At 37.5% G+C, this 60,948-nt stretch overlaps 1 protein-coding gene and 1 pseudogene across 1 annotated transcript; both read right to left on the bottom strand.

Annotated features, from left to right (window-relative positions):
• Positions 1–47,491: 47,491 nt before the first annotated feature.
• Positions 47,492–51,551, bottom strand: LOC138891805 (dynamin-related protein 4C-like; annotated as a pseudogene).
• Positions 51,552–55,233: 3,682 nt separating this feature from the next.
• Positions 55,234–60,742, bottom strand: LOC104112026 (uncharacterized). The gene is made up of 4 exons (XM_009621848.4): positions 60,514–60,742; positions 57,782–57,889; positions 56,972–57,139; positions 55,234–55,605 (listed from the first exon to the last, which is right to left on the bottom strand). Exons 1-4 carry the CDS (start codon positions 60,613–60,615, stop codon positions 55,483–55,485), a joined length of 501 nt encoding a protein of 166 aa, XP_009620143.1. The 5' UTR covers positions 60,616–60,742; the 3' UTR covers positions 55,234–55,482.
• Positions 60,743–60,948: the final 206 nt, after the last annotated feature.

The following is a 60,948-nucleotide window of genomic DNA, read 5'->3' on the forward strand; positions in this document are numbered from 1 at the left end:
GACAAAATGCGGGAAGCAAGGCTTAGATGGTTCGGGCACGTGCAAAAGGAGAAGCCTTGATGCCCCAATTAGGAGGTGCGAGCGGTTGGCCTTGTCAAGTATGAGAAGAGGTAAAGGGCGACCAAAGAAATATTGGGGAGAGGTGATCGGGCAGGACATGTCACGACTCCAGCTTATCGAGGACATGACATTATATAGGAAGGTCTGGAGGGCGAGCATTAGGGTCGTAGATTAGTAGGTAATAGAGCGTTTTCCTTCCCTGTTGTGGGTGTTAAGCTAGTGTCTTAGTGTCTTGCTTTAGTTTGATTGTGGTATTTGTTGTGTTCGTACTGTTTTTCTGCTCCGTTTTCCTAGTACATTTTCATTATTCTGATTATTGATACTACCTTTTCTATTTATTTTTAGGTCGCTGGTATTGTCTTCCTGACGTATGTTGTTGTTACTATTCCATTGCCTCTTTTTCATCTCATTGTGCCGAGGGTCTTTCGGAAATAACCTCTCTACCCCGTAGAGTAGGGGTAAGGTTTGAGTACACACTACCCTCCACAGACCCCACATATGGGATCATACTGAGTCGTTGTTGTTGTTATTATTGTTGTTGTAAGTATACACACTAAACCACGTTAATATGTCACATTAGGAGATAATGGACTTGGCGAAGCGTGCCGGTGATATTTCTACCTCATTCATAGACTAAATCAGCTTTGCACTCTTGTTTTCTAGAGTAGTTCTGGAACCTGATGCTCACATGTCTACCTATTGCCATATTCGTCAAGATGGTAACTGATCTCTTTGTTGTAGCATATTCTTCATTACCTTAAAGATAAAAATCAACAGAATGAACCCTTATATAAATTTTTTGGATAAAAGGAAAAAGAGATAGCAAGAAAAACAAGATTCATTTTGAATTCAGAGAAGAGCGACAAGAGGCATGAAACCAAAAGCGCATAAGTTAATTAGGGTAATGATGTGTCTTCGACTCTGAATTACTTAGTCCAACATGATTGTGATTTCTACAAATATGATTGATGTAGAAATATTACCTGTTGTTTTGGTCAAGGGCCGCTCAATATAATTAGTGACCTAAAGCTAAATTTTAATAAGATGCCTTCAACTTCTTAAATAAAATTTAGATATACACACACATATAAAAATTAATTTTATTTTTTCGTACTTAATTTCACATATTAGTATTATTATTTATATTAGTAAGAGTTAATTCAAACTAATACGATGTTAACTATGTGTTTGCAATACATCGCCTTGGATCTTGTTATAAAAAATTTATTTACAAATATGAAGATTCGAGTAATTTAATTCAATTTTTTTAAAAGTAGAGAGTTTTTCTATTTTATAAAGATTTTATACTTTTATCTATAAACTTCAATATTGTCATGAATTTGTCTCCTACATTTAGCAAGAGAGTTTGCAACATGTCACATATCCTATATAATGTCTATTTTATCATTTACATTACTAGTCCCTCGGCCTATGAATTCCTTTAATTCTATTGTGATGTTTTAAATCTTTTTTCACCTCAATTGATTTACCTATAATTTAAAGGATGTCATTTGCACTTATATTATAATTAGCCTTAGAGTACGCACGTTGTGCGTGTTCTCCATATCAATGAATATAAAATTTAGAAAAGATTACACAAATATTATTAAACTATGTGATGAATTATAAAATAAATTTTAAAAAGTACAAGCTCTTGAAAATATTGACTATTCATCACATTTAGCCAACTTAAGAAAAAAAAACAATTATGTCATGCAAAAGTATTCTAACACCTTTACATAACATCGATATAGAAGTTGCGCATTTGCTTTAATAGCTCAAATAGAATTGAATAATACGTTGACTTGTATTACTATACTATGTTCTCATAGCCTTAAAGGAATAAATTGTATTTGCTCAAAGTACCTAATATAAATTTCATATCATTCATATTGAACTCAAATTGAAAAATATGACAAACAATAAGACACCCCTTATTGTTGGATAAAGTTATCATACTAAGAATTTTATTAGATTAGTAGTATTTAATCCAACAAATGTTTTCCTAAAAAGAAATAAAATGATATAAATTACATCATTATATCATTATGATATAAGTTAAAATTTACTTAAAAATTATTTATATTGCTGGTGTACTCAAAAAAAGTTAAATTATTGTCGGAGTATTATTTAGCTGGTAAATTCTAATGAAGGATTCAGTGTTGGGACACAAACCCATACTTAGACATCAATAGACAACTCTTAAATAGAGAATTATAATTTGATATTCTATCTAATATAAAAAATATACTTGCACATTTTTCTTTCGGTGATATATACCAAATTTATAATAAGTATGTTTTTGTATGTTACACATGTAAAAGTTCCCAACAAAATTAAATGTCTTAACGCTTTGTTAGGAATTTTCCTTAAATATGTTTATGCGTGTACTCTTATATAAGTGGTAAAGTTAGGCTTTTAAAGTCCTAAAATATATGACCTTTTACATTGTGTATATAAGAAAAAATTAATAACAGAAAATTTAGTTGATATCAAAATCCTAGATTTAGGAAAAATAATCAATTGACTATATTGTTTAGTGTGAACTCTATTTTTAAAGGGTAAAAAAGGCAAATGATATTTCGCTAATGGCCTTCGTGCTTTTAATATAGTATATAAATATTTTAATTCATTGTTATTTTTCTATACTTTTATAATTTTCTTAAATAATTTTTTTTTATGTTTCTAAGAAGTTCAATCCCTAAAAATTGAAATAAACGTAAAATATGTCTAGAAATAGAGCAAATTCAATAGAGTGCTAGGTAGATAGTAGATAAAGGAAATAAAAGAAGAGTGCTAGGTAGATAGTAGATAAAATTTTATATGTCAAAATTCATTAAAATTATAAAAATAGCAGATATGAACCTAAAATTTTAAAAATATAATGGTTCAATATAAAAAAATTTAAAAGTTGAACCCATAGGATTTAAATCCTAGATCCGCCTATGTTCTTCATGTCATAGAAGCTACATAGACGTTGTGAGTCGAGTTATATTCTTTTGTCATTTTATTTGAAGTCTCGCATAACATGCATGTATGAATAACTTCTTTTGATTATTTTGACGTTTTATATTATTATAAGCTTATGAAAAATGTTTATAATATGTCTCATATTTTCACCATGCATTAAGACTGTTTAACAAGTCATGATTAGTTAGTTCGCTCTATGTTAAGTTTGAGGCATCGAGTGTTCGTCCATTCAATTTTGCGGACATAACAACAAAAAAATACATAAATAACTTTGGTTAATATAATATATTTAGAATCATACATAAATTGAAATGATTTCTCAGAAGGTTACTGAACTAACGGAAATTTGTACTTCCTAACTAATTTCTGTTAGTTTAGTGATTTTCTGAGAAATCAACTCCCCAATCAGCCATTAGAGCCGAATCGATTATTCTCCATAAATTGAAAGCCATTCACTTAACATCTTTCATTATTCGTACAAAATAACGAAAATAAATAAATAGAAAAAACAAGAAAAGTTGAAGGATACGTTGGAATCATGAAAAAAATACATAACAAGGATTTATAGCAGAGCTTGTAGCGTAATTAGACATTGATGTACCAATTACACATAGTCAAATGAAACAACTGCCAGTAAGGCATCGACAACAACTGAAGCTCCAACAATCATTACAATCACTGTCGAAATTACAGACTCTGTAGTAAATCAACGTAAAATCAATAATTTGTGGGAGTAGTCTTCTTTTAAGTCCTGAGACATCATAATTAACATCTGGTGCTGCCAACACTTCTGTCTTTAAAAACCATGACATATTAACTGAAATATTGTACAATCATGATTATCAAAATTAAATCTTGAATAATTTATCATGCCAGATACACATTTAGACTATAGAAATATGAGTCGCACAGACATATGTAGTTACATACACAAGGTCACACAAAATAATATATAATTATAACCGATAGGTAAAGAGAGATGGATACCGTAGAGAAAGGGGTCACTTAGTTTGAATATAGAGCAGGGGCATTTTAGTTTATTTATCAGCAGAGTTGTTAGTAGATTGTTAGAGGCGATTGGTTAGTTCTAATAGTAACTAATTGTATAAATACAAAGTTGTAGCCCATGGGTTCATAGAATGAAAAAGATATAGATATTCTTCCTCCTTCCTCATTTTATTTCGTCTCTTGTCTTAGCTAGGGTTCTTCATCTCAGATCTGCTAATTCAGCATGGTATCAGAGCCCTAAGGCTAGTGATTTTAGTCCTCATCGATTCAAGCTGAAGCTGCGTGTGTTGAGCGGTTAGATTTGTGATTGAAAAATTCGCCATAGACATTCTCGCCATAATTGTTGTCGAAGCACAACTAAGAAGCCATGGAAGATACTGCTCCTGCGAACACATCTGTCACTGGAACAGGTAGAACTGTTGACGCTGTGGACGAAAATCAAACTGGCGATGATTTTTTGGTCAATTTACCTCACAATCAACCTTTGTACCTTGGACCAGCAGATACGAGTGGAGCTCATCTCATTTCGTTTCAATTAACATGTATTGATAATTATACTCTTTGGGATCGATCAATGAGAATTGCTCTACGAGGAAGAAACAAGCTAGGTATTGTAGAAGGAAAGTGGAAAAATGAGAAGTTTCGAGATAATCTGTGGGAATAGTGGGAGAGATGTAATGTTATTGTACTCTCCTGGTTGATGAATGTTGTAGCTCCTCAAATTATTGGAGGAGTTGTGTTTGGATCAAGTGCACATGTAGTGTGGGAAGATCTCCGAGAGAGATTCAGCAAGGTAGATGGATCTAGGTCGTACAATTTGCACAAGGAGATTGCGACTCGGTATCAAGGTACCTCTTCAGTCTCTGCGTACTATACAAAATTAAAGGATCTGTAGGATGAATACGAAACTCTAGTACCTACACCTAGTTGTGATTGTGAAAAATCTAGAGACTATGTAGTACACATGAGAAGGCAAAAGTTGTATCAACTTCTAATGGGCCTGAATGAGTCATACTCTCTAGCAAGGAGTCAGATACTACTATGCATCCTTCACCCTTAGTGAATCAAGCATACTCTATGATCATGAGAGATGAGAGCCAAAAATCAGTAGCTGCTATAGCAGGAAACTTAGGCACAACTACTATCACTTCTGAGAACTTTGAGCCTACTGCTTTGCTCAGTTCTAGATCTGGAAGCTCTCAAAGCAACATTTTTCAAACTAGTGGTCCTAATATGCAGTCTGGCAACTTTTATCCTAATAGCTATCCAAGACCAAGGAAAGGCTATGGTGAGTTTTGTGAGTATTGTAGGAGGAAGGGTCATAGCAAAGAAAATTGCTACAAGATCATTGGTTATCCACAAGGATCTAAATCCAAGAAGAAAGGGGAAGCAGTCAATTCCTCTGCTTACAGTGTCTTCACTGAAGAAACAGATCAAAAGTGTCAGGCAAAACCATAATTCATGATGCAGACTCAACAAGGACAAAGTTCACAGATGCGGGCTCAACCACAATTAATGATGCAGACTTCAGGACTTCATAACAGCGGGTAGGGGAAACAGACATATCAAACTCTTGCTTATTCATTTACTAAGGAACATTATGATCAAATAATGTAGATGCTAAACAAAGTTACTAGAACCATTCCCTCAGTAAATATGGCAGGCATCAGTAGTGCATGTTTAGTGGATAATAAAGCTCATGGCTGGATTATTGATACAGGAGCTACCAACCACATGGTGTATGATCCTAATCTGTTGTCTAAGGAAGAAGAAATCAAACCTAGTAATTCTAAGCAAGTTCATCTACCTAATGGAGAAGTAGCTAATGTTACACACATTGGTACTAGTATACTTTCAGCATGTAGCACAATAGAAAATGTGCTATACATTCCTCAGTTCAGATATAATCTATTATCAATGTCAAAACTAACTAAGTGTTGTGTTGCCTTTTTTCCTGATTTTTGTGTTTTTCAAGATCTTTACAGTGGGATAGTAAAAGTGATTGGTAAAGAAACAGGTGGTCTTTACATTCTAGCACCATATGTAGCTAAAATACAAGAAGCAAGGAGCATGGTTGTCAAAGAAGCTGAAGCAAAGAATCTACAGAATGTAGCACATAAAGAAGAAGTAGATGATGAGCTGTGGCATAAGAGCTTGGGGCATGTGTCAAGTGGAGTACTTCAAAAGTTGTTTTCAATAAAGCTAGACAATTGTATGTCTACTATAAATAAGTGCCATGTGTGCCCACTTGCTAAACACACTAGACTTCCATTTTCTAGTAGCAATATCAGAACTACTCAATGTTTTGAACTAGTACATGGTGATGTATGGGGACCATATAGAGTTCCAACTTTTGATGGAAATAAGTACTTTTTAACTCTGGTAGATGACTTCTCAAGAATGACTTGGTTGTTTCTTTAAAAGCTTAAATCAGATGTATGTGTTGTGTTGAAATAATTTTTATATTATATAAGGACTCAATTGACAAAGGAGTTAAAATTATCAGAACTGATAATGGAACAAAATTTGTGAACTCAACCTACACAGAATTGTTTCAAGCACTTGGAGTGATGCATCAGAGAACATGTGCTTATACTTCCCAGCAGAATGGAGTAGCTGAGAGAAAGCATAAACATATCCTAGAGGCTTATATAGCTATGAGGTTCCAAGCATATATTCCTCTAAAGCACGAGGGTCATTGTATTCTAGCTGCAATCTATGTCATAAACAGGATGTCTTCTACAATCCTGAATGGTGCATCACCTTTTGAGAAGATGTATAATAGAAAACCTTCACTAGATCATCTTAGAGTGATGGGGTATCTGTGTTATGCCAAAGATGTACAAGTCCATGACAAGTTTATGCCAAGAGCAATCCCTGTAGTGCTGATGGGATACTCATCAGTTCAGAAAGTCTATGTACTCTTAAATTTGACTAAGAACTATTTCTTTGTTAACAGGGATACTGTCTTCAAAGAAAATATCTTTCCATTCAGAAATCAACATACTTCTCATTCTCTTATTTTCTTGCCACCTGATATATCAACCTATGATCTATCACCTGGAATCAACTCTAGGCATAACACAATGGTTAACTACAACTAGAGCCTTGTATTAATCATGGAGCAGAAATGATTCCCAATGAAGATACTGATCTTCCTATGGTAGGTGATGTGGAAGATGAATCAGGAGATAGTCCTGCTCATGAGCAAGCATCTGCACCTACACTTGCACAGTTACATGGGCATCAATCCCTACAACCTGCTAACATTAGAAGATCTACCAAAGATAGGAATCCACATATCTGGCTAAAGGACATTGTCTCTCTGGACATTCATCAAAATGTTCCTTATAGCATAGTCAACTATGTAGATTACAGTGGTGTTTCCCTTAATACCAAGCATATCTTGTAGCTTTTTCTTCCATTGTTGAACCTTCTTCCTTTGCTGAGGCCAAACAAGACCCTAGGTGGGTGGAAGCCATGCAGTCAGAGATTGAGGCACTAGAGAGTAACAACACATGGGAGGTAGTACCACTTCCTAAAGACAAGAGTCCTATTGGTTGTAAATGGGAGTATATGGTCAAGTATAAAGCTTCCGGAGAGGTGGAAAGATTCAAGGTCAGGCTAGTGATCTAGGGATACTCACAAAAAGAGGGGATTGACTACAAGGATACATTCTCTCTTGTAGTCAAGATGGTAACTGTGAGGACAATCCTATCTGTTGTTGATGCTAAGAGGTGGCACATTCATCAAATGGATGTGTATAATGCCTTTTTGCAAGGTGATCTGTTTGATGAGATCTATATGGAGTTGCCACCAGGATTTAAGAGCCAGGGGAGTCACATACAGTGTGTAGGCTCATCAAATCCTTGTATGGACTTAAACAAGCTCCAAGACAGTGGAATGAGAAGCTTACTGAAGCATTGTGTGCATTTGGTTTCTCTCAGAGCCAATATGATCACTCTTTATTTGTCAAGAAGCAACCATAAGAAGGCACTATTATTGTCCTTGTGTATGTAGATGATATGCTAGTAACTGGTACTAGCTTGCAACTGATAGAAGAAACAAAGACAGCGTTATAGCAAACCTTTAAGATAAAGGACTTGGGAGAGCTAAAGTATTTTTTGGGGATAGAATCTGCAAGGTCTGAGAAAGGAATTCTAATGCATCAGAGAAAGTATGAATTAGAACTTATCTCAGAACTCAAACTTAGAGCAGCTAAGCCAGCCATAACACCATTGGAGATGAACGTGAAGCTGACTGCAAAGGAGTATGATGATCATTTGAAGACTCAAGAGAGTGCAGGAGATGAACTGTTGACTGATCCAGGAGCTTACCAAAGATTAATTGGGAAGTTATTGTACTTAACAGTAACAAGGCATCATCTAGCATTCAGTATACAAACTTTGAGTCAGTTTCTACAACAACCAAAAAGGTCTCACATGGAGGTAGCCATGAGGATACTTAGGTATGTGAAAAATCATCTTGGGCAAGGAGTGCTCCTGTCAAGCAATAACAAAGGCACACTGGAAGCCTATTGTGATGCAGACTGGGCTGCTTGTCAGTACTCTAGGAAGTCAGCAACAGGTTTTTTAATAAAATTATGGGATTCTTTGGTGTCCTGGAAGTCCAAGAAATAAGTCACTGTGTCCAGAAGTTAAGCAGAGGCAGAATATAGAAGCTTAGCAGCTACAGTTGCAGAGTTAGTGTGGCTAACTGGATTAATGAAAAAGATTAAATTTGAAGTTCAACTACCTGTTGATATCTACTGTGATAGCAAGGCAGCAATGCAAATAGCTGCAAATCCTGTATTTCATGAAAGGACCAAACATATTGACATAGATTGCCATTTCATAAGGGAAAAAATTTTGTTGGGATTGGTTAACACCAGATATATAGGAACAAGGGAGCATGTGGCTAATTTGCTGACAAAAGGCTTAAATAGGGTTCAGCATGAATACTTAACTTCCAAGCTATGGGTGTTTGATGCCTTTACACCACCTAGCTTGAGGGGGAGTGTAGAGAAAGGGGTCACTTAGTTTGTATATGAGCAGGGGCATTTTAGTCTATTTATCAGCAGAGCTATTAGTAGATTGTTAGAGGCGGTTAGTTAGTTCTAATAGTAACTAATTGTATAAATACAGAGTTGTAGCCCATTGTTTCATAGAATGAAAAAGATACAGATATTCTTCTTCCTTCCTCATTTCATTTCGTCTCTTGTCTTAGCTAGGGTTCTTCATCTCACATCTGCTAATTCAGCAGATACTAACAAGTGATTACCACTAGAAGAATAGAGAGAATAAAACTAAGCTTAAGCAACGCCATGATTGAAATAGTATATAAAACTCTGCGTAACTATCACGACCCAAAATTCTAACTTGTCGTGATGACGTCAATCTCAATACTAGGCAAGCTGACAACACCAATAACCCATTCTTTTAAATACTAAAACATAATAATTAAATTTAGGAGAAATCCTCACAATTTTTGGATATAAATATATTCCCAAAATTTGGTGTCACTGAGTACATGAGCATCTAAATAAATACAAAGTCTGACTGATAGATTACTAACTGGAAATATAGAATAGTACAATAACTAAAAGAAAGAGAGTCAAGGTCAGCGGACGCCAGACAGCTACCTTGATAGTCTCCAACGGATAGCACTCTGAGATCGAATAGTCGATGTGTCCGGAAATACCTGGATCTGCACACGAGGATCAGAGTGTAGTATGTGTGACCACCTAATTTTTGACTATATTTGAATTTCTATCACCTTCTACTATGTAAATATTTTTGATAAATTTAATATATATGTGCTAGCTTTGTTACATTTTTTTTATATAGGGTAAATATGAAAAATAATTTAAAAGGTCAATTATTACTATTAGTATTATTTTTATTTTTTATCTTTATTTTAAATAAAACAATTAAAAAACCAAAAACATTAAAAAAAATAATTTTTAGATAGGAATAAAATAATAGGAAAATTAAAAGTATGGAATAAAAAAGTAAAAGTAAAAGTACGTGGAAATTATTGTTTTAAAAAAAGTAAAATAAAGTGGAAAATTTAAAAAATAAAAGTAAAATAAGTGGAAATTAAAAAAAGAAGTAAAATAAGTGAAAAATAAAAAAAGAAAAGTAAAATAAGTGGAAAATAAAAAAAGAAAAGTAAAAAAATGGGAATTTAAATATAATAAAAGTCAAAAAAAGGGAAATTAAAAAATAAAAGTTAAGGAAAGTGAGGAATTTTTTTTTTTAAAATAAGAAAAATGGGAAGTGGGAATTATTTAATTAATAAAATAATTAAAACCATTCTGAAAAAAATCCGAAAAGTTTTCTATAAATAGAAGAAAAAATGTGAGGGGAAAAGTAGAAGAAAAAAAAGAGAGGAGGGAATTGAGATAATTTTATTTTCTTCTTCTATGCTAAGGAAATTTCTACTCGTGTCATTCTTTTATTCATCTCTTCTTTCGAAAAATTTAGCTATTCATCAACCAAAATCCAGCAAAAATACTCCATAACATCCCTTTTTACACGCCAAAAAGTGAAGTCAATAGTCGAGGTCGAAGATTCCGTTGGCGCTCCGTTCACTAGCTTTAATGTTCTTCTTCGCTTATGCTTGTTCGACGTTCATATGAGTTATTGTACATGTTCTTGGAAACTCATTTAATTGGAAATATTGCATTAAAGGTTTATTCTTTCCTCTATTATTTTAATTTTATTTCATGTGATTTTATTTATTTGCCTTTAAACTTTATAAATAATAATATAAATTAATCCTTAAATGTTATATAGTTTATCATGTTTCTAGAAATATGGTATTCAAACTTGCTTTAAAGTTAAAAATATTTGAACCCTAATAAGTTTAGGCTTCAATTGTTGGATTGTAGGTTATTGGTATATGATGGTTTATTTATTCAAATATCTAAAATGATACATTATTTAAATTTAATTAATTAATTATATGTTATAAGACCTCAAAAAGTACTATTTATCGTTCCTCGTCTTGCGTGCGCAATCCGTAAAATTTTATGGAAAGTTTTTATGTGAAAATAAAAAGGATTAAAATGTGGATTAGAGCTTTAAAACTCAATTGAGTTGACTTTGGTCAATATTTTGAGCAAACGGACTCGGATCAGTATTTTGAAAATTTTGGTAGGTCCGTATCGTGATTTGGGACTTGGGCGTATGCCCGGAATCAAATTTCGAGGTCCCTATCCCGAGATATGGAATTTTGAAGAAAAATTAAAATGTTTAAGTTCGAATAGTGACCGGATGTCTAATTATGTGGAAACGACCCCGGAATAGAATTTTGATGATTCCAACAACTCCGTATGGTGATTTTGAACTTAGGAGCGTATTCGGAATTTTATTTGGAAGTCCGTAGTTAAATTAGGCTTGAAATGGCTAAAAACAAGAATTTAAGTTTGGAAGTTTGACCGAGGAGTTGACTTTTTGATACCGGAGTTGGAATTCAGTTCTGAAACTTTTCTTAGCTCCGTTATGTCATTTATGACTTGTGTGTAAAATTTGAGGTCAATCGGAGTTGATTTGATAGGTTTCGACATCGAATATAGGAGTTGAAAATTTTAAGTTTCATTGAGCTTGAATGAGAGCATAATTCATGGTTTTAGCGTCGTTGTGATTTGAGGTTTCAAATAAGTTCGTATGATGTTTTAGGACTTGTTGGTATATTTGGTTGAGATCCCGAGGGCCTCGGGTGAGTTTCGGATGGTTAACGGATCAAAAATTGGACTTAAAACAGCTGCTGCAATTTTTTTTTTCCTTTCTGCTGGAAATCGAGGCCCAAAATCGAGGCCCAAAAATTGAGCTCCCAAGAATCGAGGCTGTGAATCTAGGTTGTGAATCGAGGAAATGAATCGAGGCTGTGAATCGAGGAAGTGAATCGAGGCTGTGAATCGAGGCTGTGAATCAAGGATGTGAATCGAGGCTGTGAATCGAGTATGTGAATCGAGGTTCTGAATCGAGGCTGTGAATCGAGGATGTGAATCGGGGCTGTGAATCGAGGCTGTGAATCGAGGCCGTGAATCGAGGCTGTCAATCGAGGTTGTGAATCGAGGCCGTGAATCGAGGGCTGCCTGGACAGAATTATAAAAGAGGGCATTCGTCCCATTTGCCATTTTTAACAAATTGGAGCTGGAGGAGAGACGATTTTTGATAGATTTTCAAGAAAAAGACATTGGGGTAAGTGATTCTAACTTGGATTTGGTCTATAAACATAAATATATTATTGTTTTCACCATTTAATTAGTGTTTTGAGATTTGAGATTTGGAAAAGTTTAGAAATCTCATAGAAACGAATTTTTGAGATTTCGGTATCGATTCAGAGTCGGATTTGAGTGAAACTGGTATCGTTTGACTGGTAATTGAATGGGTTGTCGAATTTCATAACTTTTACCGGATTTCAAGATGTGGGCCCCACAGACGAATTTTTAATTAATTTCGGGATTTTAATTAAAGATGTAGTGTTTTCTTATAGAATTGATCCCTATAATTTTTAGTGATTGTATCAAATTATTTTGGCTAGATTCGAGCCAGACAGAGTTGGATTATCGTGGAAAAGGCCCTCTAGTAGGTTAAATTGGAGCAAATTGAGGTAAGTTTCTTGCCTAATCTTGTGAGGGGGAAATTTACCCCATAGGTGATTACATTAAATATATTTTTGCTAAATTGAAGGGGGGCTACGTACGCACGAGGTGACGAGGGTCCTTGCGTAGCTACTATTAATGCTAAAGTCCGGGTAGTTTAGGACTCAAGGCATGAATTACTTGTGTAAATTGTATTCTTTATTAATTAAAATATTTGATGTATATATTGTGAATTGTTATGAAAGGCAGAGAAATATGAAATTTTCATATGCTTAATTTTTTTTAGATTAATTAATTATTGAAATAAATTGTTATCCTCTCGAATAAATATTTTTATAATAAATACTCTTATTCTGGAGGTACATAAGAAAATGTCCTCCTTTCTTGTGGATCGGGCCAAACGCCTCGGCAGGATAGATGCATCTATGGATCGTGCTGCACGTCCCTCGGCAATGTACACAATATTCTGGATCGGGCCCAACGATCTCTGCAGAAATCGTGCTTAATAATAATAATAATTACACGATATTTTGGCAGTTTATTGCAGCTTGTAAAATTGCAGGTTGTAAAGCTATTTGATAAATTGGAATTTTTATTGAAATTGAAGAACTTAATATATATATATATTGAGAATTGTTGCATTTTTAAGGAATTTAATTATTTCTGCTGGTTAAATAAATTATTGTTATATTCTCTAAATCATGCTGATTTAAATATTCTAGTTTTATTTCAATTATTATTATTATTGACCCATAGTGAGTGTCAAAGTCGGTCATCTCGTCTCTACCACTTCGAGATTAGGCTTAATACTTACTGGGTACACGTTGTTTACGTACTCATACTACACTTGCTGTACTTTTTGTGCAGGATCTGAGACAGGTACTAATGGAGGACCTATCATCACATATCCACGTCATCCCGAGGCATAGTGGTGAGCTGCCTTTCTGAGCCGTTCTGCAACTACTAGTATCTCTTCTTATATTTACATTCTGTCTATTTCATTTCAGACAGTATTTGGAGTTTTGTATAATCTACTAGATGCTCATGCACTTGTGACACCGGGTCTTGGCACACACATTGGTAGAATTTGGTATTTTATTATTTTTTTGGATTAAAAGTTTAATCAATATATGTTTGATTTATCAGTTGGCTTGCCTAGTTGGAGTGTTGGGCGCCATCACGACCTATAGGTGAAATTGGGTCGTGACACACTTCTTCCACAAGTAATTCCGTAATTCATGACCTTACAATAATCTCAAAAATATAGGAAGAATAATGAACATCGATAGAGCACTTTAGGCACGCTTTTAATTAGTTTATCGCGATTATGTATACGTTCGCGTGGAAAAATTGTGATTTTCAAAAATAAAACCGAAGTATGTGTTAACTTTGGCCAAAACAATCTTAATAATAAAATGCTTTTAATTGTGTACACGTACGCGTGACACAATTTTGGCACAATAAACAAAACGGATTCACACACGTGATTCGTTTCAAAGATAATTCCATATTTTAATAATTAAAAGCGGATAGATAAAACATGAAAACCAATAAATCACAGTTTATCCAAAATTAATTCAAGCCAAGTTGTAGTCAATAAAGCGTCTAGCTAGGACCACGGGACTCGGGGAATGCCTTACACCTTCTCCCCAATCAACATAATTCCTTATTCGGACTTTGTTTTCGCAGACCAATAATAAAAGAGTTAAATCCTGCTTTGAATAGGGATTCAAATAAAAGATGACTTGGAACACCTAAAAAATTAATTCCAAGTGGCGACTCTGTAAATAAAATAATTCCTACTCAAATTTGTCACTTTAATTGGAAAAACTCTTTAACCCACAATAATTCATACACAACAATTCAAAAGAATCCCATATTTGAACTTGTTGAGATGCATAGATGCCACAGAAGCTGAGCGTATCATGAGTGAAGTGCATTCAGGGGTATGCGGACCTCACATGAATGGATATGTTTTGGCGAAGAAGATTCTTCGAACAGGGTATTATTGTCTTAATATGGAGCAAGATTACTTCAGTTTTTTTCGTAAGTGTCACTAATGCCAGATTCTTGGTGACCTGATTCACTCGCCTCCTTTGGAGTTGCATCCCATATCCTTTCCTTGGCCTTTTGTTGATTGGGGAATGGATGTTATTGGGACAATCGAGCCAAAGGCTTTAAATGGGCATAGATTCATTTTGGTTGCAATTGATTACTTCACCAAGTGGGTGGAGGCTGTCACTTTCAAAGTAGTCACCAAGAAAGGAATGGTAGACTTTGTTCATTCCAACACCATCTGTCACTTGGGTATCCTAAAAACTATTATCACTGACAATGCAGCCAATATAAATAGTCATTTGATGAAGGAGGTATGCGAGCAATTTAAAATTTTGCATCGCCATTCTACTCTTTACCGGCCAAAAGCCAATGGAGTCGTTGAATAAACAATAACATCAAGAAGATTGTCAGGAAGATAATCCAAGGGTCCAGGCAACGGCATGAAAAGTTTCCTTTTGCTCTTTTGGGATGCCGCACGACTGCCCGCACATCTGTGGGTGCAACTCCTTATGTGTTGGTTTATGGAACTAAAGCTGTAATACCGGCTGAAGTCGAAATTCCCTATCTGCGAATCATTATGGATTTAGAGATTGAAGACACCAAATGGGTCAAGACTAGATTAGAAAAGCTAATGTTGATTGACGAAAAATGGCTAGCAGCAGTGTGTTTTGGACAGTTATACCAACAAAGAATGACACGCGCTTAGAATAAGAAAGTGCGCCCGAGGCACTTTGAGGTAGGCCAACTCGTTTTGAAATGCATACTTCCACACCAGGTAGAAGTTAAAGGAAAGTTTACCCCGAACTGGCAAGGACCTTACATCATCAAGAAAGTTTTACCAAAGGGGGCTTTGCACTTGGTAGATGAAGAAGAACTAGTACCAGACATGACTATTAATGCAGATGCAGTCAAAAGATATTATGTTTGATATATACCCACTGTGGAACTTTCACGCATGTTTTTCTCAGATCGAGATGACGAAGGCTATCACTGCTCATTATCTCAAATAGGTGTCACCCTTTTGTTGACCCTTTTGAGATGTATTTGTCGTCTTTGTTTTCCCTCTTTTTAAAACCTGTGTACTTGTAAAAGAAAAAATTTAAAAAAAAATAAATAAAAAAATAGAAGAGAAAATCAAACAACAAATCTTCTAAGTCAGTGAACTACGTACGACCTAATTCTGAAAGGATACGTAGGCAGCCTTACCCTGGGTTCGGTCCCATCTCAACAAAAAAATTCATATTCCCAATACCCCAAAACTGGGGTAGAAGTTTGTTTTATTTTACGGTTTTTTCTGTAAAAACGGTTCCAAAAGTTATAATTCAGTTCAAGGTTCTTTTCGCCTTTTTCCCTGTTAGGAACTTCTGATCGATCTTTGAGAATGGTTGAAGTCCCCATGCCAAGTGCGTTTGGCAACCTTCTGCATGTAGTATCTTAGTCAAATCAAATAAAAAAAAAGAAATGAGAGAGTCTTATCTATGAAAACCCATACGGGCACAGTAAGGTGATAGTTAGCAGAGAAAATGAAAGTCTTATTGGTGAAAACCCAGATGGAAACCATAAGGCGATGATGAGTAGAGAAATGAGAGAGGTCAGTTAGCAAAAACCCGCAAAGGGCGCTGCTAGCCGGATGAGGGTCTTCGATACTCCGACATGATCACAACCAAGACAGTTTGAAGATGAACCTTTGCGACGGATTTTGAGAATTAGACAGCTCGGATGGATTAGGCATCCAGTCCAAAATGCATGTCATGACTCATTGAATTCGGCACACGCCTCCAGATAAGTCTCCCTATTCCTCTCCCCGAAAGGGACATATTTTGTTTAGACACAATTCCTTTTTCGCTTTCAATTTCTCTTCTGCTTTTTCCCATAAATTTTCTTTGAGTCCCTTTCATTCTAATCTTGCATCAAAAGCAAAGCAAAGAAATGGCTGCAAAACTGGCTACAGTTTCCCTGTAGTACCGAGCACAATTTGGAAAATATGCGGCGTTGACGAAGGCAGGAATACATCTGTAATCTCTTTTGATAAGGCGGACAAAGTGTCTCAAAGAAACTGAAAAGGTCGCCTAAGTAAACTTGTTTCATGGGAAAGGTTGATAAGTACTACGGACACAAAATGATTCTCGGTGCAAGACAACTAAGTTTGATTTTAATGGAAAATCACCTTGCCTTAGGGACAAGGGTTAGCGGTACCATGGACATCCGGGTATAAAATAGCCAGAGGCAACGTCAGGAAGACAAATTCTCCAGAAAGCGATACAGAGTATTCGAGCACCTCGGTACCACACTGACAAAATCAGTTCTTTGACAGCGGATTGGCCGTGAATTCAAACTACTCAGGGCATCAAGGCCATAAACCAACCACCACTTTAAAAACTCACAAATTTTTCTTTGTTTGAAGTAGGGACAAAGCAGTGCAGAATAGCAATTATCAAAGGACGAATGTCACCAAATGTAAGCTCCTTAAAATCTCTATTTTCTTTATTTTCAGTATGCATCACTACTGTTCATACCTCCCATTATTGTAACTTAACTCAGGAGAACTTTTTCGCCTAGGGGGATCCAGCTCATAGTTCCGGATAGAAGTACTGTTCGCTCAGTGTATTTTACGTAGCTTAATTCAGGTAGAACCTTTTCGCCTAGGGGATACAACTCATATTCCGGGTAGAAGTACTCTTTGCTCAGGTTGTTTTATATAGCTTAACCCAGGTAGAACCTTTTCGCATAGGGGGATCCAGCTCATAGTTTCGGGTAGAATTACTCTTCGCTCAGGGTGTTTTACGTAGCATAACTCAGGTAAAACCATTTCTCCTAGGGGATCCAGCTCATAGTTGCAGGTAGAAGTACTCTTCACTCAAGTTGTTTTTCGTAGCTTAACTGAGGTAGAACTGTTTTCGCGTAGGTGGATCCAGCTCATAGTTCCGGGTAGAAGTACTATTAGCTCAAGTTGTTTTACATAGCTTAACTCAGATAGAACCTTTTCGTCTAGAGGGATCCAACTCATATTTACGGGTAGAAGTATTCTTCACTCAAGCTTATTTTACGTAGCTTAACCCAGATAGAACCTATTCGCCTAGGGGGATCCAGCTCATAGGTTCGGTTAGAAGTACTCTTCGTTCGGGATATTTTACGTAGCTTAACTCAAGTAGAACCTTTTCGCCTAGGGGATACAACTCATATTCTGGGTAGAAGTACTCTTCGCTCGGGTTGTTTTACGTAGCTTAACCCAGGTAGAACCTTTTCGCCTAGGGAGATCCAGCTCATATTTTGGGGTAGAAGTACTCTTTGCTGAGGCTGTTTTACGTAGCTTAAACCTTGTAGAACATTTTCTCCTAGGGGGATCCAGCTCATATTTTCGGGTAGTACTCTTCACCTAGGTTGTTTGACGTAGCTTAACCTAGGTAGAAAATTTTCGCCTAGGGGCACCAAATCATGGTTATATTTCCTTTTCAGTAATACAGGGCGCCAACCCTTGGTTACATTCCCTTTTCAGCAATACAGGGCACCAACCCCTGGTTACATTTCTTTTTTAGTAATGCAGGGTACCAACCCCTAGTTACATCCCTTTTTCAGTAATACAGGGCGCCAACCACTGCTTACATTCCCCTTTTTCAGTAATACAGGGCGCCAACCCCTGGTTACATTCCCTTTTTCAGTAATACAGGGCACCAACCCCTGGTTACATCCCTTTTAGTAACATAGGGCACCAACCTCTGGCTACATCCCTTTTCAGTAATACAGGGCGCCAACCCCTAGTTGCATTCCTTCTAAGTAATATAGGATGCCAACCTCTGGTTACATTTCCTTACCAGTATAGGGTACACCAATCCCTAGAGGTGTTTTCCAACATAGGGTACACCAATACCTAGCTGATCTTTCCAACATATAGTATACCACTCCGTAGTTGAGTCGAGTTAAAATGTTGGGTACACCCCTCCCTGATATCCTTTGCAGTATAAAGTAAACCATTCCCTGATATCTTTGTTAATATGGGGTACACTATTCCCTAGCCATTTTCTCCAATATAAGGTACACCAATCCTTAGTTGAAACACCATTTAGACAATAAGGGTACACCATTCCTAAAGAATCATATTTTCACAGGGTACATAAATCCCGACCTTTTATTGGTTTTAATAATGAATTAGTTTAGAGTTTTTGTTATAATAACTCACGAAATTTTTCTAGTGAAAACTAGGGCAGAAAAATTTTGTTTGTTTGTTTGTTTAGGTGTCTGAGCAGGTTTTACCTCGAGGCACAGGGTTTGAGATAACCAAAAGAAGAATTCTCAATCCAAAATAAAGAAACTAAAACAAAAGAAGTGAATCCAAAATGCAGAAGCGGATGAAAATATGTGGATTGCTCAAGACGACTGAAGTTACGAGCTTTACATTTTCCGTTTTGATCAGAAGAAGTCGTAGAAGAATGAACTAGCACCTGCAGCTAGCAAGCATCAAGGTTCAGATCAGAGTCTGCTTGAATAACCAGTCAAGACTCAAGACCAACTTTTAGAAGATTTATAAATAGGAATCTTGTAACTCATAGCTGATAGGTTTATTTAGTTTCTTTTGATTTTGATATAATAACAGGACCACGAACTAGAGCCTCGACGGAACCTCACTCGACTCTCCAACTCATCATTCCATCACTCTCCTTGAACTACACGTGACCTGATTCCTCTATAACCCATGATATGTAGGTTGTCCAAAATCAAGACTCGGTTACACCCTATCATTTATTTCTTTTCCTTTTTATAAACTGTTTGGTCAAATATTAGTCACATGGCTCACTTAATCTTTACCTGAAAACTCTTCATGTTTTCAAGTAAAGAGGAGCATCTGTGAGCACCTAATTTTTTACTATATTTGAATTTTTATCACCTTCTACTATGTTAATATTTTTAGAAATTTAATATATATATTTTAGCTTTGTTATATTTTTTTTTATATAGGGTGAAAATTAAAAATAATTTAAAAGGTCAATTATTACTATTAGTATTATTTTTATCTTTATCTTTATTTTTAAATAAAATAAATTAAAAAATCAAAAAAATTAAATATTTTTTAAAATTTTCCGATGGGAATAAAATAATAGGAAAATTAAAAGTATAGAATAAAAACGTAAAAGTAAAAGTAGGTAGAAATTATTTTTAAAAAATAAGTAAAACCTGCGCTCAGTGTGGGGGTGCAGACTTCGGAGGGGCTCCTTCAGTCCAAACACTATAATAGCCAGATCCAGGCATAAATAAATAAATATAACTTTTGTGAGTTCGAGTCACCCCAAGAGCAAGATGGACAGTTATTGGAGGGAGGGAGTCGAGGGTACATCGGAAACAACCTCTCTACCCTACGGTTGTTGTTGTTGTTGTATCACTCAAAATCTCCAGTCTCTCGGGCTCTCAATGACATGAAAAATCAACCTGACATGATGATATGAAGTATCAATGAATGACAACAGAGATTGAGATATGATATGCAAGTGATAGATGTGACTGAGTACAAAATTATAAATTTATACAAATAATTCAACATCAATATGACCCATGTGGGTCCCAAAATATATCGGCGTGTAGCCTAAACACGATCTTTAATATGAGTCTTAGTTCAATTTCTCTAACACGTGGAGGTTATGCGGATATGACATTTATTCAATTATGCAACTCCACGGAATCAATTTAAGCCACAATATTCATGATGCACGCCCGTCACCTAGAATGTGCGTCATCTCCAAACAATTCATACAACACGAAATTCATGGATTTTTACCCTTAGAACCAAGTTTAGAAATGTTACTTACCTCGACCCGTGTAATTATTTATTCTGCAATGCCTTTGTCTCGCGAATCGGCCTCCAAACGCCTTGAATCTAGCCACAAATAATTTGATTCAGTCAAAATAAATTATAAGAATTAATTCCATATGAAAATATTAATTTTTCAACAAAATCCGAAATTTCACCCAAATATTGCTTGTGGGGCCCACGTCTCGGAACCCGACAAAAGTTACAAAATCCGAAAGCCCATTCAACAACGAGTCTAACCATACCAATTTTACAAAAATCTAACATCAACTCGACCCTCAAATCTTCAAATTAAACCAAGAGGGTTTTCTAAATTTTCCAACTTAATTCACCCATTGAATGTTAAAAACAACTACGGATTTGGGTAATTTGTCTAATATTGAGTTAAGAACACTTACCACGTTGTTTTTCTTGAAACTCTCCCAAACTATCGCCTATACCCGAGCTCCAATCCGTCAAAAATGGAAAATAGGACAAAGTCCCATTTTTAGAACTTAAACATTTTGTCCAAGCATTCCTTCTTCGCGAACGCGACAGGTCCCTCGCGTTCGCGAGGAACAATTTTGTTCCGCCCAAGTTTCCTTCTTTGCGAATGCGGCATCACGCTCGCATTCGCAAAGCACAAAGTGCTCCTTCCCCCAAAGCCTTCAACGCGAATGCAAGAGCCCACTCGCGAACGCGATGACCAACTCTCCAGGCCGGCTTTCCCCTTCACAAAGGCGATGCACCAATCGTGAACGCATAGCTTTGCCCCTCAAACCTTCACGAACTCGTGCCATCAATCGCGAATGCGAAGCACAAAATGGCCAATCCAAATTTCTTCATCGTGAACGTGTGGGTCTCTTTGCGTTCGCGAAGTACAACACTAGAACCAGCAGCAACAACAATAACAAAACACGAAGAAATGATGTGAAGCCATCCCGCTACTCACCCGAGACCCCCGGGACCTCAACCAAATACACCAACAAGTACTAAAATATCATACGAACTTAGTCAAAACCTCAAATCACATCAAACAATGCTAAAACCATGAACCATACCTCAATTCAAGCCTAATGAAACTAAGAACTTTCAACTTTTACATTCAATGCCAAAACCTATCAAATCAAGTCCGGTTGACCTCAAATTTTGCAGACAAGTCATAAATGACATAATGGACGTCTTCTAATTTTCAGAATTGGATTCTGACCCCGATATCAAAAAGTCAACTCCCCGGTCAAACTTTCCAAAAATATAACTTTCGCCATTTCAAGCCTAATTCCACTACGGACCTCCAAATCACAATCCGAACATGCTCCTAAGTCAAAAATCACTCAATGAAGCTAACGGAACCATCAAAATTCAAATCTGGGGTTGTTTACACATAAGTCAATATCCGGTTAATTTTTCCAACTTAAGTTTTTAATTATGAGACTAAGTGTCTCAATTCACTCCAAAATCCTTCCAGACCCGAACCAACTAACCCAGTAAGTCATACAACAACTGTAAAGCATAAATTGAGTAGTAAATGGGGGAACGGAGCTGTAATACTCAAAACGACCACCCGGGTCGTTGCATGCTCCTACTCTTAAACAAACGTTCGTCCTCGAACGGGTTTAGAATCATACCTGGACACTCAAATAGGTGTGGATATTTACTCCGCATCTCCCGCTCAATATCCTAGGTAGCTTCTCTGACTGGTTGGCCTCTCTACTGTACTTTCACTGAAGCTATATTCATTGATCTCACCTTTCGAACTTGCCGGTCTAAAATGACCACCAGCTCCACATCATAAGTGAAATTACCATCGAATTGCACTGTGCTAAAATCCAAAACATGAGACGGTTCCCCGACATACTTCCGGAGCATGGATACATGAAATATTGGATGAACACCCGATAGAGTAGGTGGCAAAGCAAGTTCATATGCCACATCTCCAACCTTCTTAAGTATTTCAAAAGGTCCAATATACCGAGGACTCAACTTGCCCTTCTTTCTGAACCTCAACACACCCTTCATGGGTGAAATCTTGAGCAGAACCTTATCCCCAACCATGTAAGCAACATCACGGACTTCCTGTTTGCATAACTCTTCTGTCTAGACTGCGTTATGCGAAGCCGCTCCTGAATCAATTTAACCTTCTCCAAAGCATCCTGAACCAAGTCAGTACCCAATAGCCTAGCGTCACCTGGCTCAAACCAACCCACTGGATATCGGTACCGTCTCCCATATAAGGCCTCATACGGAGCCATCTGAATGCTCGATTGGTAGCTGTTATTGTAAGAAAACACCGCGAGTGGCAGAAACAGATCCCAAGAACCCCCAAAATCAATGACACAAGCGCGTAGCATATCCTCCAATATCTAAATAGTGCGCTCGAACTGTTCGCCCGTCTGAAGGTGAAATGTTGTACACAACTGAACCTGTGTGCCCAATTCTCGCTGTACTGCTCTCCAAACATGTGATGTAAGCTACGTGCCCGGATCTGAAATGATGGACACTGGCACACCATGTAGGCGAACAATCTAGTGAATATAAATCTCAGCCAACCACTCCGAAGAATAATTAGTACCAACTGGAATAAAATGCACGGACTTGGTCAACCGATCTACAATCACCCAAACAGCATCAAACTTCCTCAAAGTCCGTGGGAGCCCAACTACGAAGTCCATGGTAATACGCTCCCACTTTCACTTCGGAATTTCAAGTCTCTAAAGCAGTCCGCCTGATCTCTAATGCTCGTATTTTACCTGTTGACAATTCAAACACCGATCTACAAACCCAACTATATCTTTCTTCATTCGCCTCCACCAATAGTGCTGCCTCAAATCCTGATACATCTTCGCGGCACCTAGATGAATGGAGTACCACGAACTGTGAGCCTCCTGGAGAATCAACTCACGCAATAGTTACTTCCTTGGCATCACTGTGCTGAACTGTGTCCTTAAGGAAAAGCAGATGAGGGTCATCATACTGACGCTCTCTGATACAATCATAAAGATAAGACTGAGAAACCACACAAGCCAAAACTCGACTCGGCTTGAAAATATCCAATTTGACAAACTGGTTAGCCAAGGCCTAAACATCCAAGGCTAAAGGCCTCTCTACTATCGGTAAGTATGCTAAGCTGCCCAAACTCTCCGCCTTACGACTCAAGGCATCGGCCACCACATTAGCCTTCCCGGGATAATAGAGAATGGTGATATCATAATCCTTAAGTAACTTCAACCACCTCCGCTGTCGCAAATTAAGATCCTTCTGTTTAAACAGATGTTGTAGACTCCGGTGATCGGTATAAACCTCACAATGGACACCATACAAATAATACCGCCAAATCTTCAAGGCATGAACAATAAATGCTAACTCAAGGTCATGGACCGGATAATTTTTCTCATGTACCTTTAACTGTCTGGACACATAGATAATCCTACCGTCTTGCATCAGCACTGCATCGATACCAATACGCGACGCATCATAATACATAGTATAAGACCCTAAACCTGTAGGCAATACCAATAATGGGGTTGTAGTTAAAGTTGTCTTGAGCTTCTGAAAGCTCTCTTCACACTCATCCAGCCACCTGAACGGAGCACTTTTCTGAGTCAATTTAGTCAAAGGCAATGCAATAGACGAGAAACCCTCCATAAAGCGACGATAATAACCGTCCAAGCCGAGAAAACTCTGAATATCAGTAGCTGAAGATGGCATGAGCTAACTCTGAACTGCCTCTATTTTCTTTGGATCTACCTTAATTCCTTCACTAGACACTATGTGCCCCAAGAATGCCACCGAACTAAGCCAGAACTCACAATTAGAGAATTTGGCATAAAGCCTCTCCTCTCTCAGCCTCTGTAATACAATACCCAAGTGTTGTGAATGCTCCTCCTAGCAATGTGTGTACACTAGGATATCATCAATATACACTACCACAAATAAATCAAGATATAGCTAGAATACACTATTTATCAAGTGCATAAATGTTGTTGGGGAATTGGTCAGCCCAAAAACCATCACGAGAAATTCATAGTGGCCATAACGAGTTCTGAATGTCGCCTTTAGAATATCCGAATTCTGAATTTTCAACTGGTGATACCCAGATATCAAATCAATTTTGGAGAATACCCTCGCTCCCTGAAGCTAGTCAAATAAATCATCAATACATGGCAAAGGATATTTATTCTTGCTTGTAACTTTGTTCAACTACCTATAATCAATGCACATCCTCATAGTACCATCTTTATTTTTCACAAACAGAACTGGTGCACCCTAAGGTGACACACTAGGCCTAATAAACCCCTTATCAAGCAGTTTCTGAAGTTGCTCTTTCAATTCTTTCAACTCAGTTGGTGCCATACGATACGGAGGGATAGAAATGGGCTGAGTGCCCGACACCAAGTCAATACCAAAATCAATATCCATGTCAGGTGGCATACCCGGAAGGTCTACAGGAAATACATTTGGAAAGTCTTGCACTATCGGTACTGAATCAATAGTAGGAGTATCTGCATTAGTATCTCTCACAAAGGCCAAATATGACAAACACCCCTTCCCAACCATACATTGAGCCTTCAAATAAGAAATTACCCTACTAGGAAAATACTCTAGAGAACTTCTCCATTCGACCTTCGGCAACCCCGACATTACCAACGTCACGATTTTTGCGTGACAGTCCAGAATAGCATAACATGGAGACAACCAATCCATGCCCAGAATTACATGGAAATCAACCATACTGAGTAAGAAAAGATCAACTCTAATCTCCAGTACCCCAATAGTTACCACACACGACCGATGCACACGGTCCGTAATAATAGTATCACCCACCGACGTAGATACACAAACAGGTGAAACTAAGGACTCATGGGGCATATCTACATAATAAGTAAAGTACGATGATACATATGAATAAGTGTAACCAGGGTCAAATAATATAGAAGTCTCCCTTTGGCACACTGAGAAAATACCTATGATTACTACATCTGAAGCAACAGCATATCGCCTGGCAGGAACAACATAGAATTGGGCCTGACTGCCACCTGATCGGCCTCCCCCTCTTGAGAGGCCCCTAGCTGACCGAACCCCACCTCGAGTTGGCTGAGCGGGTGGTGGAGCAGCTGGTGCAGATGTTGTAGCCTGACTCCTCTACTGAGCTGAACCTCCCGTAAGGCAAGGGAAATATCTCTTTGTGTGGCCTATGTCTCCACACTCAAAGCAACCCTTTTTTGAAAATGTCGGTAGGTTCTGAGACAGACCTCGAGAACCAGAATAACTGCTAGAAGCACCTGGTGCAAATGAAAATTGAACTGAAGGAGCACGGTACGTACTCTAGGCTGGCAGGGCACTGAGAGATGACTAACCGTGATGAGAATTGTATGAACCATGGCTCGATGATGCACTACGATGAACTGGACGACCTATTTTAGCGTGTCTGTAAGGACGACCCCTGCCCGAACTGCCCGAACCTCGAGGCCTTTTGGCCTTCCTCTCACCACACTCCTGGCTACGGATCACCTCTATCTGCCAAGAAATCTCAACCACCTCGTCAAAAGTGGCACCAGATACCTTATCCCTAGTCATAAGCAACCGGAGCTGATACATGAGGTCGTCAATGAACCTGCTAATCCTTTCTCTATCATAGGGAACCAACCAAACTGCATGATGAGCCAACTCAGAAAACTTTATCTCATACTGGGTCACAGACATGCCATCCTGCCGAAGCTGCACAGACTGTCTGCGCAGCTCCTCCTTGCGATACTGCCGCACAAACTTCTCCAAGAAGAGAAAAGAGAACTCCTGCCATGTAAGTGGTGCTGCACTGATCGACCTGCGCCTCTCACAAGACTCCCACCATCTGAAGGCAACGCCAGAAAACTAAAAAGTAGTGAACGGGGCCCTACTGGTCTCCAGAATACCCGTTGTCCGAAGCATCCTCTAGCACTTATCCAAAAAACCCTGAGCATCCTCTGACTCAGAACATCTAAATGATGGAGGTCGAAGCCTCCCAAATTTCTCAAGTCTCCTCTGCTCATCATCTGCCATAACGGGGACTACCGGGGCCTGAGCTGCTGCAGTCGGCTGGGCTGGTAATGTCCCCGGTATCTAAAGTTCCTGCACTACCTGATTTGGAGTACAGGCAACAGGGGTATGAGTACCTCCCCCGGCCTGAGAAGTGGCAGGTGCGGCCTGAGTCGAAACCACCTGAACAAGGCCAGTGCATACTGTCAATATCTGGGTCAAAGCCTCCTGAAGGCCTGGAATCACAATGGGCACAGCTAGTGCTTGAGCTGGTCCTGTCGGCTCAGCTATATCGAGAATTTGCTCCTGAGCTGGAGCAACTTGTGGTTCTACAGGTGCTTCTTCAAATGTTGTACGAGCTATACTTCGACCTCTACCTCGGCTCAGGCCTCTCGCGACCCTAATTAGTGGCACTGGTGGCTGACCGTCTGATCCGATAGTACGTGTTCTCACTATGTGTGAGAGAATAGAATAACAAAAATTTAGTTTCCAAAATCAACAAATTTGCATGACAGAATACAAGAAAGTAAAATTTTCCTAAGGGTTCGGCAGCCTCTTGAAGATAAGTACAGATGTCTCCGTACCGATCCACATGACTTTACTAAACCTGCTCATGACTCGTGAGACCTATGTAAACTAGGCTCTGATACCAACTTGTCACGACCCAAAATCCTAACCTGTCGTGATTGCACATATCTCAATACTAGGCAAGCCGACAACACCAATAACCCACAATTTCTTTTCAATACTGAAACATAATAATTAAATTTAGGAGAAATCCTCACAATTTCTGGATATAAATACACTCCCAAAACTCGGTGTCACTGAGTACATGAGCATCCAAATGAATACAAAGGCTGACTAATAAAAACACTGTCTGGAAATAAAGAACAGTACAATAACTGAAAGAAAGAGAGTCAAGTTCAGTGGACGTCAGGCAACTACCTTGATAGTCTCCAACGGATAGCACTCTGAGATCTAACAGTTGCCGTGTCCGGAAGCACCTGGATATGCACACGAGGTACAGAGTGTAGTATGAGTACAACCAACTTAATAAGTAACAAGACTAACATTTGGGCTGGAAGTAGTGACGAGCTCAGCATGTACAGTCCAGTATAGAAATAACAATTCAAAAATATAGGCATGCTTTCAAGTTCAACAGTTAAACTCAGTACAAGTAAGATAGATCAATACTGCATGATATGAGGAATATGACATCTATGTATTTATATGCCAATGCACATACTGTATGTGATGCACCATAGTGAAAACTTCGTGAACTCGCAATCTAAAAATACTCAATCGCTCAGTACTATATATGGCCAATCCAACCCAGGGAAGATCCATCCCAAGTATATATGTATATCCATCAACTGGCAATCAGTCACTCAGTACTGTATAAGGCCAATCTAGCCCAGGGGGAGGTCCATCCTCGAATATCAATGATTCGGACAAGATCCATGTCCAGGAAAAATACATCCCTCAATATAAATACTTCAGGAAAGATCCATGCCCAGGGAATATCCATCCCATATATATATATATATATATATATATATATATATATATATATGAACTGCGCTCACTGTGGGGTTCCAGACTCCGGAGGGGCTCCTTCAGCCCAAGCGCTATAATAGCCAGATCCAGGAATAAATAAATAAACGTAACTATCACTCAAAATCTCCAGTCTCTCGGGATCTCTCAATGACATGAAAAAACAACCCGACATGATGATATGAAGTATCAATGAATGACAACAGAGACTGAGATATGATATGCAAGTGATAGATGTGACTGAGTACAAAATTATAAATTTAAACAAATAATTCAACATCAATACGACCCGTGTGGGTCCCAAAATATATAGGCGTGTAGCCTAAACACGATCTTTAATATGAGTCTCAGCTCAATTTCTCTAACATGTGGAGGTAATGCGGATAATGACATTTATTCAATTATGAAACTCCACGGAATCAATTTAAGTAACAATATCCATGATGCACACCCACACGCCCGTCACCTAGCATGTGCGTCATCTCCAAACAATTCATACAACATAAAATTCAGGGATTTATACCCTTAGAACCAAGTTTTAGAAGTGTTACTTACCTCAACCCGTGTAAGTATTTATTCTACAATGCCTTTGTCTCGCGAATCGGCCTCCAAACGCCTCGAATCTAGCCACAAATAATTTGATTCAGTCAAAACAAATTATAGGAATTAATTCCATATGAAAACATTAATTTTTCAACAAAATCCAAAATTTTACCAAAATTCGCTCGTGGGGCCCACGTCTCAGAACCCGACAAAAGTTATAAAATACGAAAGCCCATTCAACCACGAGTCTAGCCATACTAATTTTATGAAATTCAGACATAAACTCGGCCCTCAAATCTTCAAATTAAACCAAGAGGATTTTTTAAATTTTCCAACTTAATTCACTCAGTAAGTGTTAAAAATAATCATGAATTCGGGTAATTTGACCAATATTGACTTAAGAACACTTACCCCGTTGTTTTTCTTGAAAATCTCCCAAACATTGCCTCTTCCCGAGCTCCAATCCGTCAAAAATAAAAAATGGGACAAAGTCCCATTTTCAGAACTTAAACATTATGTCCATGCATTCCTTCTTCGCGAACGCGACAGGTCCCTCGCGTTCGTGAAGAACAATTTTGTTCCGCCCAAGTTTTCTCCTTCACGAATGCGGCATCTCCCTCGCGTTCGTGAAGCACAAAGTACTACTGCCCCCAAAGACTTCTACGCAAACGCGAGAGCCCACTCGCGAACGCGGTGACCAACTCACCAGGCTGACTTTCTCCTTCGCGAACGCGATGCCCCAATCGTGAACGCGTAGCTTAGCCCCTCAAACCTTCGCGAACGCGAAACACAAAATGGCCAATCGAAACTTCCTTCTTCGAGAACGTGTGGGTCTCTTCGCGTTCGCGATGAACAACACCAGAACCAGCAACAGCAGTAGCCATACATGAAGCAATGATCTTAAACCAACCCGGAACTCACCTGAGGCCCCCGGGATTTCAACCAAATACACCAACAAGTCCTAAAATATCATACGAACTTAGTCAAAACCTCAAATCACATCAAAACAACACTAAAATCACGAATCATATCCGAATTCAAGCCTAATGAAACTAAAAACTTTCAACTTCTACATTCAATGCTGAAACCTATCAAAATCAAGTCTGATTGACCTCAAATTTAGCACACAAGTCATAAATGACGTAATGGACCTATTCAAATTTTTATAATAGGATTCTGACCCCGATATCAAAAAGTCAAATCCCCGGTCAAACTTCCCAAAAATTCAACTTTCGCCATTTCAAGCATAATTTCACTGCGGACCTCCAAATCATAATCCGGACACGCTTCCAAGTCCAACCAACGGAGCCAACAGAACCGTCAAAATTCAAATCCTGGGTCGTTTATACATAAGTCAACATCCAGTAAACCTTTCCAACTTAAGTTTTCAATTATGAGACTAAGTGTTCAATTCACTCTGAAATCTTTCCGGACCCGAACCAGCTAACGTGGTAAGTCATAAAATAACTGTAAAGTATAAACTGAGCAGTAAATGGGGAACAGGGTTGTAATACCCAAAACGATCGGTCGGATCGTTACAGTAATCTTTTGTGTGAGCACCTATTACTTTTGTAAAGCATAATTTATAGACGTAATTTTGAATGAGCTAGCACCAACATGGAACTATAATTATTATTATTTTTTTTGTCATTTTTAAAATTTTTGGTAAACTATTTCCCAAGTTGGCATACTATTTTAAATGATGTAATCTCTAATTTATTGTATTTTTATGTCTCACACCTCCCCAAAAAGAAAAATGTACTCAGATAACGAGATAATAAAAAAAAAATGCATTATAAATTGTGCTTCAGAGTTGTCTCAAATAAAAACTAAGTTGACCCTATTTAAAATCCGTTATTTTCGAAAGAAGCACATGTGACATATGAGATATGAATATGGCTTCCAAGTTATGTTATGAATAGTAATTACTACTTTTAAATTTCATCTATTAAAACTTGGGCTATATGTCAATCTACTTCAGTGCTACATTCAGTTGCTTCAATCTCAAAGTCTGTCTATTTTACCCTGAAGAATGAAGAGACAATTATTTTCATTTCTAGGCAGATTCAAAATTTAAATTTCATGCGTTCAAATTCGGGAATCTACCATAACTCATTTGATTTAATGCGTACGTTCAAAACTAACTATTTGTGATTATCTAGTAAAAATTTAATGCATATGTATAGAGGTTGAGACAAAATTACTAGGATTGAATGAACCGGTAATTACAAACATACTACATCCGCCCATCTTCATTATGGTTTGATAGATTTTCCAGATATACTACTCCAAAGTCCAAATTTTGGTTATTGTATACGGTTAAAATCGAGCCCACCCAATTTTTCTATCTGACCAAGACCAGGGAGCTGCATCGAAGGTCGGCCCGTCCAGTAGTGGATCATACCAAGGTACGAGGATAAGGTACCAAGTTCGGGATTCGAGGTATCAGTCGAGATCGAGGCCAGTAGCGATCGAGACTAAATGAGACAGGCATCGAGCAAGATCGAAGATAATATAATAACGGAAAGGCGAAATATCCGTAACTGATCGAAGATCATGGCGGAAATCTCAGAACGGATCAAATTAGGAACGGTTAATTAGCTAATCATGAGATTTTCTTCTGTAATTAGAGTTATACCATAAGTAGAATTCCTCTATTATATAAAGGGGAGTATTAACCATTTGTAAGATATATTGTTCTCGCATAAAAAGGCCAATATAACGCTCTCTCTTTAGCTTATACTCTCTTGTTCATCAGCTTGCTTTATTTTTAACTATTTTGGTATCAATCAGTTCGAGGGCACCCTAGCTTGAAGGTTGAATTTCGTTTCAACATTGGTTCGCTTTACTTTATTGTTAATTTCTATTATTCATCCTCACATTTATCAATTGGTATTAGGTAAAATTACGTGTCCTTAAAACTATATTATAAGTTTAATTGTTATCAAATTTTAAGGGTAAACAGTTATATTGATAATGATTCTGGAGTGTTAAATAATCAGAGGTGAACCTATGTACAAGGAAGAGGGGTCATCGGACCTGTTAACCTCGGAAAACATTTTAGATATGTGTGCATATATATGTTGATATAGTCATATATTTTGCATGAATCCTTAAGATTAAAAGTACGATAGGAAGGAGCATTGATTAAGCAGTCCATTCATTGAGTTCCAGCCACCTTCAAATTCAAGACCCACCTTATGTTAATACTCAGTAAATAATTCCGTCAAATATTGCAATTAAGAGAACAACGTGATGTGACACAAGTGGTGCATATTTTACTTAGATTCAATTGATTCATCATAAGGCGGCACAACTATTTATTTTTCTGTTAATCATGTATTATATTATTAGAATATGGGGACAGATCCTTATACTGCATCGTGGTTAGAAAAGAGGTTCCTTAAACATGCCAACCAATAATGTATAATCCACATTATTCAGCTGGCACTCTCGTTAATTTACTTTACTATTCTCTCTTCTTCACAATACTAACTTTTTTAGATTTTTACATACCCACTAAGACAACCATTTAAGATAATAAAGTATACTTATCTATCTATACCACACTATAAATTGATCAACCCTCCTTCCGTTCCATTTTGTTCGACACTACTTATTTAGAGCCCGTTTGGGAGAACAACTTGTACTTAGACGTGTAATTATTATAATAGTGATTATATAGCCTAGTAATTATTTTTAAAAATTTATAGTCTCCTTCCACTTCGTTTGATACTATTTACTTATTTTTAAATATTTACACCAACCTAACAAATTCATAATACATGTCTTCACAAATATGGTTATTACTAAACTATAAGTTAAGTAATATACCTTAATTTATCACTTAACCATGATAAGTTATTATAATTTGGTGTACCAATTTTGTTTTTTGGAACTTTTGAAATTGTAAGTAACTTTTATTCTTTTGCTTCTCTTTTCTTTTTTATTTAGGTTCATGATAAAATATTTCACCTCAAAGTCAGTCAATCCATCGATTTCCAGAGGAAATTTTTATGATTGAAAAGGCTCCTAATTTGAAGTAATGATAAAATAGAAAATTTTGCTCTATTCCATCTCATTTCAATATACGTGTATAATTCAAGATACCTACAGTGAGGTATAAGACAAAAGCAACCACTACCAATGTATAAGATTTATTGAAACATTTGAATAAATAATCAAAATATTATTTTATAAAGTCATTCATCTCATGTTTATATCCACCTGTAGTCCAGTGGAGTTCCGGAATTATATTGGCATTTAATATATTTGAGTAATCAGTCAAAAATAATCAATGTCGCTAAATATAAAAAAATAATATATATATATATATATATATATATATATGTGTGTGTGTGTGTGTGTGTGTGTGTGTGTTATACTTTAATTTGCAATAAATATACAAGATTATTATTTTGGGGGCAGCTATTTTACTTATTGTGTGCAATTTCTATCACCTAAGAGAGACAAGGTTCACCAAAACTTGCATCCGGCTCAAGTAATCTCCTTTTTCTTTGGATAATTGAAAAATTCCTTGTGAATTAGCTATTCCCTATGTTGCGCGGACTCTCCAAAATACTGTCGCACTCATGTCAGATTCTCTAAAAATTTGAAGTATTTGACACGCACCCAGTAACATTTTCATAGAGTCCGAGCAACATAGGCTAGTCCAACCCTAGTTGCGGTCACAAGTTTGGCACTCAAGGAATTATGAGCCCGCCCCTATATCCTGCCCGTACTTAAATGCCAAGCGTCAGCTAAGATCCAAACTCGTGATCATACGCCTAAAACACGGGTGCATCAAGGCCAGAGTAGCAAATATTAAAGGTCATCCTTGCTAAATACATTGAGTAACAGTTATTTTTTGTCAACTAAGGGAAATAGCAAGTATATGGTGAAATAGTCCAGACACCGATAAAGTGTCCCGAACACCATTATTTTAATAAAACAAATATACTTCATTGCAAGGACTACCAGAATGCTAAGGAGAGGCTAAGATTTCAGCAGTTAATGCATAAATTAAAGGGACCATACATACTTACCAGCAAGTTCCAACAAAGATAGTGATTCACAAATTAACCAAGGGCAGGAAATGAAAATACCATACCATTACCACATTGTATATTTCCTTTTAAATTTAGAAATCTCTTGTAAGTTGATGCAACAAATTTATACCATTACCAGAAGGGGATGTAGTATTGAGGAGTCACTGGAACCCGTAAATATCTCTAGAAATTTTGCCGAAATCTTGTATATGTATATACCATAAAAAATTGTAAAAATAACTTTGATACCCTGAAGACTAAAAACCTTTAGGGGGCACTGTGTGTAACGATCTGGCCGGTCATTTTGAGTATTACAACCCCGTTTTCCCATTTACTGCTCAAATTGTACTTTACAGTTGTTGTGTGAATTGCCGGGGTAATTGGTTCGGGTCCGGTGAGGTTTTGGAAAGAATTGGACCACTTAGTTCCAAGGTTTAAAGCTTAAGTTAAAATAGTGACCGGATGTGGACTTATGTGTAAACGACCCCGAAATTGAGTTTTGATGATTCCAATAGCTCCGTATGGTGATTTTGGACTTAGAAGCGTGTCCGGAAAATTATTTGGAGGTCTGTAGTAGAATTTAGCTTGAAATGCCGAAAGTCGAATTTTTGGAAGTTTGACCGGGGGGTTGACTTTTGATATCGGGGTCGAAATCCGATTCTGGAAATTGAAATAGGTTGGTAATGTGAAATGTGACTTGTTTGAAAATTTTGAAGTCATTCCGGATTGATTTGATGTGTTTCGGCACAAGACGTAGAATTTGAAAGTTCAAAGTTCATAGATTTTGATTTGAGGTGTGATTCGTCATTTTGATGTTGTTTGGTATGATTTGAGGCCTTGAGTAGGTCTGTGGTGTGTGTTAGGACTTGTTTGTGTATTTGGACGGGGTCCCGAGTGGTTCGGGTGAGTTTCGGATGGTTAACGGATCAAATTCAACTTGAAACAATTCTAGAACTGCTGCCTACTGGTGTGATCGCACCTGCGAAGCTTTTGATCGCAGGTGCGAAGCCGCATGTGCGCAAAATCAGTCGTAGAAGCGGCCAAGAGTGGAACTGGGCAGTTCTCACAGGTGCGAGGAATTTGTCGTATCTGCGAGGCCGCAAGTGCGAAGGTGTTGGCGCAGATGCGGACTGGGGCTGGCGTGGGGCGAACGCAGGTGCGAAGGGGAATGCGCATCTGCGAGCCCGCAGATGCGAGAAGGCGCCGCAGATGCGAAATTTGAGAAGGCCGACTGTTTCCGCAGGCGTGCAATTTTATCAGCAGAAGCGAGGGTCGCAGGTGCGACCCCTTGTCCGCAGATGCAGAAATCGCTGGGACAGAACCTTAAATTCGAGGGTTCGACATTTTCACACATTTTCAAATTTTGGAGATGAAATTTTCGACACAACTTAGGGTAAGTGTTCTTAACTCCCTTGTGATTATATTCCATGAATTAATCTTCATTTTTGGTGTAAGATTATTGAGTCTTCAAGAGAAATAGAAGAAAATTTCTATAATGTCACAAAACGAATTTTTCAAGTTTGAATACCGATTTGGAGTCGGATTTGAGTAAAATTAGTATGGTTGAACTTGTAATTGGATGGGTTGTCTTATTTTGTGAGTTTCGTCGGATTTCGAGACGTGAGCCCCACGGGTGATTTTGGAGGCGTAATTTCGGATTTTGTGAAAAATATTAGCATTTTGATATGGAATTTAACTCATATAAATTATGTGGACTAAATCAAATTAATTGTGGTAGATTCGAGCCGTTCGAGAGCTGTTACGCGTATAATGGGATTTCTGGAGCATTATTTAGCTTGTTCGATATTGGATTCGGCTTGTTCGAGGTAAGTAACTCTTCTAATCTTGGAGTTGAGGGTATGCATCCTGAATATATGTATTATGTGAATTGTTAGGAGGTGACGCACATGCTAGGTAATGGGCATGTGGGCGTGCACTATAGAAATTGTGATATAATTGTTTCTATAGAAATTTTGTAGTAAATAATCTTGGCATTTTCCACGCGGTTTTATGTGTTAATGAAATTAAGCTGAAAAATATATTAAAAATCATGTTGAGACTATGTGCCAGTATTATTAGGATCCACATAGGTCATATTATTGTGAATTATTTATTTTAAATTGAAAATTCATATTCAGTCATATTCATTTCATTGCATATCATATCTCAATCTCTGTTGTTATTTATTGATACATCGTATCATCATTTTGGGATATTCTCATGACATTCTGATCCCATGAGAGAGAGAGATTGATGACTGAGGGAGGCCGAGGGCTTGATTGTGAGGATAGTTTAGGGATCGGGTTGCACGCCGCAGCAGGCCATGTTGGTTTTATATATATATATATTATACTATTGCACATGAGTTGGCCGTGCAGCACGTGAGTTGTCTGTGCGGATCCTTATATTTATACTGTGGCACGTGAGTTGTTCGTGCAGCACGTGAGTTGTCCGTGCGGATCCAGATATGATATTATAGCACGTGAGTTGTCCGTGCAGCACGTGAGTTGTCTGTGCTTATAGCGCTTGGGCTGTAGGAGCCCCTCATGAGTTTGAACACCCCCAGTGAGCGCAGGTACCTACTGAGTGCGAGTGTCGAGTACCGAGTGCCGAGTGACTGGGAGGCATGAGTGACTGTGAGGTATGCCCGAGAGGCATGAGTGACTGTGAGGTTTGCCCGAGGGGCTACATATGAGTGATGTTCTACCCGAGGGGCTGTTTATGATTTTATCACTGAATTGCATCGCATTGGCATGCACACATGACATACAGGCATAGAGATGTACTTTTCTCATGCTGTACAACATCACATCATTCACGATTTCTCACACATTTTTACAGATGGGCATAGTGATGCATTTATTTTACACGGGTTATCCGGAAGGAAAATGAAACATCTTATTTATTATTGAAAAGATTTAGGAAAAAATTATTGTTTTCAAACTATTCATATTTTTGGCAACTTCGGCAAACGATTTGGGTTTTCACTGATGTATTTGAAAGGAAGAACTATTATTTTACAAATCATGATTTGGCTGAGCATTTTATCTCTGAGTTACTTCTGGTATTATTTGCTTTATGTTGTTATGAACTGTTGTGGACTATTGGTTATGGACCCGACCTTGGTAGAAGCTCGTCACTACTTTTAACCTACGGCTAGGTTTGTTACTTACTCAGTACATGGGGTCGGTTGTACTGATAGTACACTTCTGCACATTGCGTGCAGATGTTGGCTGTTGTTGTTGTTGTTTTGCTCGATGGTTGCGGGATTTGATGATGTACTTGCATTCCTATTGTAGCTGCCTCTTGTTCATGGTAGCCTTAGATTTATAAAAGCTCTGTTTTTGTACTATTCAAACAGACTATGTATTTATTTCATTGCCGCTTTGTATACTCTATTCTTAAAATGTGATGACCCAAAATATCATCTTTAAATTTAATAAGTAATTCTGTGTTCTAAGACCTCGAAAAGTACCATTTATTATTTCTCGACTTGCGTGCACAGTCCGTAAAATTTTTCGGAAAGTTTTTATGTGAAAAATGGATTAAAATGTGAAATAGAGCTTTAAAACTCAACTGAGTTGACTTTGGTCAACTATTTGAGCAAACGGATCTGGATTAGTATTTTGACAATTCTGATAGCTCTGTATCGTGATTTAGGACTTAGGCGTATGCCCGAAATTTAATTTGGAGCTCCCTAGCTCAAGTTATGACCATTTAACGGAAACTAGTAATTTAAAGGCTAAAGATTTCCAAGTTTGACCACGGGGTTGACTTTTTGATATCGGAGCCGGAATCCGATTCTGAAAATTTGAACAGCTCTGTTATGTCATTTATGACTTGTGTGCCAAATTTAAAGTCATTCCGTATTCATTTAATATGTTTTGGCACGAGATTTGCAAATTGAAAAGTTTAAAACTCAAAGTTCGAATCGGGGTGTGAATTATAATTCCAACGTTGTTTGACGTGATACGAGACGCCGAGTAAGTTCGTATTATATTATTGGACTTGTTGGTATATTCGTGCGGGGTCCCGATTACCCCGAGAGTGATACGGATTGAAATCAGATCATGAACCGGACTTAAGCAAAATCTGTATTTTTCCTTCTGTTGTAATCGCACCTATAGATTTTTCTCGCAGGTGCAAGCTCGCAGAAGCGAGCCTTCGATCGCAGATGCGCCCGGGCGTGGCTGGGCAAAAGTTCGCAGGTGCGGAAACCTGCACGCACCCGCGCATCCGCAGAAGCGGACCAAATGATCGTAGAAGCGAAGGCAGCGCAGGTGCGCATTTTCCCTCCGCAGGTGCGATGCCTCGCCTGGCAGTCCCATTTCGCAGATGCAAGATTTTTCTCGCAGATGCGAGCTCGCATGTGCGAGCCCAGGCACCGCAGGTGCGGAAATGCCTGGGCAGTGTATATATCGAAGAGTCCGACATTTTTACTCATTTTGGTCATTTTGAGCTTAATTAAGGCGAATTTTTGGATGATTTCCACGGGAAACATTGGGTCAGTATTCCTTATCTTATATTGATTATATTTCATGATTCCATACTTGTTTATATTATGAATCCGTGAATTTATGAAAGAAAAATAAGATTTTTATAAAATCTTCCAAAAATAAAAATTTAAGATTTGAAGGTCCATTTGATATCGGAATTGGATAATTTTTGTATGGTTGAACTCGTAGAGGAACGGGTGTTCAGATTTCGTGTTTTTTACCGAGATTTGAGATTTGGGTCTCACTGTCGAATATTTTAATGAATTTTAGATTTTTATCCGGAAAATTAGTAAATTCATATGCAATTAATTCCTATGATTTGTATTGGGTATATTGAATTATTTATGAATAGATTTGAAGCTTTTGGAGATAAAATTAAAAGAAAAAGCTGTGGTCGAGTAATTGATTTGAATTTGCAAAGCGAGGTAAGTGTCGTGGTTAACCTTGACTTGAGGGTATAGAACCCTTAAATTATTTGTTATGTGAAATGCATGTGAACGACGTATAGGCGGGGTGACAAGTGTCTATACATCGTCAAATTAATTGTTTGCCTGCTTACTTGAAAAATTATAAATTGTTTTTAAATTATAAATTAATTATTATAATAATTATTTCTCTTATATTCTTTGTCAAATATTAATTCTTGAATTCATGTATTAATTGTTACATGTTATTTGAATTATGTGTTTTAATTGTTATTTGACATTTAGCATATTAAATATTAAACTGCCTATTTTCTCCCTGATTTCCATAATAATTTGCCATTTGTCATCGTTTGTTTCATAATTAAATCATAATTATGGTATGCTTGTTGTCTTATAATTTTATATTAATTATTGCATTTATTGGAAAATTTTCTTCTATAAGAATTGGTAAATGAAAATGTTGGAGGAGCGGGTTGCACGCCGCAACAGAATTGATTATAATGAATATATTGGAGGATCAGGTTGTACGCCGCAACAGAATTAATTAAAATAAATATATTGGAGGATCGGGTTGCACGTCGCAACAGACTTATTAAAAAGTCCATATTGGGGGATCGGGTTGCACGCTGCAATAGACTTATTAAAAGTCCATATTGGAGGATCGAGTTGCACGCCACAACAGACTTGATTAAAATAAATATATTAGAGGAGCGGGTTGCACGCCGCAACAGAATTGAATGTGAATATATTGTGAGAGCGGGTTGCACGCTGCAATAGAATTGATGGAAATAATAATTGGTTATGACTGCTGAGTTGGCTTCAATTATTATAAATGAGTTACTTGATTTATTTCTATTATTGTTGTTGTTACTAATATTGCGTACAGGTAATGTAAGTGACCCGCCTTAGCCTCGTCACTACTTCGTCGAGGTTAGGCTCAGCACTTACCAGTACATAGGGTCGGTTGTACTGATACTACACTCTGCACTTCTTGTGCAGATTTTAGAGTTGGTCCCAGCGGTGTACCATAGACTTGCTCGGATTTCAACTACCAGAGGAGACTTGAGGTATAACTGCATGGCGTCTGCAGTTCTGAAGTCCCCGTCTATTTTACTTTAGCTGTGTGTTTATTTCCAGACAACATTATTTTATTCAGACCTTTATTTGTATTATTCTAGAAACTCGTGCACTTGTGACACCAATTCTGGGATGGTATTTAGACACTGTTATTTTTTTATGGATTATTCACTATATTTCAAACTTTGCTTCCGCATTTGTTTCTTTGATTATTAATAATTTAAAAATTGATTAAAAATTGGTTAATATTATTCTAGCGTTGGCTTGCCTAACAAGTGAAATGTTAGGCACCATCACGGTCCGAAGGTGAAAATTTCGGGTCGTGACATAAAAGCTCATGATTTGTACTACCAGTTCGTGGGGAAAAGTAATGGTTTCATATACTTTCTTTAATAATTGTCTTCTTAAATTACATTGAAAATGGATAGTGAATAGTTGGCTTACCTAACGGGTTGGGTTAGGTGTCAACATGACTAGCTAGATTTTGGGTCGTGATAAGGTGGTATCAGAGCTCTAGGTTCATAGGTACTACAAGTCATGAGCAAGTGTCTAGTAGGGTTTTGCGGATCGGTATGATGACATCCATACTTATCTTCGAGAGGCTACAGGGCATTTATGATATATACTTTCCATCTTTCTTTCCTTATCGTGCGAGATTGATTCAACTTGATACATAACTCTTTGAATTCCTTTCACGTATTCGTATGCGCACATGAGCGCTCAGTATCAGTTGTGCATCACCGGCTTGTGATTCTATGAACGAGGTTCGAGATGTGTACTACGTGTTTTGGTGATGGTCCAGTCTGAAGGACTTGAGGCCGGGGTTAGGCCGCAGCTTAGGCTCGGTAGTTTCTATTGTGAGAACTTGTATATTTGGACTCGTATGTCCAGTAATGTCCCTACGAGTGGAATTTGTGGCTCGATGAGTGATGGAATAGCCTTGTGATGAGTACGATGTAACTGCGGGATATGTTAAGATGATTTGAATATGACCAGTAGTGTTTCCATGAAATGTAAAGGAAAGGCCATTGGGTGCTTGATTCTCGTTTTAATGTGACGTACAGTCTCGAGTGTGAATGTTTTGAAAGATCTTTCACGTGTTTAAATTTTTGGACAAATTAAACTCTCATGTCTGGTTAATGAGTTTGGACTCAGATAGACTAAGTGAATGCATTGTAATTGTGGTTGCGAAAGGATATAACAAGATGCCAATTTGAGGCTAGGGAGGGGTTATCTCCTGGAAAGTAATCTACGTAGGTGTGCTCCTTGTAACGTGAGTGGAGGGTTTCTTTTCTGCCAGTGGGGCGTATGTGTGGAGAGTTGAATTTGAATCTGGCTCAGAAAGTTGACTTGAGTGTCAAGGGAATGATTGCGAGCTTAGCGGATGATTTGGGATAATTTTATGGTTGGCGTTGTATGAACTTGAGAAGAAATTTTGTTGCACCGACTACGGTATTATGACAGTAATAGAGTATATGTATGGTAGATTATTGGATGTTTTAATCTATCTTTGAGCTAAGTGGGGGAGTCTGCTATTGACAATTTGATTTCATGGTTAGGTGTTAAATTTTAATTTTGGTATGTGGCATACTTGTGGGTTGGTTATGACTTGCAGAAGTTGAGATCGAGGATGACTTGAATAAGGAAATTCCTGGTTACGGGGTATATTGCACGTATGAGTATATGAAAAATCGTGGGATGCGTGAGTTGTTATTGGTGAATGATGTAGTGCGAACGAAGTATGAATTTGATATGTGGTGTTAAAATAGAGTTACTTCTTTGAGTATTGTGGTGCTAATGGGGCATGTGTCTTTTGGCCCATTTGGGCGGTGCAATTAGATTTGAGCAAAGTGGGTGACTCCCGAGAAAATTTCAGTGGGTTTGAGAATTATATATAGCAATAGAGAATATTTCCGGACTTGTGTATGGATAAAATTCGAGATTTGCGTTTGATGGTGCCTGGACTTATGGAAATTCTATATGACTATGGATTCTACATTTTTTGTATAATGAAGGTAAGAAGAACAATTTCAAATTCACATAAGGTATTCTCAGAGTGAGTATTATAGTTGTGGTATTTTTGAAGGTGCTTAAGAAGAATACAGTTGCTTATGGGCCGTAGGGCATTATGGTTCTATGCTAGGTTTGTGGGGTGAGTTGTGGCTAAAGATCGTGGTGTTTTAGCAAGGAGAAGTATTAATCTGATTACAGATTCGGAAGAAACTCGGAGAAAATAAGACAAACGGGTACTAGGTTGGATCAGTATGGTAATAGATATGATCGGTTCTTTGGGTGCTTATGATGTGGGGGTTTTCTACAGGTGCTTTGTGGCAATACACCTGGGCTTGGCGACCTACGTGGCTTGGTTGATTTAGAGAGATTCAACTCTGATGGCTTGATTATGTGCAAATGGATTCCAAAGCATTATCGAGGTTTTCTACCACGGTTTGAGATGGGTATTTTCATACTGGCCTGAGGAGCATGTTGAGTATTGTGATTTTATACCGGATGGGATCAAATGTAAGGCTTCTGGCTGATCAGATATGTATTTTTATTGTGGCTCAGAATGATTATGAGGTTCTCGTATTTTTCAAATGATAGCATGATAGATGCGGTGTGTTATGTGGGATCAAGGTTGGCGGGTGCAAGGTCATGGTTTAGCTTTGAAATGGAGGTCATAAATTCGTAGAGGGCATAAACAATTTTCGATGTTTAGATAAATGCTATAACTATTTGGTATTGCGTGAGTAGAGTGTACATTTCAGAAGGCGCACTATGTTTTGAATTATGGATACCTCATAGGTATTGCGGCATTTTCCTGGTTGATCGACTACTGATATTCAAATTTTGTCAAGTGGGACGGAAGAAATTTTAAAGTATTTCTTGTGGGATGATCGTGTATGAGAGAGGTATTAGGCATTAGGGCGATGAAGATGGAATCAAATATGGTGATTCGTGTGTTCTATGGAATTGGAGATTGGGAGTTCTCAGGAGCAGATTGTTTCATGGTTGTGGACTGTGAAGTTGTGACCGGAGCTAGTCAGGTGATAAAATATGTTATGATTCAGTCATTATGGATTGTCGGAGGTATTTGTATCTATTTGTGGACAACCCGAGTTGATTTGGGGGTCCATAGGTAGGCCCAGTTAAGATGTGTATTCTACACCGAGCCGGAATGGTTGGCTCCATACTGCTATTATTGAGGGATGTGTCATTCGGTTGATGTTGAACTTATTCGTGTTCTGAAATGATCTGTGAGTTACTCTTTTATGCTACGAGGAGTTGTGATTCATTGGTTATGTGCACAGATGGTGCGGTTCTATTTGAACTTTATAGCGAAATTTGAGTGTGATAAGTATTTGGGTATTGCATGATCGATTGCGTAATGTTTATGTTCTTTCAGGTTTTGTGTGGCATTTTTGTCATTTGCCTCTATGTGGTTATTGATTTTGAGCAGGGTGGCTCGAGGTATATATTATGGACCAGCGTTTGGATGGGGTCACGCACTGCAGCGGAGTTATGTTAAGGTATGAACCTTGTGTTAGGATCGGGTGATGGTTCTACGGTGTATGATGAATTTTCAGCATTTCGTTGTGGCGGTACTTGTTAATCTTGCGGGGCAGTTCTCTCATTTGAGTCATTTTTCATGACTGAGTTCATTTGAATTGTTGCGTATTGGTGCATGGATGGCATGGGCTGTGACTCTGAGTTATATTGGTGCGACATGTCCGTGGAGTAGTTGTATTTAGTAATATAAGGTCATTGGACCTAGAATGGGTACTATCATGTTTGATTATGGTATGTTCGGAAGTATAATATTGAAAATCGGCTCAAAAAGCGATTATGGTTCTGGTTAGGGCGAAAGAGCTCCGTGACTTGTGATCTGGTAAGTGGTCATGAAAATTTGCGTGTTTCTTTTATTATCAACATTATACGAAGGTTTTGGGATGAGGTTTGGTTCGATATGGGTTTAATACTAGTATGTGGTTGGTTTTGGAGTAGTCGCTGTGATCAGGAATGGTGCTACGAGCATGCGAGTTGTGTAATATGTCAAGTGATTATGTCCTTGGTTATGGTGATGGTTATGGCTTGATACAGCTTGTTCATACTCATACAGTGTGTAAATGTAAGATTCGTGCCTTGAAAGAAATTCTAAAGGTTGGAAATTAAAATCCAAGGTTTATGGGCTAAGGTTAAATTAATGATTTTCAGTTGTATTGTATAGTCAAGCCTATGTGGAATAGGGTGGCGTGGGTTCACCCCCGGGTACGTGTGTGGTAAGATGGAACAATGATTTGATGGCTTGGAAACAACTCTTGGCACGTTCGAGGACGAACGTATGTTTAAGTGGGGGAGAATGTAACGACCCGGCCGATCGTTTTGAGTATTACAACCCCGTTTCCCCATTTACTGCTCAAATTATACTTTACAGTTATTGTGTGAATTGCCGGGGTAATTGGTTCGGGTCCGGTGAGGTTTTGGAATGAATTGAACCACTTAGTTTCAAGGTTTAAAGCTTAAGTTAAAATAGTGACCGGATGTGGACTTATGTGTAAATGATCCCGAAATGGAGTTTTGATGATTCCAATAGCTCTGTATGGTGATTTTGGACTTAGGAGCGTGTCCGGAAAATTATTTGGAGGTCCGTAGTGGAATTTAACTTGAAATACCGAAAGTCAAATTTTTGAAAGTTTGACCGGGGGTTGACTTTTTGATATCGGGGTCGGAATCCGATTCTGAAAATTAAAATATGTCCGTAATGTGAAATGTGACTTGTGTGCAAAATTTGAAGTCATTCCGGATTGGTTTGATATGTTTCGGCACAAGACGTAGAATTTGAAAGTTCAAAGTTCATAGATTTTGATTTGAAGTGCGATTCGTCGTTTTGATGTTGTTTGATCTGATTTGAGGCCTTGAGTAGGTTCGTGGTGTGTGTTAGGACTTGTTGGTGTATTTTGACGGGGTCCCGAGTGGCTCGGGTGAGTTTCGGATGGTTAATGGATCAAATTCAACTTGAAACATTTCTGGAACTGCTGCCTACTGGTGTGACCGCACTTGCGAAGCTTTTGATCGCAGGTGCGAAGCCGCATGTGCGCGAAATCAGTCACAGAAGCAGCCAAGTGTGAAACTGGGAAGTGCTCGCAGGTGCGAGGAATTTGCCGCATCTGTGAGACCGCAGGTGCGAAGGTGTTGGCGCAGATGCGGACTGGGGCTGGCGTGGGGCGAACGCAGGCGCGAAGGGGAATGCGCATCTGCGAGCCCGCAGATGCGAGAAGGCGTTGTAGATGCGAGATTTGAGAAGGCCGGCTATTTCCGTAGGTGCAAAATTTTGTCCGCAGAAGCGAGGGTCGCAGGTGCGACCCCTTGTCCGTAGATGCGGAAATCGCTGGGACAGAACCTTAAATTCGAAGGTTCGACATTTTCACCCATTTTTGGATTTTGGAGCTCGGGTTGGGCAATTTTGGAGATGAAATTTTCCACACAACTTGGGGTAAGTGTTCTTAACTCCCTTGTGACTATATTCCATGAATTAATCTTTATTTTTTGTGTAATATTATTGAATCTTCAAGAGAAATAGAAGGAAATTTCTATAATGTCACAAAATGAATTTTTCAAGTTTGAATACCGACTTGGAGTCGGATTTGAGTGAAATTAGTATGGTTGAACTTGTAATTGGATGGGTTATCGTATTTTGTGAGTTTCGTCGGATTTTAAGACGTAGGCCCCACGGGTGATTTTGTGGGCGTAATTTCGGATTTTGTGGAAAATATTAGCATCTTGATATGGAATTTAATTCCTATAAATTGTGTGGACTGAATCAAATTAATTGTGATAGATTCGAGCCGTTCGAGAGTTATTACGCGCATAATGGGATTTCTGAAGTATTGTTTAGCTTGCTCGACATTGGATTCGGCTTGTTCGAGGTAAGTAACTCTCCTAATATTGAAGTTAAGGGTATGAACCCTGAATATATGTATTATATGAATTGTTGGGAGGTGACGTACATGCTAGGTGACGGGCGTGTGGGCGTGCACTATAAAAATTGTGATATAATTATTTTTGTGAAAATTTTATAGTAAATAATCTTGGCATTTTCCACGTGATTTTATGTGTTAATGAAATTGAGCTGAATAATATATTAAAATCATGTTGAGGCTATGTGCCAGTATTATTGGGATCCACGGAGGTCATATTGTTGTGAATTATTTATTTTAAATTAAAAATTCATACTCAGTCATATTCATTTCATTGCATATCATATCTCAATCTTTGTTGTTATTTATTAATACATCATATCATCATTTTGGGCTATTCTCATGACATTGTGAGCCCATGAGAGAGAGACTGGAGAGATTGATGATTGAGGGAGGCCGAGGGCCTGATTGTGAGGATATTTTTGGAATCGGGCTGCACACCGCAGCAGGTCATGTTGGCTTTATATATATATTATACTATTGCACGTGAGTTGGCCGTGCAGCACGTGAGTTGGCCGTGCGGATCCTTATGTTTATATTATGGCACGTGAGTTATCCGTGCTGCACGTGAGTTGTCCATACGGATCCAGATATGATATTATAGCACGTGAGTTATCCGTGCAGCACGTGAGTTGTTCGTGCTTATAGCGCTTGGGTTGTAGGAGCCTCTCATGAGTATGAACACCCCTTGTGAGCGCAGGTACCTACTGAGTGCGAGTGCTGATTACTGAGTGACTGTGAGGTATGCCCGAGAGGCTTGAGTGACTGTGAGGTTTGCCCGAGGGGCTGCATATGAGTGATGTTCTGCCCGAGGGGCTGTTTATGATTTTATCACTGAGTTGCATCGCATTGGCATGCACACATGACATATAGGCATAGAGATGTATTTTTCTCATGCTGTACAACATCACACCATTCACGATTTCTCACATATTTTTACAGATGGGCATAGTGATGCATTTGTTTTACACGGGTTATCCGGAAGAAAAATAAAACATCTTATTTATTATTGAAAAGATTTGGGGAGAAATTATTGTTTTCAAACTATTCATATTTTTGGCAACTTCGGCAAACGATTTGGGTTTTTACTGATGTATTTGAAAAGAAGAACTATTATTTTTGAAATTATAATTTGGCTGAGCATTTTATCTCTGAGTTACTTCTGGTATTATTTGCTTTATGTTGTTATGGACTGTGGACTATTGGTTATGGACTCGACCTTAGTAGAAACTCGTCACTACTTTCAACCTATGGCTAGGTTTCTTACTTACTCAATACATGGGGTCAGTTGTACTGATACTATATTTCTGCATATTGCGTGCAGATGTTGGTTGATGTTGTTGTTGTGCTCGATGGTTGCGGGATTTGAAGATGTACATGTGTTCCTGTTGTAGCTGCCTCTTGTTCATGGTAGCCTTAGATTTATAAAAGCTCTGTTTATGTACTATTCAAACAGACTATGTATTTATTTTCATTGCCAATTTGTATACTCTATTCTTAAAAGCTCATGATTTGCACTACCAGTTCTTGGGAAAAAGTAATTGTTTCATATACTTTCTTTAATAATTGTCTTGTTAAATTACATTGAAATTGGATAGTGAATAATTGGCTTACCCAACGGATTAAGTTAGGTGCCATCACGACTAGCTGGATTTTGGATCGCGATACTGTGATTGAGAAAAATAATGATGCCCCCCGTCACGTTAAAATTCTGTGTCCGCCTCTGACCATTCCCACATGAAAAACTGCATCAACACCAATTTCTTGAAGCTAAATAGATCACTTCCAAAAAAGTCCAATATTATTCGATACTAGTAAATTTTGAAACATTCAGAAATCCAATGTCACAATAAATTTAAATGTCTTAGTAAATGCTCAAAGATATAGCTAAAGAAGAACCCTCTACACATCACTGAAGTCTCTGAGAAATAGTAATTCAAAATTCAGCTTTAGAAAATTTTCAGTACTTAAGTAATAGAGATTGTAAATGCACAGCCAATGAGAGTGATATGCAAATGAAACTGGAATCAGAATTAAACAACTGAGAGCATGATAAGAAGGGGGATAAAAGGCAGCCTGGTGCACTAAGTTCCCGCTATGCGTGAGATCCGGGGAAGAGTATGACCACAAGGGTCTATCGTATGCAGTCTTACTCTGTATTTATGCAAAAGGTTATTTTCACGGCTCGAACTTGTAACCTCCTGGACACATGGAAGTAACTTTATCCGCTGCGCCAAGACTTCTCTTCAAAGAATGAAAGAAACAGGATCAAAATTAATAATAGGAAAACATTTTTTTAAATGATTTATACTAACCATCTGCAGAACTATAATATAATACCCTTTATATACCAAAAGCACCAAACACTTGTTTAAGCCTTTTCATCACCAACATGAAGAGCAATCCATGTCCATGATTTTCGCCACCTCTTTCGACTCCTCAAGCAACTTCACACACTTTATGAGCCTAAAGCGTATTTCCGCAACCAATGATTCCTCGAGCGAACTCTCAAAGCCACCACCATGTGATGCAATGTCACGATCCAAGCTCATGGCACGTATTGTCCGCTTTGGACCTAGGTCCGTATCGATTTGTCTTTTTGGGCTACGCCACCTCGAACCCCAAAAGCGCGCGTACCATGTGAACTTGTATCATGCCTTATATAGCTCTTCACTTTCGTCTCCCTTCTGATGTGGGATTCGCCTAAGGTGCACCCCTAAAGCATTTTGCTGCAACCAATGATTCCTCGAGCTAACTCTCAAAGCCACCACCATGTGATGCAATGTCACGACCCAAACCTATGGCACGTATTGTCCGCTTTGGACCTAGGCCCGCACAAATTTGTCTTTCTGGGCTACGTCACCTCGAGCCCCAAAAGCGAGCATACTATGTGAACTTGTGTCATGCTTTATATAGCTCTTCACTTTTCTCTCTCGTTCTGATGTGGGATTCGCCTAAGGTGACATGTGCACCCCTAAAACGTTTTTCGGCAACCAATGATCCCTCGAGCGAACTTTCAAAGCCACCACCATGTACTGCAATCAGATCCTTAAGAATCTCCTCCTCAATCTCATTAACCAACTTTCGAAGATAGAGACTAATTTGCCAGAATGCAATGTACCTCATCTGAAATGTTGCCATCGACTCATTACCAATATCCACCGTGATCTCATTGTTAACCACCTTTTGAGGACTAAACACGATTTTCCAGTATGCAGCCATTCTCATCTTCAATTCAAAAGCTTTCTCAACAACATCTTTACGCTCCAATTGCAATTTGCAAACATCAATTATTCCAACTCCTTCAAGGTCTATTATTGAGCTCCCTGTAGAGTTTTTCCAGAACTCCATAAATCGCGTTTGTTGAGCCATGAGCTTGCTACAAGTAGCTACATACACAAAATTAATAGCATTTGTGTGGTTGTAAAACTTTTGAAATTTGTGGTATTAAACGTTCCATAGCAATTTTTGTGGCTACAAATGTTTCCTATTAAGGAAATATTGAGGTGCCAATCTTTTTTAAAAGAAATAATAAGGAAATAGTGTCAATACGCATCAAAACTTTGATGACAACTTCCTCTTTATAGTTCCACAACTTTCCCATAAATTCCTCCGCGCTTGCGGAAACCCCTCTTACCTTTTTCTGCAAAAAATTAAGGAAAACAACACGAGGAATGAAATTCGTTAATCCAATCTCCTTTGCTTCCTTTAAAAACATGATCTCATCCATCAAGTCATCTTCCCTTTTTAACATACTATCTCCGTTCTAGTGTTCTAGTTCATGTGAACCTATTTCCTTTTTGGTTTGTTCCAAAAAGAATGACCCCTTTCTAAATTTGGAAATAATTTTGCTTAAACTTACAATTCTACCCTTAATGAGAAGCTTTTATAACCATACAAATACTCTGGACCCCTTTTTGAATTGTTTAGAACCACAAATTCTAAAAGTCTTCGCGGATTGCATTTCAATATCTTCAGTGTGCTCATCATACTCTACTCTGATAAAAACTTTCTCAAGAGACTCCTTAACCAAATGAATGTAGCCAAAGCTTCAGCAACAGATCTCGAATGCAGTGGTAACACGTTCAAAGCAGCAACATTGAGTGCAAGTTTGTCATTGATCTTCCTCACAATATCCAGGAAGCATTTCGAAATTATGTTCGCTTGAATTTGCACCAACTTATGTGCTTCACGAAGAAGGTTGGAGTGGGGCTGGGCAGTCGCCCTTCTATGGTTCGCGATGGGGGCTCCGCGTTCGCGGAGAAATTGGGAGCTGGGAGGTGTTGGCCTACGCATTCGCGAGGACCAAGCCGCGTTCGCGTAGGGTGTGATGTGTTCTTCATCGCATTCGCCGATCGTGCGAACGCAAATGCGAAGGCCTTTTTCTGGGCGAGGATTTTTGTTCTCCGGGATAGCGATGAGTGTCCCGCGATCGCAATGCATATATCCAGGCAGATTATTCAAGTACTCTAATTCGAGGGTTTTGGTTATTTTATTATATTTTGAGTTATACAGCTCGGATTTAGGTAATTTTGGAGGGAATTTTCATGATTTGGATTAGGGTAAGTGTTTTTGACTAGTATTTGGTTATTATCCATGATTCCATCCTTATTTTTAGCATTTAATTGATGAATCTAATTGAATAAATTGGAAATTTAAGTAAAAACTTCTGGAACGCTAACCACGGACTCGTCAATCTTGGATAATAGTTGATGAGTTTCGAAATGCCTTGCCTCCTCACTAGGGGCTTCTTTATAAGACTCATCCCCAGTTCTATTCCTAATACAAACATAACCAAATCCTATATTCACATTATTTTCACTAAGTTTCTCAAACAGCCCCTCAGGAGCTTTATCAACCTTTGTCACAACTAGGGGTGACAAACTGGCGGGTCGGGTCGGATATGAGCGGGTCGGAAATGGATAATTAAAAAAACTGATAAATTATTCGACTCGACCCATATTTAATACGGATAAAAAACGGGTTATACGGCGGATAATATTGTTATCCATATTATCCATGACTTATTGAATATGATCACTTTTGGGAGAATTCCTAGTCTCTCAACTTTGAGGAGTCCCCAATTTGAGGCTTCACAAATGTAAAAGTTAAACTCATTAGTTATTCATGGTTATCCATTTGGTTATCCATTTTCTAGGTGGATAATATGGTTCTTATCCATATTCGACCCGTTTTTAAAATGTTCATTATCCAACCCATTTTTTAATGGATAATATGGTGGATAATTATTTTCTTTTAACCATTTGCCACCTCTAGTCACAACTAATAGAGTTCTTTCACAGTTTTGTCCACCTTCTTTGACATCTTAATGCACTCACAAGTAGTGAAATCGTCCGCAGCTGACAGAACATTCATTATGCTTTCCGCTGGTGTTAATATTTCATAATCATTTCTGAAATTTGTTCAAACGTATCTTTTGTTTTTCAAGCAAATCCACCATAGTCAAGTCAGGCGCACTATTCTTCTTCACTATGAGTGTTAGATGAGTACTGGATACTTGCTTACCATGTCCAGCGATCTCACTAGTTGCACGAATAAAGGCCTCCTAGAAGTGATTCAAGCACACTAGACTTCCCAAAAGCAGAGGTGGACCCACGATTTGAGAGTCGGAGGTGGACTTTGGATTCAATCAAAATCTGATCACTCTCGGTATAGTATAGATCAGCCTCTGGTCAGAAGACTGATCGCCGACTACTACAATGGTAGGCAGCTGAATGCCTTCTTGCATGATGTTGAGATGCCTAAGCTTGTCCACACATTTGAGGAGGGGTCGAATTCTATGTTTGACGGATGAAACAATGGGTGCATGAACACCAGAAGCTTTTTGTTCTACCACTGCAAGACGTTTTTGATCAACAACTTCTAGTGCATATTCACTAGAAGAGTCATTCATGATTTGCTGGAATGTCATGGTTAGTAAAGTAAGGAGATATAGGTTTTGTGGTTTTGTGGTTTCTCGCAAGGTGTGTTTTTTCTGTTCTTGAGCCGAGGGTCCATCGAAAACAGCTATATTCCTTCATAAAGTACGGGTAAGGTCAGCGTACACATTACCCTCCCAAGACTCCACGTGTGAGATTTCACTGGGCTTTTTTGTTGTTGTTGTTCTGCAAGGTGTAGTTTGTAAACTCATTCTATTGCTACGTAAGCATGTCATTTGATCATTATTCATCAGAAAATATCATAAGATTGCCCTTACAGAAATAATAAACAATAATCAGTCTCATCATGTGTTTTTTGTAATATAAATCAATAAGCATTAATTATGTATAAACCCGTTAATAATACTTTTTTTTTAACCCCTCTCAATTTAGAAGAATTTATAGTATTTTCGCACCTCCTCTCCAGCGTGACTCGAACCCAGAAAATACATTCATCAATCAAGAAGGCCTGTTGCTTTTCCAAGACAATTAGTGCACCACAAAAACACTTGAACTTCTTCTGCAGATGGCGTGAACGGCATATCAAGAGACAATACTTGAGGGAGTATAATTTAATGTTTCTAATTCCCCCATAAAAAACTGATCTCTTTAACTAAGAATTCGTCAGTTGCTTTTTTCAGCCACATTTTATGTAAATAGTTTTTGGGCACGCGCAACGCGCGTGTACCCCTAATGAGTATTAGACTTTAAAAATAACATAAATATTATTAAAAATATATTTTTAGTTATAACATAAAGTTTAATTGCAAATTCTAAAATAATGAACGTTGATCTTGCTTAGAAAATTCCATATAAGAAGAAACCTTACCCCATAAGTTGGTGGATACCTTAGATGCTAATGTTCCATTATTTTAGATAATTCGTAAATATAATAGCAAAGAAGCCAATACAAAAGAACGGCGCAAAGCAAATATTTCAATTTAATTGCAAAAAATATAGAAAAATGCAATTGGCTATTACAAGAATATCGTAATCATAAGAATACAAGGTTTCGTGAAGCTATTTTAAACATAAATTTTAAGAAATCAAAGAACAAATTGATTAGGGAATATATATCAACTTAACATAAATTTATATTTTTGTATGTCAGAGATATTTATTCATTTTTCTCCATGAGAAACTAATCACTTGCACTCAACTGCTTCACTTGCTGCATCCTCAACTCTATTAGGCAAAATTTTAATCTTTATCTTACACCTGCAACAAAAACCACAAAATGGGATTTAAGATATCAATATTTTAAATGAATCCAAATCAAAAAATTTAAAATTATGAGTAATGAATGTGCATATATAAAAAACAAAGTGGAGATAATGAAGTTTCTTTTGTAGAATAGAAAGTAAAGTTATGAATTCAGATACGAAAAATATTATTTTTTTAGTACTAAACTTAAGTAGAAAAAAGGATGGGGATAAGCTTTTGCCCGTGAGATTTTAAACTACGATATGAAAGGCTACGAAGATCAGTCAATTAAGAAGTGTCTTTCTAAATTTTTAAACGGAAGAAAAAATATGAGTGTTCTTGTATTTTAGTGTGATTTAAAGATCATAATAAATGTAGGATGTCATAAATCAAAACAAACTCTATCGCCAATATATGCTAAATAAACCTTGTATATATTGAATGGATAATTAATTAATTGGTAATAATTTACCTTCACTAGATGAATTGCCGTGTATTAACTTAGCCAAATGAATTTAGCCTATTATTAAGTTATTCAATGCAACTCCTTACATTCTCCAAAAAATTTAAAATTTTATTAGAATTTGTAATTCCATTTTTGCATAATGTTTTTTACTTTAGTAGTACTTGCTTGAAGGGTAAAGAAAGTCATTTAACTTTTATAGAACAATTTGGTAATTTAACTTTCACTTTGAGTATTCATACTTATAATACAGTGATGATCATAAGAAAACAGTTTAGCATTCCAACAGTTACCATGAATTTCATTTTCTTGTAGAATTTTCTTAGCCTATCACAAACATACTGCAACAGGCTTATAAATGGGACATTTCTCACATTATTTTGCGCAACAGGCTCTAAAATTACCAAAATTCTCTTTAGTTTACTGTAAGGGCGTTCAAATCGAACCGGAAAATCGCACCAAATCGAAAAATCAAGCCAAACCGATTAAAAAATCCGATCAGGTTTGGTTTGACTTGGTTTGGTATTGAGTAAAAAAAAACTCGAACCAAACCGACATATAAATATATAATTTTTATATATATTTTTAAGACTTTATATTGAATTTTCTTTAAAAAATGTCGAAATATTTGGGATCCTCTCATGTATTAACCTTGAAAGCGTACATTAACTAAAATTATTGTTAGACAACTAAGAAAATAACTATCATGTGTTACTAAAAAAATTCTCCCATTAGAATATTTTAATAGATCATATGTTTGTCAATTTTTTAAATATTTAATAAACATATATTCACTTATCAAAATTTTATCCATAACTTTAACAAAGTAAGATATATTCATGTAATAAAAAAAAAACCCGAAAACCCGAAAAATCCGACAAAACCGAATCAATCCAAACCGATATAGTTATTTTGGTTTGATTTTGATAAAAATCGAACTAATCCGGTCCATATACACCCCTAGTTTGCTTATAAGAAATAGTGAAAAGCCTGAAGACTTACTAGGGAGACCATTGAAATTCGAACTCAGTGATAATCCCGCTTAAATTTGTTCTTCTGATTTCTTAGTACCATGTTGTTGTCTTACGAATTTATTAAGAGGTTATATAGGTTGAAATGGTTCCAGAAACTACAAAAACGTGCAGCAACAACAACACACTTCTTATTTGAGTTAAGAAGAAGAAATTGCAAAAAATGTAGTACACTTAGTTCTAGTAAAGTTCCATAGTTGAAGAGGTAAACCGTATCTAATTATAACTCAAGGGTGTGGCCTAGTGGTCAATGAAGTGGGTGAGAACCATGAAGTCTCAAGTTCAAATCCCAGCGAAGGCAAATACTAGGTGATTTCTTCTCATCTATCCAAGCCTTGGTGAATAGAGTTACTAGGTACTTGTTGCTGGTAGGAGGTGGCAGGTATCCCGTAAAATTAATCGAGGTGCGCGCAAGCTGGCCCGGACACCACGGATAGATTATTATTGTTGCCTTGATGGATATGGAAAACCAAGAGAATACCACATTCACTTCTCGTTATTGCACCTATGCTTTTAAGCGAATGTCATTTGGATTGTACAATGCACCTGCTGACTTTTCAAAGGTGCATAATAGCAATCTTTCACTGATATGGTAGAAAAATTATGCTTTGCCACCGTATTGTGAATATGGGATGATGTATATTGCATGCAAACAATTACAAAAGCATAAACTGTCCAACTACGTTATAGATATTTCAAGAATTGTTTTAAAGATATAATTAGGCTAAGTACGAACCATTGTTTCGAAAGAGCAGTGAGTACAGTTATCTTTTATATGCACTAGTTATCACCAAAAAGACCCATACAAAAGCAATTAAACAACAGCACGGTAAGAGTATAGAGCTCGGGAAAATAATATGCTAACGAACATCCATTAATATAACAACACAATCACAGAGAAAAGACTATAGAGCCAGTGGAAAAGTTTTTGCCAGCTTTCATATTAAATTTCTAAAAAGACCCAAAACGGCCACATCAACACAATCAAGATTGGCTCTTTCAAAGAAGCCTGAGAGATAATATTGGCATAGTAACAATGGGCTTGTTCATGAATGTAACCATCATGAATCCAACAGTAAGCTCGTGCAAGTAGTTTGCGTTCAAACGTACATTGAAAACTAACACTCCCATCCTCAGTAGTTAGCAACTTTTACACACTTTGACAGTACAAAACAGTTATACTTTCCTCTCTATGTACCAATAGCAGAAATTAGAGCAATGGAGAATCTACTTCAATACATTAAAAGTGGCACGAAGGTTGGAAATCATCACTGGACACTCGCCTTTTTCATCATAGTCAGCAAACTCATCTCCGGACAAATCGATGCCTTCAAATTTTGTTCCCTCAAGCTGCATTAAATGTATCACATTAGAACTGGCTCCACCTTTCCCCCATAACACAACCAAAGAATTGGACATAAAACCTAACTGCAAGTGTCTTCAGCAACCTAAAAGGATTGTGACAAAGATAATCTCACGAGAAGGTTCACAATTATGCCACGTAGAAATAAATTCAACAAAATAATGGATGTTAATCATTTCATATGTCATCAGACCAAAATCAGTCAAGTTTATACCCGTACAATTCTAGGAGTTAAGAGTGGATCCAAAAATGTCATCGAATAGCCAGAAGCAGATGTAAGCAAGTATTAATAGCATTACAACAGGTTAAACTTTCCTGTCAATTGCAAATAGGAAGGAAGTGCATAACTAGTGTAAACCTTACAGTGGTTTTACCCATATGTCAAGTTCTGCATGAAACTGTACTTATTGCTGTCACAAGCATGTAATACCATAAATCTTTCCTTTTTTAATAAATACATATTACCATAAATCTTATAAAAGAGATGGATCATACGTAGTAGAGGGTGTGTTTTGGGGTTCGGGTGGGTGGTTAGGGACTTAGGGTTATATCAAGAAGAAACATGCAGAATAGCATAAGGTCCAAAGCATCCTGGGCAAAGAAACTTCACAAGTTAACAACCTAAAGTACAGGACATATCCAGTGCCTCACAAATGGTCTTCAGATGCTTCACAAAGATGAGAAGATGGTCCAATTAGTATCTTCTTAAGCACCATAAAATTCACTGATCTCCCATAATCAGGCCCATTATGCTTGTGAATGCGTTCAACCGCACAAACATATGGATGGCATTTTGTGCAGTTCATAACCTAGTCAAAATTAGATCCCCCTAAGAATCAGAAAAAAAAGAAAAGGCATTTGAGCTTAGGCAGCGATCATATCCAAGGATGATAATCATCACTTATCAAGACAATGACGTCACTGGAAGGGTGGGAGGAAAGGCTGGAGACAAGCAGAAAGCATGCTGCTCTTAAGTGGAAATTGAATTTCAAGTTGATATTCCGAAGGCAATTTCAAAATTGAAGACCTATTGGAATAAGCATAACACTCTAGTATCCACTCTGTAGGAAAGAGAAGAATGATTTAGAATGGAATGCGCTATGAATGACCAGACATAATAGAGGTAGAATGTACTAGAAGAATGCTTTTCCTAGAAGTTAATTAGGAGATTCATCACCTGGTTTAAAGAAACAAGAAATTTATTCAAGGAATCCCAGCATACAATTCAGGAACACGTGTAGGAAACAATAGGGCAAAAAACTTTATGCTTACATATAATATTTCTACAACGTTTCGGTAATGAATATCTCTACATTAGGAAATACCAAACCAGGAAGCAAGGGAAAAGCTTACCGATTCAGCTTGCCATTCTCCCAGGAAAGCAAAATCCAGAGGCTCAAAACCCCTGCACTCAAATAACATCAGGGGTGCATATTTTCCAGCTTGACTATCACCGTGAGTCAGTGGGCGGCCTCGGCCAGTGATCATGGTTACTGTACCATCCCTGCTACAGAACTTACACTGAAAGCAGAAGTCACAAAGCACTTAATAATCAATCATGCCTGATACAGCAACGATAAAAACGAAGAAGAGTTGTAATAGCAACAGAACATCAAAGAAAAATGAAAAAAAAAAAGGAATAACTGAGTTCAAAATAGACTTTTATTAAAGTTATTCAAAGTGATACAACTAAGAAAAAGCAGATGGAGGCAGTTACTAAAAATTAACCACTTCTGATGCAATAGATTTCCTAATTAACTCCTTACCTCAGCTCATATTTCAAGCTGTCTCGGTAATGTCAAAATTCATAGTGAAAACGAGCTGAAACAGTCAAGTATATATATGTATATTATCACAAATAACAGTCAAGTATACATAGACTTCAAGGACATCATGGTTATTCAACACGATAGAATTAAGAAACAGCAGATAGGGGCATTTACTACAAACAAACAATATACGTTATAGCTTTCCTACTTGCTCCTTGTCTCACCTCAAATTTCAAGCTCTCTCAGTGATGTTAAATTCATAGTGTAACTAGCTTAATTAAGTTCACTGTGTTTTTCATATCTATATTAACACATAGAACATTCAGATGTACATCAATATCTCTCTAAAAGGTATAAATATTGTCAAAGATAAGGTAACAGGAGGATGGGTCACCTTCTGAATAAGGTGGGTCGTGCCCTTGCCTATGGGAAGAGGAACAGTGTCACCCAAGATCACGCAAGTCTCCTTTTGGGTGATCTCGCCACAATTGCCACACTTCAGCTGCACAATTTATTAAAAGAAAAAGAAAGCATTTAATGGACTATAAAATAAATATTAATGGAGGACAAGAAATGGATAATTTCATCAGGCAAAAGCAGTAAAAAAATAACTTAGGGAAACAACACTATCTCATACGAACATAGTTGAAAGGAAATTTAAGTAGTAGCATATCTAAAAAGATACAGAGTGAAAGTAGTACACATTAAAAATAAAATGAAACAAGGTTCACACGAGATGGTGTAACATTTCAGAACGTCTTAACATGGAAAAAGTGGCACATAATTTAAAACTAAGTAATAAGATTTCATACAGTGGGAAATAACATTAAAAGATAAAAGAAAAGGTGGCCTTGGGATAAGAAACCTTCAACTACATAACAATAGCTCGATTATAACATGGCTTTGAAGGTATTCAGAGGAAGAGGTAAACCTTTGGAAAAGTTTGGAAAAGGGTAATTCAATTTCAATCGAAATAAGGAAAGGCCATGGCACACTGGTATAGTTACGATGTAAGTGTCTGGAATCACATCTCCAAGCTGCGATATTTGTTTAATAGGAATATATTGCAGTTAAAGTGGGAGATGGTAGAATGCTACAGTTTTGGCAGGATTCATGGCTGGGACGTTTGCCACTAAATTGAAGTTTCCTGATCGATTCAGTCTTAGCAACATCTCAAAGGCAACTATTGCTCAATTGAGGAAAGGAAATGCATGGAACTAGGGCTTCAGAAGTCCACTTTTCAATTGGGAGTAAGCAGAATGGCCCTTTTGCTTCATGAGTTAGAGCAAGCCTTATGAAGACCAAAGGAACCAAACTTTATAATGTGGAATGGACGGAATGTACCTTCTCTGAAAAATCTTGCTAGAAAGCTCTAAGAAGCAGAGGTACACAAGAAAAGCATTCCTGCCTTCGAGACAAATATGGAGAGCTAATGTCCCACTAGATGTTGCATGTTTTTGCTGGACTCTATACTATGATGCCTGGTACAAGTAAATTTGCAACTGAGAGGAGTAAAACTTTGCAGCAGCTGCTATCAGAAGTATGAGGATACGGAGAAAAGCACTACGGCAGTCATATGCTCCTAGATTACTGCATTGCAGACAGCTTTGCGGCCTTTTTCCAAATCTCTTTGGTGTAAAATGGATCCCCCACCAGTCAAGGAACTCTTAAGCTGTTGGGGATACAAGGAACAAAGAGCTCAAAATATGGAGAACTATTCCATCTTCTGTATTGGGGACTGTATGGAAGGAGAAAAATCAAAGATGTCTCGAGGGCAGATCTACTGCAATGCAGGTCCTGAAATGTAAATGTTTAAGGCAGTTGGTACTTTGGTGTAAGTTGGATAATGCATACGAGGAAAATAGTGTGATAGGACTTCACCTTCTTTTGTATACAGGTCTTTTTTGTGCAGATTCTTTACTCACTCTTGTAATACCAGCACTAATGTAATGCTAGGATTTATTTGCGTCAAAAAAAGACTTCATACAGAACACAAGCAAAATAGACACAAAAATTATGAAGCTAAAATTGTAATTAGGAAAAAGAGAGATAGTTCGACAAAGAAAAAATCACAAAAATGACGAATGAGAAGATGAAATTGGAATGAGCTATCAGATAGCCATAAGCAAATAGCTAGAACGCATCGTCAGTTAGATCAATCTTCATGGAAAAAATCACATAATATCAACAATCAGACACACACACACACCAAAAAAAAAACATAAGTATGTTAGTAGTAGTTCACATAAAGCTGTCAAAATGACTAGATCCACATTTACTATAGAGTCACATCAAGTATATCAAATCTTCATCTAGAAATCACATAGACATAGCAATAGAGCAACTAAAATTTTAGAGAGAAAAAAAACCCGATCATTTGACAGCGAAAATAATGAAAATGAAGAATACGAAGATGAAATAGCAATGAGCTACCTGAATAACCCTAATAAACACCTAAAAAGATAATCCAGTATTTAGAGTTTAGTTACAGTAAGTGCAGCCTATATCGATAAATCACATACACGTAGCATTAGAGTAACTACAAAATTTAGAGGCGTTTAGGTCTAAATAGACCTAAACACCTAATAAGTAGAAGTAATCCAGTATTTTAGAGTCATTAGTTAGAGTAAGTGCAGTTTACTCTATATATGTCTAAATATAAACACACGCACATCTACTATTGAGTCAAAAATAATTAAACCAAATTTTTATGGAGAAATCACATAGACATCATGCAATAGAGTAACTACCTGAATCACACATACGCAGACAAAACACACACACACACACTGCAATGAGCTACCTGAATAGACCTAAATAAACACCTAATAAGCAAAAGTAATCCAGTATTTTAAAGTCATTAGTTAGAGTAAGTGCAGTTTACTCACTATGTGTAAATACACACACACATAATGCAATGAGTTACCTGAATAGACCTAAATAAACACGTAATAAGCAAAAGTAATCCTGTATTTTAGAGTCATTAGTTAGAGTAAGTGTAGTTTACTCTCCATATGCGTAAATACACACACACACACATCAATTAGATCAATCTTAATCGAGAAATCACATAGACATACAAATGCGATAGAGCAACTGAAAAATTAACGGCGTTTAGATGGAGACCTTGAAGTGGTAAGGGAAGTCAGGATCAGTACAACCGCCTTGCGGCTGAAGGTTAGTGAGATTCTCAAGCTCCGCCGTGATCGCCAACAAGAAATTCACCATTTTTTCTGCTTTGAATTTCTCTCTGATTGTTCTCGAAAATGGAGAAGCGTGATGAGGAAGATTAGATATTTATGCCATGGTGAAGGGTAAATGAGTAAATATATACTCCACTATTTTGTGTTCTGATAAATGTCTAGAAGCTTCCAATCATATATCTATGTATCTATATATAATAAAAGGATAGGCAAAAGTACAGTATTAAGACAAGTGGCATAACCTCAAATGGCATTAGGACAAAACAAATTGCTTTTCTAACTAAAAAACCTTTTGAATTTTAAATTTTGAATTAATTGGTTGGATACTCTATTTATTTGAATTAATAAATAAAATATC

Source organism: Nicotiana tomentosiformis, chromosome 1, assembly GCF_000390325.3.
Source record: "Nicotiana tomentosiformis chromosome 1, ASM39032v3, whole genome shotgun sequence".
In the NCBI taxonomy this organism is placed as follows: Eukaryota; Viridiplantae; Streptophyta; class Magnoliopsida; order Solanales; family Solanaceae; genus Nicotiana; species Nicotiana tomentosiformis.

What these genes read in the sequence shown, in the direction of transcription:
- LOC104112026 (XM_009621848.4), bottom strand. Translation starts at nt 60,615, where the DNA reads ATGGTGAATTTCTTGTTGGCGATCACGGCGGAGCTTGAGAATCTCACT. An exon ending in ACTTCCCTTACCACTTCAAG is followed by an intron (nt 57,890 to 60,513) that starts GTCTCCATCTAA and finishes TAAATTGTGCAG; the next exon opens with CTGAAGTGTGGCAATTGTGG. An exon ending in GAGAATGGCAAGCTGAATCG is followed by an intron (nt 55,606 to 56,971) that starts GTAAGCTTTTCC and finishes CATTTAATGCAG; the next exon opens with CTTGAGGGAACAAAATTTGA.